This window comes from Solanum verrucosum, unplaced genomic scaffold, assembly GCF_900185275.1.
Source record: "Solanum verrucosum unplaced genomic scaffold, falcon-dt-bn FXZP01000306.1, whole genome shotgun sequence".
Taxonomy (NCBI): domain Eukaryota; kingdom Viridiplantae; phylum Streptophyta; class Magnoliopsida; order Solanales; family Solanaceae; genus Solanum; species Solanum verrucosum.
In genome coordinates, this window is record NW_026020398.1 from 2,541,783 (window position 1) to 2,613,871 (window position 72,089).

Consider the following 72,089-nt stretch of genomic DNA (forward strand, 5'->3'; position numbering starts at 1 on the left):
AAGGTTGTGTCATTTCTAAAGGGTTGTGACCGTTTGAAAGGTTGTGCATTTTGCAAAGTGTTGTAACCTTTCTGAAAGGTTGTCTTCTTTCCAAAGAGTTGTGACCTTTACCCATTGTTGGCTATAAATAGAGAGGTTCTTTTCTCATTTTTCTGCATCGAATTCTTCCCTTCTCTTGCATACATTTCTTACAAAACAAAATCGATCAATCGTGTCTGTGTGTGTGATTCGTTGCTGTCATTTTGAGTTCGTTGAAATTATTGAAGTTTGAGGTACCGCTACTTATTTAATGGTTAATCCATTTTATCTTGGGAGGAATTAATCTGCAACCTCGGGTACTTGAAGGGATTAAATTTCTTAAGGACACACAGTGGGTTCTATGGACTCGGATAGTTCTTTGTTTTCCTTTTCATCTTTTATTATTTCTTGTTTGCTAATCTGAATACATGAGACAACACTCACTTCAAGTCAAAGTTGTAAGGAATCGAATTTGGTAGGGATTATGGAGATGAAGGCTGTGGAATACACGAACAACGATCAAATAAATCAGGATGTTTACAGTACCCTTGTGGCAGAAAACACAATTGCAGTGAACCATGATCATTTCCTTACGTACCGCATTGATCTTGATGTGGATGGTAGTAAAAATTCATTCTTGAAAGCCAAACTGAAAACTACAAGAGTGAAAGATCAGAAAATGTCACCAAGGAAGAGTTATTGGAGTATTGTTAAAGAAACTATGAAAACAGAATCTGAAGGCAGGACACAACTTGGGATAGAAGCAGCTGAATTGTTGTTTGTTAATACTGAAAAAAAGAGTAAAGTTGGAAATGATGTAGGTTATAAGCTAATTCCTAGTAAACCATCTATGTCTTTGTTAACAGATGATGATTACCCTCAAATTAGAGCAGCTTATACTAAGTATCAACTGTGGGTGACTCCTTACAACAAGTCAGAGAGATGGGCTGCAGGATTTTATGCAGATAGAAGTCATGGTGATGATGGACTCACAGTTTGGAGTGGCAGGTAAAATGATCTCTTGTCTATCTATGTTAGGCATGCCTTTCATACGTAATAGGCATAATAGATAAACAGACAATCAAACTTGACCCGAGTTGGCAAGTAAGCACTCCAACTTTGAATATGCACATCTAGACACCTCAACTCGTCTCCACGGTGTCACTTGAATGCTCCAACCTACAAAATGATCGTCACACCTCCAAAATTTATGTGTCATGTCAAGCGTCGAATGTCTAGGAGACACAGTAGGGATGAGTTGGAGTGTTTAGTTGTCAGTGGAGATTAGGTTGAGGTGTCTAGATGTGCACTCTCAAATTTAGAGTCTTTACTTGCCCGCTGAAGCCAAATGTGAGTTTCTGTTTATGTGTTATGCTTATGAAATAACTACACGTAGCCATCCATAAGAAAATTGAAAATAGTAAACTGAAAAATAAGATAGGGTATATGCTATATAACATGTTAAGATACTTTGATACACTAACACTAAAAATTTGTGTGTCATGTTAGCGTCGGGTGTCCATGAAGCACAGTGGGGATGTTTAGTTGTCAGTTGAGATTAGGATGAGGTGTCTAAATGTGCACTCTCAAAGTTAGAGTGTTTACTTGCCCGCTGAAGCCAAATTTGAGTTTCTGTTTATGTGTCGTGCCTATGAAATAACTACACGTAGCTATTCATAAGAAAATTGAAAATAGTAACCTGAAAAATAAGATAAGGTATATGCTATATAACAAGTTATATACTTTGATATACTGGCACTAAAAATAAATAATTTGTACACTATCAAGTCACCTAAAGATAACTACATGTATCATCGTTAAAATATGAGATTACTAACTTGAAAAATACCTGCTACAACATATTAAAGTACACTAATAGTATAAAAAAACAATTTATATATATTAAATTCATCTACTTCTTAGACAATAATTTCCTTGAATGTTTTTATTGTTTTATTCTTGTGTTGTAATATGCAGGAATAGATCAATTGAAAAGAAGGATATTGTGCTTTGGTACACACTTGGATTTCATCATGTACCTTGCCAAGAAGATTATCCTATAATGCCAACAATCTATGATGCTTTTGAGCTCCGGCCCACAAATTTCTTTGAAAGAAACCGATTGTTGGACTAGTGCGTTGCACGTGTATTTTTATGATAATCAATAAACTTTGCGTATATGTGTGATTTTAATTTCATCTATGGAAACTGGACTCTATGTTTTTCTTTTAATTTTCACTGTCTTTTAGATTTAGCCCATACATTGCTTGATAATTGATAACTCGATACTAAACCAAATTGGAGCCACATCTAATTGCAAGACCAATGCATGTGTTCCTCAAGATTTCCCTTTTTCTTTTTCCGTATATCAACATTATTATTATCGTTATCATTTAATTTTACCAACTATGTCAAGACTTTGATCCTTCCGCTAAAGTTAAAACAAATTTGTATAATGTGGATAATGGCATCATTTATAAAAAAAAATCAGCTATCATAAGATCATTATTGATAAAGAAAGTCAACTCTTGTCATAATCAAATGCTTGTAGCAATATATTTGTTTATTCCGTTATCACTGGAACTTATTCTTCTGTTGTGAGGCGACTAATGGATAAATTTAGTCTTAATGGAGTTTTATTTAATACGTACAAATTATTAATAACTCATAATAATTAAAAGTTTGCTTTATAGAGTTCTTTTTTAACTTATTGAGTTGAAGAAAGTCAGCCTTAGTCATAGTTGAATTTTGCAGCAATATTTATTTATTTATTATTTTTTTAAAAAAGTTTAAAGGTGGGCAGAAGATGCCCATTTATTAAAAGAATTTTGAAGCAATAGTATTTGCTTATATGTGGAAATTAATTAAGCAATTGACTTAAGGACTTCTGGAGAAATTTGAAGGAAAAAAAACTAGTATTTGGGGAAAGTTGAAAATGCTTTTGAATTTGAAGTTGTGTTTTGATGTAATTATAAATCGGAGTTATTTTTGAATTTTTCTGAGTGATTTGGAGTAAAAATAGCTTTTTTTTTAAGTTTTTCTATTGTAACAATTCTATGTCCAAAAAATTTTGTTCCCAAAAAAGTGAAAAGTATCCTTAGTCAAACACGTTAAATTAAAGAATTTAGTGTATTTACATAATCTCAAGTTTCATCTATTACTTCAAGTTCCATTCTTACATATCCTTGCCGTTACATTACGGTTCTCCGTTAATTTTGAAGATGTTCAAAATACTATATATTCCGATATAAAGTAAGATGAAGACTCTGATATCATATTATGATATTCTCTTTAGATAACCGTGAGAAAGAAGCAAAGCAAATAAGCATTAGCTCTCAATGCAAACAACAAGTTGAAGCACTTCTCCACCACTTGTACAAATAAGTGTAATATATTATTTGTTGACTTTTCTATTAAATATTGTCTAGAGGGTGTAAAAATAATTTGTTAAACGCATTTCTCGTGATCCAGCAAATTTTATATAACCACTACAAATTGAAAACAGAAGAAAAATAGATAAAAGAGCATTAGATCGATTAAACGACATTTTGGTACATTTGTATATTTTTAGTTTAAGATCATAACATTCAAAATTTTTCTTTAATTTCATAAACTCTGTGTCAAGTCAAATCATACAAACAAATTGAAACGAAGAGAGCATATAAAAATAATTTTTTTTTTGTAATAATTACATAAAACTATAAACAAGTTTATAAAATGGCTATAAAACCAAATCTCCCGAAAGGTAACAAGATGTCAAATACTATATAGGTGGAAACATCATATGAATTGAGAGCACCACTTCATGATGGAACTGATAAAAGTATTACACATTTCTGTTGCTTTTTTCTTCTTGTTCTTTTCTATTAACTGTCAATGTCATCCTTTAGACCCTCTTAATCCTGATGAAATCAACAAAATTAGAGTCATTATCCAAAAATCCCACCTTGGTTCCCTTTCAAATGTAACATTTCATTATGTAGATCTTGATGAACCAGAAAAGAATGATGTCCTACATTGGCTTTCCTCTCATAAATTACACAATGCCTCTTTTCCTTATCGTCGAGCCAGGGTAGTAGTTCGCGCTAATGGTGAGACACATGAACTCACACTAGACTTGGCTACTAGCTCTATCATATCACAAAAGTTGTACTTAGGTCATGGCTTTCCTCCTTTTACTCTCAATGAACTTATACAGTCTAGCATCCTGCCATTGAGTAATCCTAAATTTCAAGAATCGATTACACGGAGGGGATTGAATATATCTGAAGTCAGCTGCATACCACTATCAGTTGGATGGTTTGGTCAGGTAAAGACCATTAGAGTTCTTAGTGTTCCATGTTTTTATCTTGGAGGAACTACTAACTTTTGGGCAAGGCCTATTGAAGGAATAACTATACTAGTAGATGTTGAATCAATGAAGATTATTAAGTATTTGGATAGATTCAGATCCCCATTGCCTGAAGCAAAAGATGCTGATTTCAATTCGTCGAGCCAGGGATCAGTTACTTGCAATGAAACAGGATCCTCCAGGATAAACATCCAAGGTCATGAAGTCAGTTGGGCTAATTGGAAACTTCATGTTGGATTCAATACTAGAGCAGGGATGATCATTTCTACAGCTTCTATATTCGATGCTGTGAGAAATGAATATCGACGTGTACTCTATAAAGGTCATGTCTCTGAGATATTCGTGCCTTACATGGATCCTACGTTTGAATGGTACTACAGGACATTTATGGATGTTGGTGAATTTGGTTTTGGGAGATCGGCTAGCACCCTTGTCCAGTCGTTGGACTGTCCAAACAATGCGGTGTATATGGATGGTTACATGGCTGATTCAGCAGGTCAAGTAGTACAAGTCCCTCGTGCTATTTGCATTTTTGAACGATATGCTGGTGATGCTGCATGGAGGCATACAGAAATCGGAGTACCTGGAACATTAGTAAGCCTCCAACTTTTCAATTTCTCTAGTAAATTGTGATCACTCTATTAACATAATTAACTCTATGGCTTTTGTAGAACACCAAGGGACAGAAAGAAGTTAATTTGGTGATCAGAATGGTAGCAACAGTTGGAAATTATGACTATATACTTGATTGGGAGTTCAAACAAAGTGGATCCATTAGAGTTGGAGTAAGAATTAAGATAATATACTATTAGCTAGTCAATCATTTTCACTTTAATCTTCTCTTACATTTTTCATTTTTCGTTCGCGAAGGCAAGTCTAACAGGGATTATGGAGATGAAGGCTGTGGAATACACGAACAACGATCAAATAAATCAGGATGTTTACGGTACTCTTGTGGCAGAAAACACAATTGCAGTGAACCATGATCATTTCCTTACATACCGCATTGATCTTGATGTGGATGGTAGTAAAAATTCATTCTTGAAAGCCAAACTGAAAACTACAAGAGTGAAAGACCAAAATATGTCACCAAGGAAGAGTTACTGGAGTGTTGTTAAAGAAACTATGAAAACAGAATCTGAAGGCAGGACACAACTTGGGATTGAAGCAGCTGAATTGTTGTTTGTTAATACTGAAAAGAAGAGTAAAGTTGGAAATGATGTAGGTTATAAGCTAATTCCTAGTAGACCATCTATGTCTTTGTTAACAGATGATGATTACCCTCAAATTAGAGCAGCTTATACTAAGTATCAACTGTGGGTGACTCCTTACAACAAATCAGAAAGATGGGCTGCTGGATTTTATGCTGATAGAAGTCATGGTGATGATGGACTCACAGTCTGGAGTGGAAGGTAAAATCATCTCTTGTCACTAGATATTAAGCATGCCTTTCATATGAAATAACGTGGGCTTGCCAGTTTTCACATTAATGAGACAAGTCTGGTAGAAAGAGGACGTCTCTGTCCCTTCAACTGACACCAGGCAGAAATCCCCCCTTTCATTGAGGGAAACTTATTGAAGTCTGAAATCTACTTTAAACTCTTTGGAAGCTACACGTAACAGTTCATAAAAAAGATCGAAAAAATAGTAAACTGAAGAATAAGATAAGGTTCATGCTATAATAGTTACACTATCAATTCGTCTAAAGATGTAATGACCCGAAAGGTCATTTTGGTAATTTTTCGTGGAAATGACTATTTTGCCCTTTCGGTAGTTGCCCCGAGTCCCATGTTTTGTGGTTGTAAAGTTGGTTTGAGGAAAAGTTGGTAAAAAGTTGAGTTTTTGAGAAGTTGAGTTTTTATGAGTTAAAGTTGGTTAAAAAGTGCTTTTTCGAGTCATTTGGAGTTTCGGGACTCGGATCGGATTTCCGTCAATTCCGACAGTTTTAGAATGTCGAAACGGGTCTGTGTGAAGTTACGGAGTCGAATTTGGAGTTGAAACGAAGAATTGAGGTCCTAAGTTGCTAAAGTTGTGAAATTTTGATAAAGAGTTGACTTTGGTCAACATATGAGGTTCCGAGGCTCAGATTGAAATTCCGAGAGTACCGTTGATTTCGGGAGGCGATTCTAAGTCTAGAATGAGTCTTGGTTGAATTTTTAGACGCTCCGTTTGAGTTTCGAATTTTTTTGGCGTTAAACTAGTTTCTTAGCATCTTATTGAATTTCGGGTCAAGGAGTCCTCGAATTCAAATTCCGACGGTTCCATTGAGTCCGGAACGTCGAATTTAGTGGGGGTACATATTTAGTTTGTGTGCACGAGATTCCGAACGAATCCCGAGGGTCCAACGGGGACTTAAACTTTGGTTTTAAAATTGTGTGCAGCTGCTGTGTATTTTAGCTGCAACAACAGTTTCTTCCCCTTTTTTTAAAAGCCAAAAACAGTAGTCATTTTCCCCCAACTTGAAAAATACCCATTTCTCCATTTTTAGACTTTGAGAGCTCAAAAATAGGTGATTTCAAGTGGGTTTTCGCAAGGAATTCATTAGGTAAGTTATTTCCAACTTATATCTTTGATTTCCATCGATTATTTATGGATTTTAACATCAAAATTTAAGATCTCAACTGAAAAATTTGGGGGTTTTTGCCTTAATCCGAATTTAATAGAAAATTTGAGTTTGTGAACTCATTTCAACTCCTTTTTCGAAACGGTTTTCACTATTGGATTCTAAATTTCTTGGGGAACATTTTTCACTAAAAATTTCCAGATTTCGAGAATATTTTTCGGAACGAGATTTTTTTGACCATTTTACCCTTTTCTCCAAATTTCACAGTATTGGTGTTGTTAGATTCGTATTGATTGTGAGATTCCATTTATGAATAGATTGTGGTGATTTGGAGCGTGCTCGGAAGGGTAAAACTCAAATTTGAGTTACTAGTTGAAGTGTTTTGAGGCAAGTGGCTTCTAAACTTTGTTAAACTCTTAGACTACACATGACTACTTTCCTAATTGTGTTGGGGAGTAATGGGGATTGAGGATGAGTTTTATTTGTTGATTGAAATTGTTGTAATTGAAAGATGGGGAATAAAACGAGCTAAATGTGTTATATGTGACTTGAATTTGTTGAATAAGTCATGTGATAACTGATATTGAGGGGATAGAAGAGCATGAGTAGGCTATGATTGATACAGACGATGTGTAATACTATGATGTGGTTGTGATTGAGACAGATGATGTGTAATACTATGATGTGATCGTGATATGGTTGTGATTGAGACAGATAATGTGTAATACTATGATGTGATCGTGATATGATTGTGATTGATGACATGTGCATATTCATTATTCATCCCAAGTATGAACTATCTGTTGCATGAGTTCTGAGACACTGATATGAGGACGGATGGATATGAGACACAGTCGAGACTAGCTCCGGCTAGCGATTTGGATGCCGATGGGATCTGGTTCCGGCGGTGATACATGGTCCATGTGTGGCCCCCATGGGTTCTGATTTGAGTATTCAGCGCGGTCTGATTACGTCAACAGATGTGTATCTTAGGACAGACATGCATCACGACTACATGACATCATTATTGCATTTGCATCGCATTTGACTTCATCTTTGTCTGTGGTGTGTGGATTTTTCCTATTTGCCCCTCTTCATGTGATATATGATCTATTTGCTCTTACATGAGGATATGAGATTGATGTTGAGACACTGTTAGATATATCTGTTGATTATGAATTGTGTAGTATAGGTTGTTGGTTCGCTGTTAGAATGAAGTTTCGGTGGTTCGGTTGGGATTGAAAGGAGTTGTTTGTAGCTGCTAGTTTAGCTTAGCTTAGTGTTACTTGCGAGTACCTGTTGCTTTTGGTACTTACCCTTGCCTCTACACAATTGTGTAGGTTGACAGCTCTATCAGATCCGACTTATTACTCATCTTCAGATTAGAGCTTCCAGACTTACTTGAGAGGTAGCGGTTCATTCCAGACGTGCCCTCAAGTTATCTATATTTATTGTTCTGTTCTATTCTAGAACTTTACTATGAGACTTGTATATTTTATTCAGATTCTGTATTAGAGGTTTGTACATGTGACAACCAATTATGGGGTTATGTTGAGTTTATTTAAAGACTTCCGCTTATCTTTCTATCTTATTCTTGTTTTATAAATTCTATATCGTCGGGTTTTTGGGTGTTAGGCTGACGTGTCCGGTGGGGTTTGGGCACGTGCCATCACATCTGGTTTTGGGGTGTGACAAAAGATAACTACACGTACCATCGTTAAAATATGGGATTACTAACCTGAAAAATACTTGCTACTAATAGTATGAAAATTTAATGTATGCAGGAATAGATCAATTGAAAAGAAGGATATTGTGCTTTGGTACACACTTGGATTTCATCATGTACCTTGCCAAGAAGATTATCCTATAATGCCAACGATCTATGATGCTTTTGAGCTCCGGCCAACAAATTTCTTTGAAAGAAACCCATTGTTGGACTAGTGCATTGCACGTGTATTTCTATGCTAATCAATAATATTCGCATATATGTGTGATGAGTTACCAAATTAGCATCAATGAATTCTTTTTCAAATTATTCTCTTGGTGCAGCATCAAGTTTTCTCAAGTTAAAGTTTGAATTACTGCTATAAAGTCACTCAACTATTGCTATTTCACCAACAAGTCACTTAACCAATTCAAGTTATATTTAAGAATGGTTGATTGATTTTTGTTCTATTAAACAAAGTTGTCTAACTTCGTGAGATACATAAAAAGTGTTAGTTGAATGAGCGTTTGAGAAATTAACTCAACAATTTGACAAGTCATTTTAGGTTCAACTGAACCTTGTTTTAAGTCTGGATCAAATTTCAAGTGTCAACACATGTGTATTCCAAAGTGCAATCAAAGATCAATTAATTGTTGGTTTTGGCTTTGATCAATGCCTTTTCATCATGCTGTCAAGATTGACTCAGTCTTCTATAGTACTCTCATTGGTGAAGATCACTTTCATAAATTTAATGCATGTGTTTACTAAAGTCATGATCATCACTAGAAAGATACAAAGATTTTTCAAGAAACTTTAAGTATTAGAAGACTTGCAGTTTCCAGGAAAAAGCTTGGTTGGAAAATTTCATCATCACTAGAAAGATAGTCAACTTGTTTTCTCCCTCCGTTTTAATTCGTTTGTCTTACTTTTCTTTTTAGTCCGTTGCAAAAAAAAAAAAAATTCCTTTTTTCTGCAGCTCTTTGCTTTTAGCTTTCCACGTGGCATGCTTAAGACCATAAGATTAAGCGATATTTTGGTACATTCTACGTATTTTTAGTTTAACTTGATAAGATTCAAAAGTTTTCTTTACTTTTCTTTAACTCTATGTGAAGTCAAAACCAGACAAACAAATTGAAACGGAGGGAGTAGTTTGTTTATGCTTCATTCACTGGTTTCTTGTTTCTCATTCTTTGCTATGGAAGTAATTGAATCCTAATTTGTTCATGTTTACTGCAATTATTTTAGAAAAAGTATAAAAGAAGAAGACTAGTTAGGTGCATGCATATAAAGAAGAAGACTAGTTAGGTGCATGCATATAAAGAAGAAGACTAGTCTTATATCAAGTACTCATTTTGAACTAACTCCCAATTTACATGGTGCATAGAAATCTTCCTGTCATTTTCATGACTTGGCTTACCACAATCTATATAGACTATTTCTAGATAATGTAATCCGTCTATCGCAATTTACGTGGCAGACTTTTCTATTTAATCCGTTCCAAAAGAATGTCATCTTTCAATAGTAAGAAGAATTTAACTTTAAAATTTCTCTTTTACCAATAGTAAAATGATTTATAGTCACATAAATATCAAAGATTTGTTTTAGACCACAAATTTCAATAGTCTTCATTTTTTCTTAAATTTTGTATTAGTCAAATGGTGCCACATAAATTGGGTAGAGGCGTAATAAGAATGTGACTTATATTGCAAGACAAATGAAAAGAATTCCACACATTCCACTGACATCATAATCATAGCCTTCTGCATTATAATATGCAAGTCTTTGAATCATGGCATTTTGACTAAAAGATTTTTACTCTCCATTTGTATCAAATAAGTTTATTTGTTGTGAAAACAATTATAATATCTCAAAAAGAATAAAGTTTTTTCCGTAAGATTCCAACAACTCATGGTGTAACAATGGTTTCTTGGAAAATCCTGTTATGGCTTGTCTCAATTTATCTTACATTTATTAGCTCTTTCTGTCAAGAAACTACAAATATTGTCCCTCTTGGTTCCAATATCACAGCTGGAACTGAATCTTCACACTGGCTTTCATCCTCCGGAGATTTTGCTTTTGGTTTCTACCAGCTTAACAGTACTGGACTATTCCTTATTGGCATATGGTTTGATAAAATCCCCGATAAAACTCTCGTTTGGTCAGCCAATCGCGATGATCCAGTTCATGCTGGATCAAAGGTTAATCTAACTTTGAGTGGACGCCTTGTGTTGACAGATACTAATGGGAGAGAGTTTGTTTTGTACAATGGCACAGGCACTAGTCATGCTACTATGCAAGATGATGGAAATTTTGTCCTGAAAAATTCATCCTCAGGTGTCTTGTGGGAAAGCTTTGATTTCCCAACAGATACAATTTTGCCTGGTCAATATCTTGATATGGGGCAGGCGCTGTTTTCCAGTGCCAATGGGACAGTAGATTACTCGACGGGGAAGTATAGACTACTGGTGCAGACTGATGGGAATGTGGTCTTGTCTGCATATAGAACTGCTGATTTTGGCTACTGGAATTCTATAACTGCAAACAATAAAAATGTAAGACTGGTTTTCGACAACACCAGTGATACTTTGTTCATTACAAATGGAAGCTCAATCATATCCAACATGACATTGACAGCGAACTTGCCTGATTCAGTTCGAGATTATTACCACAGAGCTATGATCACTGATAAAGGAGATTTCCAACAGCTCTTCCACAGAAAAATAAATGGGAGCGGTTGGAATGTTGCGATGCAAGTTATTGTGAAGCCTTGTATTGTGAATAACATTTGTGGTGTATATGGCTTTTGCCAATCACCAGACAATAAGGAAGTCAATTGTAGTTGCTTGCCAGGCTATTCTCCAAGGGATCAGTACACTCCATCTAAAGGATGTTATCCGAATGAGATGAAAGATTTTTGTGATCCGAATTCTTCCCTTTCGGATGTCTATGTTGAAAGGATCTCTAATGCTGATTTCCCTGATAGGATGTATGCTGAACTAGAAAGGGTATTTGATACTACAGAGGAGCTTTGCAGGCAGGAAGTGTTGAATGATTGTCTTTGTGAGGCAGCTGTGTTTAATGATTCAACATGTTTCAAGAAGAGGATGCCTATACAGAATGCCAGAAGTATTAATCCTGATACAAATAACATGGTTGCATTTCTTAAAATTAGCAACTCTTCAATAACTCAAAACAAAAAGCACTCTCTATCAAAGGGTGTTTTGGTAGCTGGTGTGACAGTATGTTCAGTACTCGCTCCGCTTTTTGCAGCAATTGCTATATATTATCACCCTTTTGTGAAGAAACATAGAGATGCCAAAACCCCTCCAAAAAGAAAGGCAATTGAGATGAATTTAAGGGCATTTTCGTTCCAGCAGCTGCACGAAGCCACCAACGGTTTCAAGAATAAATTAGGCCAAGGGGCTTCTGGTGCTGTTTATAGCGGAATTCTCAAGTTAGAGGATGAAGAAGTTGAAGTTGCTGTGAAGAAATTAGGAAATGGAATTGAACAAGGTGATGATAAAGAATTTTTGGCAGAAGTAAGGGTGATAGGCCTAACACATCACAAAAATCTGGTTCATTTGTTAGGCTTCTGCAATGAAAAAAGCAACAGGCTTGTTGTTTATGAATTAATGAAAAATGGGGCTGTGTCAAATTTGATCTTTCGGGATGGACAAAAACCAAGCTGGAAGCTAAGAAGTGACATGGTACTTGACATTGCCAGAGGCCTGTTATACTTGCATGAAGAGTGTGAGAACCAGATCATTCATTGCGACATTAAGCCACAAAATATCCTTCTTGACAAGAACAACACTGCCAAAATTGCTGATTTTGGTCTTGCAAAGCTTCTTATGAAAGACCAGACGCGAACAAACACGAATTTTAGAGGAACCATGGGTTATATGGCACCAGAATGGCTAAAAAACGTGCCCGTGACAACCAAAGTTGACATCTACAGCTTTGGTGTTTTGCTGCTTGAGATTATTTTCTGCCAAAGGCACATGGACTTGAACCCAATCGGCCAAGAAAATGAAGAGCCCGAGTTGATCTTAGTCGATTGGGTTCTTCATTGTATGAGAAACAAGAAGCTGAGAGCTGTTGCTAGTCTTGATGAAGAAATTATGTTACATTTTCACAATTTTGAGAGGATGACTATGGTTGGCCTATGGTGCTTGTGTCCTGAGCCGAATCTTCGACCATCTGCAGCAAAGCTTGTTCAGATGTTGGAAGGAACTATAGAACTAGGTGTTCCTCCTATGGTTGATACAACTATATGAGTCATTTTCTGTATTATCTTGTAATTTTTCCAACAATTATCATTCTGTTTTATTAGTCATTAGACCTGGTTAAATTTCATTGTTTTTTCTCATAGTTCTCTGGTGCAAAAGTTAGGCGTTTTTTTTCTCTCAAGTGAGCTACACTTTTCCTTCTGAAGAGTATTCTATAATGTCACTAATGCTTGTGTTCAAGTTCACGGTAATAAGCAATCACTTCATTTTCAAGCAGAAAATGGGTCATCGATTCGTCCAATATTGGAGAAGCATTAGTATAAATTCTTATACACAAAGCACTACGAATTATTTTGCATCTCCATGGTGTTTCTTGAAACTGTTTTTCGAGAAACTGTTAATGAACTGTTCTATCTTTGGTCATGAAATCCTTTCTCTCTTTAGTTAGAGTTCTACTTACTATGAAGCATGAAGAAGTTGTCAAAGCTCCAATCAACGTGATTTTGGTAACATGTCAACATCAGTCAGAAGCTGAACACCTTCCCCACATATTCATTGAGGGAAAAATGAACCAGGTATGTGTATATATCATAAGTTGAATTTTCAATTCCGTCTTTATTTGTATAAACTTAAGTCATCAAAATCAAATTTTCAACTCTTGTGTTGTTTTCAATCATTCTTTTCACCATTAATAATAGATAGACCGAAAAAGGCGTTATCATGACCAATTCTCTAGTCCACCACTAGCTAACAGTCAAAGAGAGTTTTTTAGAAAAAAGACCAAAGTTCAAGTGTCAAAGTTGATGGCTTTGATAGTACAAACAATTTCTGGTTAGACCAAGAAATATAGTGAGCCATTGTGTATATGAAATCATTTGTTACTTCCTATTGTCTAAACCAAGGCCTTCTGATTTCATACAAGATGAGAATATCTTTTAATCTTCTTGCATTCCTCCTCCTAGTCCTTCATCATCAGTCAAATGGCCAAAATAATCCAAATATTAGCATAGGTTCTACTTTCACTGCTGGAGAAAATGTTTCTTTGTTATCCTTGTCCGGGGACTTTGCCTTCGGATTTTATCCTGTTTCAGATACTCTTTTCCTAGTTGGAATTTGGTTCAACAAAATCCAGAAAACAACACTTGTATGGTCAGCAAATCGCGACAATCCAGCTGAAATCAGATCAACTATTAGTCTAACAAATGATGGTCAGCTTGTGCTCAACTATGCTAATGGCACAGTTCAACAGATTTACAATGAGTCTGCAAGGTTGGGAACCATGCAAGATGATGGAAATCTTGTCTTGAGAGACTCAAGTTCAAATAAAGTTTGGGAAAGCTTTAAATCTCCCACTGATACACTTTTGCCAGGACAAACTTTATTATCAGCAGGAAAGCTCTATTCTAATTCTATTTCGGATGGGAATTCCAAGTACTCTAAAGGGAAATTCATGCTAGAAATGCAAGCTGATGGAAAATTGGTACTATCTGCTTATCATTTTGGAGACACAGGATATTGGCTGAGTAGTTCAGTTGATGAAGGAAACCGTGAAGTGAAATTAGTTTTCGACCAGAGGAATGCATCTTTGTACCTTGTGAAAGATAACAATAACACAATTTTTTCTTTTCCATCGAATGTGCCAACCCCAGTTGAAGACTACTACCACCGTGCAACTATAGACAGTTTTGGCAACTTCCAGCAGTATGCTTATCATAAGACTAATGGTAGCAATTGGATTAGAGTTTTGAAGATCCCTTCAGAGCCATGTATGGTTAATGCTGTTTGTGGGGCTTATGGATTCTGCAGCTCAAATGATAATGAAACTGTAAATTGTGACTGTCTTCCGGGGTATGTCTTCTTGGATCCAAGTAATCCTACCAAAGGTTGTCATCCGGAGACAATGATCAACTTCTGTGCAGGTCATCTATCTAGCGGAAATTTCACAATAGAGGCTATTCAGGATAGTGACATGCCTTACAATGAGGTTGGGGATTATGAAATTTATCTTGATGTTGACGAGGAGGAATGCAAGAAAGTTATCATGGAAGATTGTTATGCCATGGCTGCTTCTCTAATCAATAGGGAATGTCACAAGAGGCGTACTCCTATACTCAACGCCCGTAGAATTTCTATGACCACAGGCAGCGTTTCCTTCATCAAGGTGCCTATTAAGTCAGCTAAAGATGACATATCAACAAAAAAGAAATCCAACACCAGAGCCCATCTCACTGCTGGCCTTATAACTACCAGTTCACTTACTTTCCTATTTGGAGCCTTGGCGTTTTACTATCATCCTGCTCCTCGGAGACTTGTAAAACGAGAGTGGAATCCAAATTCATCAAGAATAGGTATCAATTTCCGCGAGTTCACATACAAAGAACTGCATGAAATAACTAATGGCTTCAGCAAGCAACTTGGAAAAGGAGCTTCTGCAAAAGTTTACTATGGGAATCTCAAGTTAAAGGATGTTCAAGTAGAGATTGCGGTGAAGCTGATGAAAGACGTTGCAGAGCCAAGTGAGAAGGTATTTATGACAGAGCTAAAAATCATAGGCAGAACTCATCACAAGAATTTGGTAAAGCTATTAGGATTTTGCATTGAGGATAATCACTTCATTTTGGTTTACGAGTTGATGAAGAATGGAGCTTTATCAGATTTTTTGTTCAAGGAAGAAATACTGCCTACTTGGAGTCATAGAACTGAAATGGCACTAGGAATTGCAAGAGGACTGCTTTACTTACATGAAGAATGTGATTCTCCAATCATCCACTGTGACATAAAGCCTCAAAATGTACTTCTTGACAGTAAATACAATGCCAAGATTTCAGATTTTGGGCTATCGAAACTCTTGAAGAAGGATCAAACAAGAACAGATACTTGCGCAAGAGGGACAGTGGGATATTTAGCACCAGAATGGCTAAAGAATGCTCCAATAACACCCAAAGTTGACATTTTTAGTTTTGGTGTAATGTTACTGGAGATAACATGTGGTAGAAGGCATATTGAGCTTAGCAGGGTAGAGGAAGAGAGTGAAGATGATGAAGGTGATGATTTATTGCTTGTAAATTGGGTTTCAGGCTGTGTGAGAAGTGGTAGAATTGACAAACTTGCAAGGAGTGATCCTGAAGTATTGAATGATATTAAAAGACTTGAACGATTCGTGAAGGTGGGATTGTGGTGTGTCCATCCTGATCCAACTGTTAGACCTTCAATGAAAATAGTGATGCAAATGCTTGAAGGCATAACTGAGGTTGGAGTTCCTCCAATGTTTTATAACTAAATGATTATTTAAATCATCAACAGGGAGGAGCATCGGAACAAGACGAAAAATTGGAAGGAAAAAGGCCTCCTTGGCTTTGCAAACTGGAAGTGAATAATGAAAATTGTCATAGTGTTAATATTTAATACTTGTGCTATTGTAAAATTATTCTAAGTCTCAGAGTTTGATTGTTAAGTTTTTTCTTTTTTTGTATGAAGTCCTGAATTTGAATTGTTACTTTTGCTAGTTTATAATCTGCACTTCAGTTTCTCCCTGGTCATGTTTGTTGTACCTTTATTTACTCTGGGGTTTGAGTATTTCTTGTTCTCTTCAGTTCGATGTTATCAAAAGCAAAAAGCACAAAAAAGTTCTAAGGTCCTTAAGCTTTAACGAAAAATGCACAAGTATAGTGTTGCCATTAACAAGAAAAAGTATACCTTGGAAACTCGATGATGTAACAAACTCAATAGCTACACCAACACAATTTAAACTCAAACAATCGATAAATATATTTCACTAACTCGTAATTGGAATTACAAAGGAGTTTAAGAACTAAAATGGAAATTGAAGAACATAGATAGAAGAAAGGAGATGAAAAGCAGAACTCAGAGAAAGGGATGAGAGAACTAGACATTTTACTCAACAACTTTCATAAAGTGTTCTTTCTCATCCGTCATCCTTTTAGCTAGTTGTTAAGTGGGCCTGAGTCCCAAATGAGCCTATGCAAAGGCCTTCTAGTTTTATTGCTTCTTCTTGGCCCAATAACTAGTTGTGTGAAATCCGTGTGGGTATTGACATTGGATTGAGGCTTGTTCATAACAGATGATGACACTGAAATGCACATTAAGTTTCCAATACATTAAAAGTGATTTATAAGTTAAAAGTGAACCCCAACTTTTAACTTTTGCCTTTTTTTTTGTGTACTTTTTCAGGTTTAAAAAAGTTCTTAAAGGCACTTCTTTTTGTGTTATCCGAACACTTACAATATTAAAAAAAAAGTCACTAAAAATAAATCAATCTGAACCCCTTTTTAAGTGTTTTATTACCTTAGAATCCGGAATTCATCTGTTTATTTCCCAAATACTAAGCTGAAAGTGTTGGGCCAAGTCCAATTCCAACAGCATTAGGACTTGATTACTTTAATAAAGATAGCCATCAGATGTATTTTCAGATGGGCATTCCTTTATATTTTAGGATTATTTTGCAATTTTTTTTGGCCTTAAGTGAAAATATAAGGATACTAAAAAAAAAAAATGCAAACATCAACGATAAAAAAGACAATTTAATTGCTCTCCTTTTTAAATTGTGAGATTGTATTATATAAATTCTTCAATTCATGATGCATGCATATGGCTAAAGCTTAGTTTATAATCATAAAGTACTTGTATAGCATGAGTTCATGTCAAAATTATTGGAAATATGTAATTATGGTCAATAAGATCAATAATGATAAAAAAATCTTAATATCAATTGAAACCTTAACAAAATCCCGAACTCCTAGAATTCCATTGATGAATTTCTCACATACCTTGATGAACCCTAGATTTGGAATTGAAAGAGGAGACTTGAAGCTTGAATAACCCTAGGCCCATGTATGGTACTCTCTTCTAAGGACCGTATTGGTTGTCCTTCAAATAATTACTGGAAATCCACATCTCTGACCAAGAACCACGAACCGTCGATCAAACCACGAGCCATATACACACGTCGTATATTGATCCTCAACCTTAAGCCTGGACCCTCATACTACGAACCCTTGATGCCATGTACGGTCCATACATCCTTTGACAGGCCATACTGGCTAGGCGTAGTACACTCACTAAAGACTTGGCTTTTCTGAAGGTTAACTACGAACCAATAACGTAACTATGAGTCGTGTTACAAGTCATTCGTGTAACTCAAGGTACCAAAATCCCACTAAGTCTGGAGTTCAGTCCACGAGACCAACTACGGCTCGTGTAGCCCTTCATGGACCGCAGTGGTGGCTCGTAAACCAAAGTTTGAGACTTGACATTTTCCAAATTTTTAACTACCAATCTATGACTAGTTCCCACTGCTCATACAACCATCTATGGACCGTACATGGGCTCGTGGAAACATTGCACCATCAACTTTTTCTTTCTAATTCAACTTTTTTACTTTAGAGGTGTTACATTTATAAACCTAGAATATAACTTAAACAGATCAAAATCAGGTAAAATATTCCTTTTGGCCCAAGAGGAAATATTAAAAAAAGAGAGATAGGGGGGAGCAATCATGCTGATGCCACAGTGACGTAATAAGAATGTAGAATATATATTGCAAGATAAATGAAAAGAACTCCACACACTCCAAGTGACCTAATAATCATGGCCTTGTGCATTACAATATGCAAGTCTTTGAATTATGGCATTTTGACGAAAATATTTTTATTCTCCATTTGTATTTGTTCGGATTTGAAACTTTTACAGAAAAAAATAATGGTTCAGTTTTTTTGAAAGGCATACACATATATCTACATATGCTTTACCAAAGTTAGTAGAGGACCATACATATCCAACCACTATTGACTTCCTTACAAAACATATTCCATAAAACAAGGACTACATTTTCTTTACATAACATAATATTTAAGAAATTAACAATTAAACAAAAGACATCTAGAAATATCTCATTTTCTAACACTCATCCTTGAGATTTTTCTTGGATACTCCTAACTTAGCCCTTAGAACTTCAAATTTCCCCTTAGGAAGAGCCTTGATCATAATGTCTGCAATTTGCTGATCTGAGCTGCAATGAACAAGTTGAACTTCGTCATCCTTCTCTGCTTGTCTGATAGCGTGAAACTTCACATTTATATGCTTGCTACGACCATGTTGCACTGGATTTTTAGCCATAGATATTGCTGACTTGTTGTCAACCTTGATGACAGTAGTTTCAATGTCATTTTGCTCCAGATCACGTAGAATCTTTCTTAACCATAGAGCCTGATTAGTTGTACCAGTAGCGGCAATGTATTCTGCTTCTGCGGAAGATTGAGCTACCACCTCTTGCTTCTTTGAATTTCATGAGAACATGCATGAACCAAGTGTAAAAGCATATCCAGAAATGTTTTTCATATCATCAACTCTTTCTGCCCAATCACTATCTGAATAACCCATCAGTTGCCTTTCTCTTCCTTTTTAAACCAAATACCATAATCAATAGTTCCTTTGATATATCTCAACGTTCGTTTAGCAACACCAAGATAACTTGACTTGGAGCTTGCATAAACCTCGACAGTAAACTTGTCGCGAACATAAGATCGGGTCTTGTTGCTGTCAAATACAGCAAACTACCAACCAGACTTCTATAAACAGTTGGATCAGCCCTGTCACCTCCTTCAAACTTCGAAATCTTTTCATTGTGAACCAGTGGAGTCGGTACAGACTTGCACCTCTCCACCTTGAACCTTTTAAGAACACCCCATGCATATTTTCTCTGAGAAATAAAAATTCCAGCAGTAGCTTGATGAATCTCTATTCCCAGAAAGTAACTCATTTCACCCAAATCTGACATTTCAAACTTGGTCTCCATTTCTTGCATGAACTGATTCACCATTGCTTTATTGCTTCCTGTTACCAAAAGATCATCAACATAGAGTACTAACACCACAAACACATCTCCTCATTTAGCCTTCTTCACATATAAAGTGGCTTCATTTTCACTTCTCTTGAAGCCACAATGAATGAGATGATCACCAATCTTACTGTACCATGCTCGAAGAGCCTACTTTAATCCATACAATGCCTTATGAAGTCAGTAGACTTTATCCTCCATTCCTGCAACTTGAAAGTCTTCTGGTTGATCAACATATATCTCCTCCTGCAACAATCCATTTAAGAATGCAGATTTCACATCCAAATGATACAGCTTCCAATTTGATTGAGCTACCAAAGCAAATAGCAGCCTTATTGTATCATGTCGTGCAACAGGTGCAAGCGTGTCCCCATAATCCAGACCTGCAACTTGCGCATAACCTTTCACAACAAGCCTTGCTTTGTATTTATCAACTGAGCTATCTGGATTAAGTTTGGTTCTATAAACCCACTTCACCCCGATCACATTTCTGTTTTTGGGTTTATCAAACAACTTCCAAGTATCATTCTTCTCTATCATACCAATCTCCTCCTTCATAACTTCAATCCAAACTTCATGTCTTGATGCTTCTTGATAACTATTTGGTTTCGAGATTGCAATATTGCATCTTTCATATATCTGTTTACATCCCTATTCTATTCAAATAGGACGAAACGTCACGGTGACTCAAAAAATAATCAATTGATTCAATTTTAAAAGAATTTTAAGAAAATAAGAATTTTAAAAGAGTCGCCACCTAATTTTATAAAACTAGGAAATCAATTAATTAATCTACGAAACCAAGATATTCTAGGTAAGGAGTTCAAGTTATTCCGAAAGGAAGGGGTTAGGCATCCTTCGAAATCCACAAATGTGGGTCCTAACTGAATTCATTTTTTTCAAATTGAGGATGAGAATAAAATAATGTACAAATATAATAACATGCAATATACACAAGTAATATGATAAAATAATAATATAGGAATCAGCCTAAATTTACCTATCGTCAATATTATACAATATAAATAGGAGTATAATTTGAATAACTTCAATAGGAAGCACCTCTGGATACCTGTAAAGACACTTAGTAAAAGTGTTATTTATAAATAAATATGAATAAAAATAAATGAATCAAATATTAATTTAAAAATAAAAATCCGTCTTATTAACATGGGAGACCTTGAAAATCGACGGTAATTTCTTCATCGGTCATTTTAACTTACAAAAAATATAAATTTAAATTAAATTTCCGTCTTTTATAATGTGGAGGTCTCCAAAATCGACGGAGAGATTTTTTTATTGGCCAATTTTAACATAAAACATATATAAACTTAAACTAAATTTCCGTCTTTTAAAATGAAGAGGCCTCAAAATTGACGTAGAGATTTTTTCATTGGCCAATTTAATATACAATATAAGAAAATATAAATGAGAACATGTTAGAGTAATAAAAGAAAATAACAGTGGCAATCATATAAAATGACAACTTATATATTAATTAACAATATAAAGGCATAATTTGGCAACAATTAAAAAATGTAAGCAAAGCAACATGAAAAAACTCAAAGTTATTACTACAGAAACATTTGATCAGCTAAAACAAAAATATCAACAACTTAATATGCAGCAACTTAACAACAACATCCAACTTAATAATTAAAAAATCAATAAATAAATAAAAAGCAATGTAAACAACAAAAAAATAACGAACGGGAAAAACATAACACTAATAGTAAATAATAATAACAAAAGCTAACAGTGATGTATTACACTAAGATGAGCAGTAAAAGTAAAATAGTGACATGACAAGATAATAAATAAGGGAGTAATTTTGAACAAACAGTAGGACTTAAGCAACAACAATACCACCGTAATAACATTAAACATTATTCATCAGTAGTAAAATAATGACATTTAAACATAATTATTAATAATCACAGTGATAAGAAACAAACAAATATATCTATGGAAAATGGCTTAGAACTGTAAACAAAATACAATAAAAATAACAAATGACATAAAAATAGAAACAAAGGGAAGAAAGATTTGTGATACCGACTAAGTTTCAGGTTGCTGATGGTGGTTTCGTGGTTTCTCGGCAGAGCTTGTTGTTGGGTTTGAGAAGAATGGTTGTTTGGGTCGTTTTCGGTGATGTAACCCTCTGATTCGCGACCTCGTAGCTCGGAGCTGATGATCAGATCTGGTTTGCTATTCGCCGGAGCAACGATTTTGAGCCAAAACACTTGTAAAGAGAAGAGGAAAACGTGAAAGGGGAAGGGGAATGGGACTGGTTCGTTTTTGGTTTGATGTTGCTGTTTGGAGTTGTTTTGTTGGCTTCGGCGGTTGTTATTTCTGTTGTTGTTGGTCTGGCAGTGGCGAGGAGAAGGTATAGTAAGGGTCTTGGGTGTTTGTTTGGTAGTGAAAGAGGTCGGAAAAGAGTGGGGGTTTTGAGTGGTTCTACGACGGGTTTGAGGAGAATGGAGGTGATTTTTTGAAGATTGCTTCGCCGGAAAATGAAGCTAGGAGCTGGAGGCGTTTATGGAGTTGAGTTGCGAGCTCGAAGCTCCCTAGTTCAGCGTTTTGGTGGTAAATGGTGGACTGTAGGTGCTGGTTTCTGGAAGAAGAAATGTGCTGGGGTTTTTGGGTTTTCGCCAGAAACAAACGGAGATCAGGTGAGGCAGTGGAGGTGGTTTGGCGTTTGGTTGGCTGCTCGTGGGTGGAGGGTTGTGGTTCGTTGGGATTATTGGGTCGGTTTGGATGTGTGTTGGCAGCTAGAAGCTTCAGGTGGTTTTGGGTGTTGTGCGAGCTCAGATCTTGTTGTTCGTCATGCCATGGAGGGGCCTACTCCTATTTCGGCTCTTATACATGCTGCTACTATGGTAGCGGCCGGAATTTTTCTTGTAGCTCGGCTTCTTCCTCTTTTCAGAGTTATACCTTACATAATGTATTTGATCTCGGTTATAGGAATTGTAGAAAATAGTGACAGTTGTATTAAGTTGTTTAATTAGAATAGCTTAAATACTAATTAGTTACAGAGTCTGTTAGATTAAATCTGATAGTCAGTTAGTTAGCTTTGTAAATAAAGTAGTTGGTTAGTGACATGTATAAATAGACACACTTGTATCAATGAAAGGTAATGCAGTTTCACAAAATATCTCCAATCACTTTCTTCCTTCTCCTCTAATGTCAATGTAACAGTGCTAGGTTAATACTTTCAACATGGTATCAAAGCTAGGTTCCATTGAAGCCTAGCATATCTTGCTGCATAGATTTTTACGTGAGAAGAGATCTGGAGAAGACAACTGCATATACTCGAGAAAAGGAATTTGGGGATTTCATCACTAATTGAGGAATTACAGACAATTTCATTTGTACGAAGTCAAATCCAGTTTGAATCCAAAGAAGGAGCTCAAAAATAGTAGATGCAGCAGATCTGTCAACACAATCGCCATCTCCATCAAGTTCCACACAGGTTCAGACGTTCACCGATATTCACCCCAGAATTCCCTTGTATCTTCATCCTTCAGATACACCAGGTAGCATTCTGATTTCGCAAAAACTAACTAGTATAGAGAATTACACAGGTTGGAGCAATTTGATGAGAGTAGCATTATTAGCTAAGAATAAAATTGCATTTGTAGATGGATCCTGTAGAAAAGAAAACTATGTAGGAGATTTAGCACATGAATGGGAAAGATGCAACGCCTTTGTTCTGTCATGGATTACTAACTCTATTTCGAAGGAATTGGCAAATGGCCTCATGTTTTCGTCTAATGCTTGCACTGTATGGAGAGATTTAAAGGAACGTTTTGATAAAAGAAATCTAACTAGGATATATCAATTGCATCGTGAAATATGTACCATGAGTCAGGGCACTCTTACTGTTTCAGAATACTACTCTAAACTTAGAAATCTATGGGATGAACATGTCTCTTTAGTACCATTGCCTGCTTGTGAATGTGACAAATATAGGGAGTATGCTGATTATATGGAGAAACAGAAGCTTATACAATTTTTAATGGGACTAAACGAGACATTTGCTCAATCTCGAAGTCATATTCTGATGATTGTTCCTCGCCCTAACTTGAACCAAGCCTACAACATGATAATGCAAGATGAGAGTCAGAGAGTTCAGTCAAGCATGATTTCTGCTTCAGTGATACCATTGCAACAATTAGATATTAATGAGCCTACGACATTAGCATCTGTCCAACACAATAAATTTAAGAAGGCTAATGATCTATACTGTGAGCACTGTCATATGAGAAATCGTAACACCAAGTATTGCTACAAGTTGGTAGGATATCCGGCTGATCACAAGTATGGTAAAAGGAATCTTGAGGATAGAAATGTGGATAGGAATGACAGGAAACCTCAGTTTGGGGATGAAAGACAGAGATTTCAAGGTGATAGGCAACAAAGGTTTGGTGGAAATAGGAGGCAGCAGGTACACAATGCACAATATGTTGATAATTCTGAGTATGGAAACAAACAACAACAGAATCAAAACATAGGCCAGCTAGATGGATTGGAGCTTGGCAGTGATTCTTCTTCATCTATGTTAGTGCCATCATTTACTCATGATCAGTATACTCATCTCATGAGGATGCTGAAAAATGACTTTTCACCACAAGAAAGTATAGCTAATATGGCAGGTATATCCCAGAGCACTACTTCATGTTTTACATCAAGGTGTTTTTATGCAGGTTTAGACACAGCTCCTTGGGTGGTTGACACTATTGCTACCAATCACATGGTCTGTAATATAAAATCCTTGCTAAATCCCTCATTTGCACCACCTTCTAACAACCAAGTACACCTTCCAAATGGCCAAACAACAGATGTTAAACACATTGGCACAATAACACTTTTTGACAATTGTGTATTGAACAATGTGTTACATGTCCCTAAGTTTGAATATAACCTCTTGTCCATCTCCAAGCTTACCAAGGAACTTCATTGTTGTGTTTCTTTTTATCCCTCTTTTTGTACCTTTCAGGACCTGTCAACTGGCAAGGTGTTGGGGATTGGTAAGGAAAAAGAGGGCTTATACATGCTTTCCTCTACTCAACAACATCCACCTGCTAGTGTTCTAGTTGAACACCAATCTTGTTCATCATCTATTCATGTTGATAAAGCTGATACATCCATCTGGCATCTCAGACTTGGGCATGCACCAATAGCTGTTCTTCAGAAGATTCCCATCCTCAACTCCAACAATTTTCCTGCAACATCTATTTTTTGTCATGTTTGTCCTCTTTCTAGACAAACTAGATTTCCCTTTCCTACTAGTACTAAGAAGTCTGTTCATATTTTTGATCTCATTCACATGGATGTTTGGGGTCCTTATAAACAATGTACTTACAATGGTTACAGATATCTCCTTACTATTGTTGATAATCATTCCAGAATGACATGGATTTACTTGTTAAGATTGAAAAGTGATGTAATAATACACATTAATTCATTCCTTAATCTCATTAAGAATCAGTTTTTAGCATCTGTTAAAATTGTTAGGACTGATAATGGGTTGGAATTCTTCAATTCTCAATGTCATACTCTTTTTACTTCCCTTTGTATTATACATCAAAGTACTTGTGTGCATACACCTCAGCAAAATGGCATTGCTGAGAGAAAACACAGGCACCTTCTTGAAATGGCAAGAGCCATTAGATTTCAGGCTCATGTACCCCTCAAATTTTGGGGAGAATGTGTCACTATTGCATCATTTCTCATAAACAGACTGCCCTCCACAGTTCTATCTAACAAATCACCTTATGAGGTATTTCATGGACACCCTCCTAAGCTAGACCATATCAAAGTGTTTGGATGTCTATGTTATGCAACCAAACCTCTGTTCACAGATAAGCTGTCTTCCAAAGTTATACCCTCTGTGTTCATGGGCTATTCACCCACCCAGAAAGGGTACAAACTTTACAATATCTTCTCAGACACCTTCTTCATCAGTAGAGATGTTTCCTTCAGAGAACATATCTTCCATTTTCAGCATCCCAAGTCCACTTTCTTGGCTCCAGACTCCTTGTCCACTTCACATACTTTTCCTCCTACCTCAGCATTTCCACATCTTATGGATGTGCCCTTGTCATCCACTCATCACACCTTGCCCATACCTTCTTGTTCTTCACTTCCATCTGTTCCTTCAATGTCATCTTCTCCTATCACTACCACTGATCCTGCCATTGTTTCATCTCCACATCCTGCTAGGAAATCCACCAGAGTTACTAAGCCTCCCATTTGGCACACTGATTACATTACAAAATCATCTACATCTCATCCAATTTCCAACTATCTTTCTTATTCTGCAGTCTCACCATCTTACAAAGCCTATCTCACAGCCTTTTCTGTTTCTATTACTGAGCCATCTTCTTATACTCAAGCTGCTCAAGATAAGCTTTGGGTTTATGCTATGGACCAAGAGATTGATGTACTCACTGATAATCACACTTGGGAAGTTGTAGACCTACCTGCAGGTAAAACTCCTATTGGATGTAAATGGGTGTACAAGATAAAATACAAGGCTGATGGATCTATAGAGTGGTATAAAACTAGATTGGTTGCCAAGGGGTTTACTCAGCAAGAAGGGCTTGATTACCATGACACATTCTCTCCCGTGGTTAAAATGGTCACTCTGAAGACTGTTGTTTCTATTGCTGCTCAGTCTAACTGGCCTTTATTCCAATGGATGTTTACAATGCCTTCCTCTAGGGTGATCTTATAGAGGAGGTTTATATGACTTTGCCACCAGGTTTTGGCAGCCAGGGGGAGCATAGGGTATGTAGGCTACTCAAATCCCTGTATGGTTTAAAACAAGCCAGCAGACAGTGGAATTTGAAGCTTACAACAGCTCTGGTTCAGTCTGGTTTTACACAAAGCAGGTTGGATTATTCTTTGTTTACAAAAGAGAATGAAAGAGAAATTGTTATCATACTTGTTTATGTTGATGACCTGCTAATTACTGGTAGTGACAACAAGTTAATTCAGGATGCTAAACAAATTCTGAACCATAATTTCAAAATGAAAGACCTAGGGGAGTTGAGGTACTTCCTTGGTATAGAATTTGCCAGATCAAGTAGAGGGATCTTGATGAATCAAAGAAGATATACACTGGAGCTAATTTCAGAATGTGGTTTGGGGGGAGGAAAGCCTACTGCAACACCACTAGAACAGAATAAAAAATTGACAAGCTTGGAGTATGATAAAGTTTTTGAGTCTACAGATGATGATGCAGAATTGGAGGACATAAGAGTATATCAAAGACTCATAGGAAGGTTATTGTATTTGGCAATGACAAGACCAGATATTTCCTATGCAGTACAACATCTGAGCCAGTTCATGCATGCACCTAAGAAATCACACTATGAAGCAGCCCTACATGTGGTGAGATATGTAAAGCAACAACCTGCATTGGGACTACTTATGAGTAGCAAGAAATCAGGAAAGGTAAAGGCCTATTGTGATGCAGATTGGGCATCATGTTTGATATCAAGAAAATATGTGACAGGTTTTAGAATTAAGTATGGAGACTCACTGATTTCATGGAAATCCAAGAAACAAAGTACAGTGTCAAGAAGCTCAGCGGAAGCTAAGTATAGAAGTATGGCAACAACAGTGGCAGAGTTAGTGTGGTTGCAGAGTTTGATGAAGGAACTAGGTGCTCAAGTGGAGTTACCAATGGAGTTACATTGTGACAATAAAGCAGCCTTACAGATAGCTTCAAATCCTATGTATCATGAGAGAACCAAATACATAGAGATTGATTGCCACTTCATTAGGGAAAGGTTACAAGAAGGACTAATTACAACTTCCTACATTGCTAGCAAAGATCAATTGGCAGACATATTCACAAAAGCTTTGGGAAAACAACTGCACACTGAGATGTTATTCAAGTTAGGATTGCTCGACATTTTTCACCATCCAACTTGAGGGGGAGTGTAGAAAATAGTGACACTTGTATTAAGTTGTTTAATTAGAATAGCTTAAATACTAATTAGTTACAGAGTCTGTTAGATTAAAACTGATAGTCAGTTAGTTAGCTTTGTACATAAAGTAGTTGGTTAGTGACATGTATAAATAGACACACTTGTATCAATGAAAGGTAATGCAGTTTCACAAAATATCTCCAGTCACTTTCTTCCTTCTCCTCTAATGTCAATGTAACAGTGCTAGGTTAATACTTTCAACAGGAATAATAACAGTATTATTAGGAGCTACTTTAGCTCTTGCTCAAAAAGACATTAAGAGAGGTTTAGCCTATTCCACAATGTCTCAATTGGGTTATATGATGTTAGCTCTAGGTATGGGGTCTTATCAAAGCGTTTTATTTCATTTGATTACTCATGCTTTGTGAGCTAAAGATCGCCGAAACAATGGAGAAAGGTTCGCCGGAGAATCAGTGTGGTTTTGATACAGTTTCTAAGCTGCTGGTTGGTAGATCTTTTGAAACAGTGAAAAGAAAAATAAAAATGGATTGGGGTTTTTTTTATTGTCGAATTCCGGGGTAGTGGTGGCCGGAGAATAAATAGTGAAACCTATCTGGAAATTTATAATTCTATTCTAAAAAATAAATTCACCAACCTCTATTTTTTAACTTAACCAAAACTTATATAGGAAATAATTGTTAAATGGGCTCAATTGTGGCCCAAAATTATCGATCAAGTAAAATATTTGTATTTGAATGAATTTCTAGACTGTGCAAAATATCAAAATAAATATTAACAAATGTAACAAATAAAATGAATATTAAAAAAAATATAACGAACGTAACTAATGACATGTAAAAATGCAATTTTAAGATTAACTGATAAAAGAAAAATCCTAAACTTTGATAAATAAGGATAGCTATCGATAAACTTATTTAAAATTATAAAAAAAATATTTTGAACTATTAAATAAGTAAAACTTAAAATTTGAAAATTTTTGAAAATGTTAGGCCTAAATTGGGTGTCAACAATATCTCGGAAAGGGGCCTTGTCTTCAAAATTGGCGAATCAAGTGAGGATTCCCCTTTTGATTCCTTGTCTTCTTCCAGAGTTTCAGACCCAAATGATTGGATTTCAGGCAGCGGACTCCAGTTCTGAAAAACTGCATTATCTTTCTCAATTTGCTCTTTATCCCAATTCCAATAAGCATGCTCATCCACGACTACATCTATTCGGATTGAAATACTCTTTGTTTGCAAGTTGAAACTCTATAACCCCTGGCTTGTGATGAATAACCAATAAAGATCCCCAATTCACCTTTTGGTTCAAGTTTGCTTCTTTTGACAGAAGGAACATGAGAATAGCATATCGAACCAAAAACTTTTAGATATTTGGCAGATGGTTGTATTCCACTCAATGCCTCAATATGAGTCTTTTCATCCACAACTTTTGTTGGCAGCCTATTTAACAAATGCACTGAAGTATGAATAGCTTCTGCCCAAAAGCTTTATGGCAGTTTCTTTTCCAGCAACAGACATCTTGCCATTTCAACTACTGTTATGTTCTTCCTTTCCGAGACTCCATTTTGTTCGGGCGAATAGCTTACTGTCAACTTGTGATCAATCCCCATATCTTCACAATACTTATTGAACTCGTTTAAAGTGTATTCGCCACCATTGTCCGACCTTAAAGCCTTTAGCTTACAACCACTTTGTCTTTTCGCAAAAGCTCTAAATTTCTTGAAAATTGAAAATACTTGAGACTTGTTACTCAGAAAATACACCCAAGTCATCCTTGTTAATTCATCAATAAAGAGCACAAAATATTTATTGTGTCCCAAAGATGATGCCTGCATAGGTCCACACACATCAGTGTGAACTAGTTCAAGTTTTTCAGTTGCCCTCCAGGTAGCACTTTTAGGAAATGATTTCTTGTATATCTTACCCATCTGACATGACTCACAAACTTCTTTAGACAGTGAAATCTCAGGTAAATCCTTAGTCAAGCCCTTTTCATACATAGACTTTAAAGTAGCATAGTTAAAATGACCATATATTTTGTGCCACAACCATGACTCATCTTTACTTGCAAAATTTGCACTATCAAACATCCTATCTAAAGGAAAAGTTTTATCCACCATTTCTACTTTAACAATCAAACTATCTTCAGAGTAAAAAATCAAACAATGTTTGTCCTTAAAAAATAAGGAATAGTCTTTAGACATCATTTGAGTCTCACTTAACAAGTTACATGCTAAAGAAGGAACATACAACACATCATGTATAAACTTTGTACCTTGTGTAGTCTGAAAGGCAACTGAACCCTTTCCAAGTGCATCTACCGTCTCACAATTTCCCATCCTTACTTTAGTTTTGATTGACTTGTCAAGTGTATGAAACATGAGCTCATTGTGTGACATATGACTCATACATCCATTATCTATGAACCATGATGATTTGTTGGTTGTGTTTTCTTCATGAGAAGCCATAAACAAGCTTTCTTCTTCATTTTCAGTCTTTTTAACAAAATTTGCCTGCTGCACACGGTTTTGTTATGGTTGACTCTGCCTGTCCTTGCAATTTTTCTCAATATGACCCATCTTTCTACAGAATCTACATTGAACCGGTGGCTTTCCTTTGAATCAACAGTCTTTTTCTTGATGATTGGTTCTTTTACAGTGGCTGCAAGGAGGAAACTTCCTTCTCTTTGAAGATTCCTTCCTTGGTTTTCCCTTTTCTAATTTATCTCCTTCCATCCTTCTATTATTCTTCATAGGCTGTTTGCCTTTATGTTGTGCTTGAAATGTCGCTTCTGCTACTTCTTCATCTCTTATACTTGATCTTTGTTCTTGGGCTTGCAACTTGCTGATCAATTCTGCCACAGATAAAGTCTTCAAATCACAAGATTCTTCTATTGCTGAAATCTTGGACTCAAACCTTGCTGGTAAGCTTATCATCATCTTCTCCACCACCCTTGAATCTGGAAAGGTTTCACCAAATAGCCTTACTTTGTTTACAATCTCCACAAGTTTGGCAGAATACTCTTTCACAGTATCTCCTTCTTTCATCCTTAACATCTCAAATTCTCTTTTGAGAGTTAAGAGTTTGACAGTCTTCACTCTGTCACTTCCATCGAACTCCTATTTTAGCTTCTCCCATACTTCTTTAGGTGTTTCACAAGCCATTATTTTTGTGAGAATCACATCTGAAGTGATGAATGAAGACATATGAAAGCCTTGGGTTTCCTTGACTTCGCATCTTCATAAATCTTCATTTGTGCAACTGTTGGATTTGGTCCAAGTGGAAGAGGATCATCTTCACTTTCAATTGTTTCCCATAGACTAAGAGCTTTGAGATAAGCCTTCATCTTTATCACCCATATGTGATAATTTTCTCCCGTAAACATAGGAGGGCCTGCACCCCAGAAGTTGTTGGATGCCATGTTACTGCTGCTCAGCTCTCACCATAGAAGGAGAAAAAACCTTAGTCTTCTTGCCTTCACAGATCCCTCGAGAATAAGGGCTCTTGATACCACTATTAGGATTTGAAACTTTTAGAGAAAAAAATAATGGTTCAGCTTTTTTAAAAGGCATACACACATATATCTACATAAGCTTTTCCAAAGTTAGTAGAGGACCATACATATCCAACCACTATTGACTTTCTTACAAAACATATTTCATAAAACAAGGACTACCTTTCCTTTACATACTAAACATAATATTTAAGAAAATAACAATTAAACAAAAAACATCTAGAAATATCTCATTTTCTAACCGTATCTAATAAGTTTATTTGTTATGAAAATAATTATAATATCTCAAAAAGAATAAAGTATTTTCCGTAAGATTCCAACAATTCCTGGTGTAAAAATGGTTTCTTGGAAAATCCTGTTATGGTCTATCTCAATTTATCTGTCATTTATTAGCTCTTTCTGTCAAAAAACTACTAATATTGTCCCTTTTGGTTCCAATATCACAGCTAGAACTGAATCTTTACCTTAGTAGTACTGGACTCTTCCTTGTTGGCATATGGTTTGATAAAATCCCTGAGAAAACTCTCGTTTGGTCAGCCAATCACGATGATCCAGTTCGTGCTGGATCAAAGGTTAATCTAACGCTCAGTGGATGCCTCGTGTTGACTGACTCTAATGGGAGAGAGTTTGTTTTGTACAATGGCACAGGCACAAGTCTTGTGGGAAAGTTTTGAATTCCCAACAGATACGATTTTCCTGGTCAAGTTCTTGTCATGGGGCAGAAGCTGTTTTCCAGTGCCAATGGGACAGTAGATTACTCGAAGGGGAAGTATAGACTAGAGATGCAAATCAAATGTGGTCTTGTCTGCATATAGAACTGCTGATTTTGGCTACTGGAATTCTGTAACTATAAACAATAATAATGTAAGACTGGTTTTCAAAAACACCAGTCATACTTTGTTCATTACAAATGGAAGCTCAATCTTATCCAACTTGACAGCGAACTTTCCTGATTCAGTTCAAGATTATTACCACAGAGCTATGATCTCTGATAAAGGAGATTTCCAACAGCTCTTCCATAGAAAATTAAATAGAAAGGGTATTTGAAACTACAGAGGAGCTTTGCACGCAGGAAGTGTTGAATGAACTACACTGCAAAAATTGCTGATTTTGATCTTTCAAAGCATCTTATGAAAGACCAGACGTGAACAAACACGAATTTTAGAGGAACCATGGGTTATATGGCACCAGAATGGCTAAAAAGCGTGCCCGTAACAACCAAAGTTGACATCTACAGCTTTGGTGTTTTGCTGCTTGAGAGTATCTTCTGCCAAAGGCACATGGACTTGAACCCAATCGGCCAAGAAAACAAAGAGCTCGAGTTGATCTTAGTCGATTTGGTTCTTCATTGTGTGAGAAATGAGAAGCTTAGAGCTGTTGCTAGTCTTGATGAAGAAATTATGTTACATTTTAACAATTTTGAGAGGATGACTATGGTGCTTGTGTCCTGAGCTGAATCTTCGACCATCTGCAGCAAAGCTTGTTCAGATGTTGGAAGGAACTATAGAACTAGGTGTTCCTCCTATGGTTGATACAACTATATGAGTCATTTTCTGTATTATCTTGTAATTTTTCCAACAATTAAGTGTCATTCTGTTTTATTAGTCATTAGACCTGGTTAAATTTCAGTGTTTTTCTCATAGTTCTCTGGTGCAAAAAGTTGTGTGTTTTCTTACTTGCACCCTTAGTGTGTGCATTATATATACTTTTCCTTCTGAAGAGTCTTCTTAAATGTCACTAATGCTTGTGTTGAAGTCCGCAGTAATAAGCAATCACGTTATTGCAGAAAATGGATCATCGGCTAGTCCAATAAGCAATCACTTTGTTTTCAATCATTCTTTCCACCATTAATAATAGATAGACCGCAATAGGCGTTACCATGACAACCTCTCCAGTCCACCACTAGCTAATAGTCAAAGAACAACGTTCAAGTGTCAAAGTTGATGGCTTTGATAGTGCAGTTTCTTGTTAGAATTGATGCTTAAGTTATAGGTACCCCCATTAAACAGTCAAAATTTAGTGAACCATTGTGTATATGAAATCATTTTTTACTTCCTATTGTCTAAAATATAGCCTTCTGATTTCATACAAGATGAGAATATCTCTTAATCTTTTTGCAATATTCCTCCTCCTAATCCTTCATCATCAATCAAATGGCCAAAATAATCCAAATATTACCACAGGTTCTACTTTCACTGCTGGAGAAAATGGTTCTTTGTTATCCTCGTCCGGGGACTTTGCCTTTGGATTTTATCCTATTTCAGATACTCTTTTCCTAGTTGGAATTTGGTTCAACAAAATCCAGGAGAGAACACTTGTCTGGTCAGCAAATCGCGACAGCCCAGCTGAAATCAGATCAACTATTAGTCTAACAAATGGTGGCCTGCTTGTGCTCAACTATGCTAATGGCACAGTACAACAAATTAGCAATAGGACTGCAAGTTTGGGAACCATGCAAGATGATGGAAATCTTGTGTTGAGAGACTCTAGTTCAAATAATGTTTGGGAAAGCTTTAAATTTCCCACTGATACACTTTTGCCAGGACAAACTTTATTATCAGGAGGACAGCTCTATTCTAATTCTATTTCAGATGGGAATTCCAAGTACTCTAAAGGGAAATTCAGGCTAGACATGCAAGCTGATGGAAAATTGGTACTATCTGCTTATCATTTTGGGGACACAGGATATTGGCTGAATAGTCTAGATGATGAAGGAAACCATGAAGTGAAATTAGTTTTCGACCAGAGGAATGCATCTTTGTACCTTGTGAAAGATAACAATAACACAATTTTTTCTTTTCCATCGAACTTGCCAACCCCAGTTGAAGACTACTACCACCGTGCAACTATAGACAGTTTTGGAAACTTCCAGCAGTATGCTTATCATAAGACTAATGATAGCAATTGGTTTAGACTTTGGAAGATCCTTTCAGAGCCATGTATGGTTAATGCTGTTTGTGGGGCTTATGGATTGTGCAGCTCAAATGATAACGAAACAGTAAGTTGTGACTGTCTTCCGGGGTTTGTCTTCTTGGATCCAAGTAATCCTACCAAAGGTTGTCATCCAGAGACAATAATTAACTTCTGTGCAGATCATCTATTTACAGGAAATTTCACAATAGAGGCTATTCAGGACAGTGGCATGCCTTACAATGAGGTTGGGGATTATGAAATTTATCGTGATGTCGACGAGGAGGAATGCAAGAAAGTTATCATGGAAGATTGTTATGCCATGGCTGCTTCTCTAATCAATAGGGAATGTCACAAGAGGCGTACTCCTATACTCAATGCCCGTAGAACTTCTATGACCAAAGGTAGCATTTTCTTCATCAAGGTGCCCACTAAATCAGCTAAAGATGGCATACAAACAAAAAAGAAAACCAACACCAGAACCCATCTCACTGCTGGCCTTTTAACTACCAGTTCACTTACTGTCCTATTTAGAGCCTTGGCTTTGTACTATCATCCTGATCCTCTGAGACTCGTAAGACGAGAGTGGAATCCAATTCATCAAGAATAGGTATCAATTTCCGCGAGTTCACATACAAAGAACTGCATGAAATTACAAATGGCTTCAGCAAGCTACTTGGAAAAGGAGCTTCTGCAAAAGTTTACTATGGTAATCTCAAGTTAAAGGATGTTCAAGTAGAGATTGCGGTGAAGCTGATGGAAGACGTTGCAGAACCAAGTGAGAAGGTATTCATGACAGAGCTAAAAATCATAGGCAGAACTCATCACAAGAATTTGGTAAAGCTATTAGGATTTTGCATTGAGGATAATCACTTCATTTTGGTTTACGAGTTGATGAAGAACGGAGCATTATCAGATTTTTTGTTCAAGGAAGAAGTACTGCCTACTTGGAGTCAAAGAACAGAAATGGCACTAGGAATTGCAAGAGGACTTCTTTACTTACATGAAGGATGTGATTCTCCAATCATCCACTGTGACATAAAGCCTCAAAATGTACTTCTTGACAGCAAATACAATGCCAAGATTTCAGATTTTGGGCTATCAAAACTCTTGCAAAAGGATCAAACAAGAACAGATACTAGCGCAAGAGGGACAGTGGGATATTTAGCACCAGAATGGCTAAAGAATGCACCAATAACGCCTAAAGTTGACATCTTTAGTTTTGGTGTAATGTTACTAGAGATCACATGTGGTAGAAGGCATATTGAGCTTAGCAGGGTAGAAGAAGAGAGCGAAGACGATGAAGGTGATGATTTATTGCTTGTAAATTGGGTTTCAGGCTGTGTGAGAAGTGGTAGAATTGACAAACTTGCAAGGAGTGATCCTGAAGTATTGAATGATATTAAAAGATTTGAACGATTCGTGAAGGTGGGATTGTGGTGTGTCCATCCTGATCCAATTGTTAGACCTTCAATGAAAATGGTGATGCAAATGCTTGAAGGCATAACAGAAGTTGAAGTTCCTCCAATGTTTTATCACTAAATGATTGTTTAGTAATGAAGAACCTTAAGGAACATCTTGCAGTACTTATGCTCTTGTAAAATTAGTCTAAGTTTTAGAATTTGAGTTGTTACTTTTGCAAGTTCATAGTCTGTGCTTCAATTTCTCCCTTTGTCATGTTTGCTGTAACTTTATTTACTCTGGTGCTGTGTATTTCTTGTTCTGCTCAGTTAGTGTAATGCGCAAAAAAGCTCTAAGGTCCATATGCTTTTGTAATGAACTCAACTCTATGTAACAGTAACCAACTTCTCAACTATATTAATAAGACTAGAATTCAATTACAAATCCGGAAAGTAAATGCAACCATGCAAATAGCAAATACCCAAACAGAAATGTACAAATACTGAACGTAAGAACTATGGAATTGATAGACCGTAGAAGGGAGATCGATGAGAAGTTTAGACTCATAAAATAAAGGGGATGAGAGGAATCAGACTTTTTACTCAATAATTTGCATAAGTCTAATTTTCTCTCACAAGTCGTATTTATTAACTCGGATCCCAAACACAGTCTCTTAATTCAGTGTTAGGCTTCTTTGCCCATACTAGTCCTGACGCGTTTGGCCTTCATAACAATGCTATAACGAAAAAAGGCGCAACGGGAGGAAAAAAATACAAATACATACATACTTAGTCCAATACTAGTAATTATAAGCATGAAATGAATGACCAGTATAAAAAAAATTGATTTTTTTTACGATAAAGTGAAATATCAATTGTTTAGCGTTGCCTTTTCAGAAGACGCTTATTGACAAGGAAAAGTATACCTTCGAACCTCGACGATGACACTGAAATGGAACAAAATCAGGTAAAATATTCCTTTTGGCCCAACAGAAAAATTGAAAAGAGGAAGGGGTAAGGTGGGGGAGCAGTCATGCTGACGCCACAGTGACATCATCAAAGTTTTGAATCATTTAAAAGGGTCCCTTAAGTTCCAAAAAATGGTGACAAAGAGGTTAGATAAGTAACTTTGATGTTTCACAAAAACATTACTACTATGTAATACATGTTTCCTTCATAATAATTAGAATACTCAAAACATCTTTAACTAAAGTATTTCCAACACCTTAATTAATTAATATTAACTATAAAATATTTGGATAAAAATTTATATTGAGTTTGTAGAGAAGTGTTCAGAATTCAAAATTATTTTCAAACTTCTATCCTCCGTGAGTTGTTAGTTTTAGGTAGTGTTTTATCATAGATTTTTATATAATCAAATCTTAAAAATTAATCTTCAAAATATTTTTATGTGAGTCTGTTTCCGGAAGAAATTTCACTTTCACTTACTCATAATATATGTAAACTTTAATTTTTTGCTAGGTAAAATATATGTCCAAACACAACTTTAAAATTCCTAAATTAAAACTTTAAAAACTTAAAATTTTTAAATTTCAGCTTCAAAATTTATGACCGAACGAGAGCTAAAGTCTATCTTTAGGTGACAGGAAAATATCTATCTGTTGTGCCATTATGATTAGTGAAAATGCAAATGCATGATTGCGTATCTAAAACGTTCCCGCATGCATATATTTGTTAACTACATATAGTGACATTTCCAAATGGATGTACTCCCGCTGTCTCATATTAGTTCTTTACGTTATTAAAAATAGTTATTTTTATCAATTTACAAAATCATGATAGAAGTTAGTTATATTTTTCCATTTTACTATTATAATTAATTTTTTAAAAGTGTGAATAAGTTTGTAAATTTTCAAAAAGAGTAAATTAATAAAATTATCATTCTTATTTATGATTTCTAAAGAGATGTATCAAGGGGGAAATGAACAACCAATGTAGAACGAAGGTAGTATATTTGAAATACTCTTTCTTCTCCCCCCACCCCAGGTTAACGTTATATATATTGATAGTATAAATTTTTCTTGGCATATTGCCAATATAATATAGTTTCACGTATATACGATAACGAGTTAATTAGTTTATTTTTTATTAAGTGCTTATGATCATGACAGATATATACATATATAGCATAATTTTATAAGTGATCTGATTATACACGCAAATATTTCTTACATTATCGATGCATATGTATATAAGTTTTGAATTATTTTTATTGTATAGTTTGTTGGAAGATGAGTTAGGTTATGGTGATAGTGATGATGAGTGCGTCTGGCTTAGCACGCCATTTATCATCTTTTGAGCAACTAAATGAATAACTATGAATGATGTTTTTCATTGCACGCCAACATTTTATTGCACAAGTTTTAATTTCTTAAAGTAATTTATTTATTTCACTTCAATTTTTTTAGATTAAAAAAAACCCTAATTTTGGGTATTTGTCTCCACTATACCTATGTGTTCAATCATCTTCTTTTATCTTCTTTTTTTAAAAAAAAAAAAATCTCTCTTTTCCCAAAGAAATATCCCTTTTCACTAATTATGTATGATGACCTTTTCTAGTTGTTTCATTTGTTGCTTCTTAGTGCTTTTGGCATTATCATATCTTCTCTTCCCAAAAAAAATAAAATATATTGTTGATTACAATTGTTTTGCTAATTGCAATAATTATCCCTAAGTTGTATTATTGATTTGTGTATTCTTCTAATTGAAGTGATATCATAAGGCATGCATGTGGTGTAGTTTCTCCCTTTCAATTTATTTATCTTAATTACAATTTATATTAACAAATAAATAATTTTGCAGTAATTATTTTATATTAAGCATCAATAAAAAATATAAGTATTTATAACACACTCTATATAATTATGTAAATGTCGCTAAAGACTTTACTAACAATGGATGTAATGATATTAATTCAATTGCTGTTAAATATTTTTTATGACAGTAAAAACAAAATTTACTGTCACAATGTCTAGTACGGTTACTATTTGAATTGTAAAAAAAATTACGATAATTTTTTTAAATTTTTTTGAAGTGTTAACTATTACTTATAGTAATTTTTTATGTAGTTTTTAAATATATAAGTTTTATTTTTAAAAAAATATGATAGTAATATATTCAAATTTACATAGAACATTAATTATTTTAACTTTCTTACTTCAAATCAAGTCAAACAAATTAAAACAGGGGAAAAACAAATTAATTGTTCAAAGACCTCTCTTATATATATGGTGAGCTAGCTTATATAATCATTTTTCGACCACCATGTTTTATCGAATCGTTGCATTACTACACCAACATATCATTATTACTCCACTATTCTTCTCACTTGGTATTACCATAATTTTGGAGAAAATAAAATGTGTTAAAAGATAAAGGTTGCTAAAGCAAAAGCTAAGATGATGAACTATATGTATAACTAATAAAAATTGATATAATTACTATGTAGACAAGAAGCACTTGTATGTACTAACCATTTACAATGCTATGACGAGATGGTAAGTATCTTTTTCAATATTAGTCAGAAAAAAATAATTTGAGTTCTAAGTATGTAATCGTCTATTGTAAAAAAGTGTACCAAGTTAAATAAAAATTAATGACGTGTATTAATATTAGTTGGACTTCAAAATAAGTACTAAACAACAAGCTAGAAATAAATAAAAAATAACAATCAAATAAAGGGTTTAATTTGATAGGGTTGAGAGTAAGTATACTAACAGTCTAACACTATAATTAATAAATAAAATTGTGCAATTATTTAACGGCAATATATAATTGTCATTCTATTATATTAAATGATAATAATAAATATGATTATTTATAAACTCTATATAAATATCGTATAAGGCTTTAGCAATTCTGGATGCATGCAATGACATTATCTCAATTGTTGCTAAAAGGAAAATTGATTGTCATTTACAACTTAATTTAAACCACAAGTTTCAAAAGTCTTTTTTTTTTCTTTCTTAAATTACATGTCAAGTAAAACAACATCACATAAATTGAAACAAAGAAAGTATAAATCATCTAAATGTTTAAAAAATTAATAATACTTAATAATATGAATAAAATAATAAATTATCTCTTAATTTTTTAAATTAGACAAATAAAAATAGATGGAGTTTATATATTAAGCCCAATGAAGAACTAGAGCCCCATAACATTGGTAAAAAGTAGTATTCATTATTTTATATTCCAAATATACATAAACATACACTTAGAGAACGCACGCGAGGAAATCAACCTTAGAATTCCCACTTATAATGATCTTTTGATTTAATTTTTGTATTCCATTTACTATAATGTTTTTTTGGAATTTGTGTCTCCAAAATCCATGAGGATTTTATGTAAACTTGCTTCAATAGTTATCCCAACTCATGAACTTAAATGATTACAATGACACTCTTTTTTCCTCTTTATATTCTCCACTTAACATTCCATTTTTTTTCATCCTTAAACTTATTTGTCACTTAGCTTTGAAGTTTCACTCTTTATTATCTCTTCTATCCTTTGTCCAATTAGTGTGTTTGAGAAAAAAGAAAAATGGGTGAAATATCAGCAGCATTATCTAATGTGTTGAATAATGAAAATGGACATGTAGTGGGAGGTCCAAGAAAGAGTTGTTGGTATGAAGAAGAAATTGACAATGACTTGAGATGGTGTTTTGCTCTCAATAGGTATAATAATACTAATTGGATTTAAGTTTAATGTGTTATAATGTTGGTGCGACTTAACTAGATAGTTGTAATAAGTTGATTACTATCTTTTTTTTCAAGTTATTTCGTTCGTTCTGATTTATATGATCTTACTAATTATTTTATAAACCAATTTAAAAAGATCATATCTTTTAAATTTGGGGTTGGGGTGGGGTGGGAGGGTGGGGGACTTTTATTTATTCTTGTGTTTGGTGGATATATATGCAAATTATATTTCCTATTTTTTCTTTTTCGAAAAGCTCTTTTTAGGGTAATTAGTAGGAAAAAGATGCACCTTTTAGTAGGTTTGTTATTTTATAATAGTTTGACTTCAATATAAAAATTACATATTTTTAATAAATCTATAATCTTAAATATATCACGAGAAAAGATGAAATGCTAGATTCTAAAAAATAAATATTTAAATTACTAGAATCCGAAATAAATATATTCTTTTTTTTATTTAAAATATTTTCGTTTTGGCGCAGCATTTTGCACACTGGTGCTACTCAATATCAAGATATTCAACTCTTGGACACAAAGCCCTTTGGAAAGGTAAATAGTATTTGGAAAAATCATTCCGACATATTTATTTAAGAGTGTATATTCTATTGTATTTTTTTTTTTTACCAAAAAAGATTGCAACAAAATCATCGATAACATAAAAATGTGATTAAAAAAAAACTATCATATAAATTTTATTTATTTTTTAATTTGAAAATTTGTCATTAAATTTTTGGCTAATGCAACAGGCTTTAGTGATCGACGGAAAGCTTCAAAGTGCAGAGATAGATGAATTCATCTATCATGAATGTCTTGTCCATCCACCTCTCCTTTATCATTCCAAGTAATTATTCTTTGTCCGATCCCCACTAATTATTTCATTTTAATTGTCCAAATAACCCGAAGGAGAATTTTGGCGAGTAAAGTTATAGATCACAAATTTGAACTGTGAAAACAGTCTCTTGCAGAAATACAGGATAAAACTGTTTGCAATAAGCTTTTGTGATCCAACCTTTTTTCTTTCGAAATCCTCATTATGACTATGTATTTTAACATAAAGTTCTTAAGCTTTTGATTGTTTACAAAATTAATTTATATTTAATATACACTTTAATTATCAGTCCTAGAAGCATATTCATTATGGGAGGAGGTGAAGGTTCTACAGCCAGAGAATTATTAAGGCACAAAACAGTCGATAAAGTTGTAATGTGTGACATTGATGAAGTAAGTCTCTTTATTTCCCCCTTTTTTCGATTCTTCGATTGTGTAAATATATTTTACATCGTTAATTAATGAAAATTTTTAATTAATAAATAAATACTTGTATCAATTATTATTGTTTTTTCAGGAGGTGGTGGAATTTTGCAAGTCATACTTGGAGGTTAACAAAGAAGCATTTTCTGATCCTAGACTTGACCTTATTATTAATGATGCCAGGTTTAATCCCCTAACTTTATAAACTTGTTAAATTGACCCCTTGAATTTATTTTTTGTGATAATTAATAAATCTTGATTAACAAAAAATGTTGTGATTTTGTAGGGCTGAGCTGGAGAGGAGGGAGGAACATTATGATATAATTGTAGGGGATTTAGCTGACCCTATAGAAGGAGGACCATGTTACCAACTTTATACAAAATCCTTTTATGAATTTATTGTTAAACCTAGACTTAATCAAGGTGGCATCTTTGTTACTCAGGTACATTATATTTATCCCTTAAATTTCATCCGTAAAATTTATTAGTATCGTTTAAATTAAGTCAGTATAATATATGTGGGGAAATTAAACATTGGATTAGTAATTTGTAAGTACTAACTAATGTTGAAATATTGAGAATTATAACTTAACAGGCAGGACCAGCAGGAATTTTCAGCCACACAGAAGTTTTTTCCTGCATTTTCAATACTCTGAAACAAGTTTTCAAATGTAAGGGAAAAAAATTATTTTCATGCTAATTTATTACATTATGTTATAATAATTCTTGAAACTTGATATATCTCAAATGATATTAATTAACATTTATTAATTCTTTTTTATTACAGATGTTGTGCCTTATTCAGCTCATATTCCATCTTATGCTGACACTTGGGGATGGGTCATGGTATTATTACTTTACAAAATTAGAACAAGTTATATATCTGCTTGGTCGGTCAAATAATTACATTCGCTAGCCAAATGTATAAAAAGAATATACACTATTTTGTATAAAACATGTATATTCTATTTATATCATACAATAATATATAAAATTAATATACACTATTTTGTATAAAACATGTAATTTCTATGTATATTATACAACAATATACAAAAAGAATATACACTATTTTGTATAAAACATGTATATTTTATGTATATCATACAATAATATACCAAAAAAGTATACATTTACTGACTGCTATTTAATTTTGGTGGACGGCTATACAATATAGTTTTTAATTAAATTATCGATGATTTGATATAGGCATCCGATACTCCATTTGTTGTAAGTGTGGATGAATTGGACCAAAGAATCAAGCAGAGGATCAATGGAGAAAATAGATATCTTGATGGCAAAACATTCACTTCAGCCTCTACATTAAGCAAAGCTGTTAGAAATTCGTGAGCAACATTTCAATTTTATTAACTATTGGTTTAGTACTTTAATTGTGTTATACACTCATAATTTAACTTAACTTATGACAACAGTTTAACAGGTAACTCTTCATGTAGTGTATATAACTTAAATTACGTATTTTATAATTCTTTTTTCGCGACTTTTTTGCTTATATGAATATTTGAACAATGACAGATTGAACAATGAGACTCATGTTTACTCAGAAGGAAATGCAAGATTCATTTATGGACATGGAAGACACAATCAAGCATGACATAATGGAACAAAAATTGAAAGGGGAGCTACATGATTATTGTAGCACATTAACAAAAAAGAAAAAAAAATTGGAAACTTTTCTATTTTATTTTTCTTTTGTTTTGGTTTTTCCTTATGGTTTTAACTCGAAGTTATCTTAAGAACTTATGTTTCTTATATTATTATTTTTTTTTTGTTGGAAGTGGTAGGGGTGCTATGGCCTATGTTACTCTAAAGGAAAGAGGGGTTATGGCTTAATTATGGATCTTTCTTGTTGTTTTTTAATTACTATATGGTTTAATATGGAATACTATCTTTTAATTTTGAGTCTCTACTTACTAATCTTACAATCTTTTGATAATGCTCCCAAGTTTTTGTCACATTATAAAGTTTGTTTATTAACATTTCAAGAGAAGAAATTTCATTTCCTTGAACGCCCATTTTTTTCAAATTAGTTGCAGGACGACAAATAATGTACTTTTCACCATTTCGCCAAATCAGAATGAGAGTCAATCGGGTCAATTAGAATGTCCTTATTTCACATAAAATTAGCATATTGATTTATGCATCTACTTAATTTATGCCTTGTTTTTTTCATTTTCCTATTACTTCTACTTGAATTGTACTACCAAAAAGTGTTAAACCCTGTGCCATTAATCTTCTTCAAAACCAAATAAGATTGGGCCAGAAAATGTTAAAAGGAAGTCATATTGGACATGCAAAAATCCAATAATTTAGTGGTGATTGATAAAGCTTCCAATATTTTGGGTAGCTATGCTTGTGGCCACTCAAAGCAAATATATATACAAAAAATATCTCCAAACAATTTAGTGATGTACTACCAAAAAGTGTTAGACCCTGTGCCATTAATCTTCTTCAAAACCAAATAAGATTGGGCCAGAAAATGTTAAAAGGAAGTCATATTGGACATGCAAAAATCCAATAATTTAGTGGTGATTGATAAAGCTTCCAATATTTTGGGTAGCTATGCTTGTGGCCACTCAAAGCAAATATATATACAAAAAATATCTCCAAACAATTTAGTGATGTACTAGAAAGTGATGCATGTGCGATACACGGGGTCTAAGCCCAACAATTTAATTTGTAATGTGTTCAAATATGTAACATTTATAATTTTAAAAAAAATGGATTAAAAGATATATTTTACCTTTGATTTTTTGTTATTACAGATGTATTAGCATCAAGTTAATAAGCATTAGTACCATCAAAAAGATATAGTTGGTGCATAGTTAAGTTCGTCTGACAACCAAAATAACTATTGATATAACACATTGATTTCATAAAAAAATCACTATATGGGAAAGAATCATCAACAATTGTAATTTTGAGAATTAACCAAAAAATAATAATCTCTGCCATCAGACGGAAATTGTAATTTAACACAATTTTTAGTTGAGAATTACACTACTAACAATGCTAAGAATATTAATGATAGATCCTAAAAAGTTTCTCTTGATCTTGCAAGAGTGAATAGTAATCTAGCTTTCATTTTTTCAAGCAGGTTTTTTTCCACATGGATGTTGGTGCTTAGCGGTATATTTGTACCGTTCAGAAAAAGTAAAATAAAATGGGATTCAGGAGTAAAGTTTTCGTCTAAGCCCATAAAAAGGAAGTGACTCTGATGGAACAGTTAAATACCACTCTACCTTTTTCAATTTGCTTTCTCCATTTGTATTTGGTCGCTGACATAAGCATTGTGTGTTATTGTTAGAAAGTCATCCATTTAGAGAGGAAGACATAACAAAGAATCATGGATCATGACAAATTTCAATTGAACAAATTAACACATTTTTCAATTACGCCATATAAGCCCATTTTGCCTCAAAAGAGTCATATATATATATATATATATATAGCCATTGAATGGGTTCGGATGACTTAAATTTAGGGTAAAGAGGCATAATTCATATGCTTGCCTCTGTAGCACGCGCAGATTAGCTGATTTTGGTAGACTTGAATTGTTAGTTTGTCTGCTCTTTTTTTCTTTGCCTAATTTTGAATTGCAATTGTAGTCAATTTCTTTGGAAAATAGCCACCATTGATTATTGGTATAGCCCTCAATTAATTGCCTATTTTCCCACTACATGAATTATTGTTATAGCCCTCAATTAATTAAACCTAAATCATTCAATATTAGACATGTGATAGTTGACACTCATTCAAGAAATAATTTGGGGAATAAAGATGATAGTTAAATTCATTTTTTATAAACATGGTTCTCCTAATTACACTATAAGAATTGATAAATATTGATAAGATAAAATAAAGATAAATTTAAATAAAATATAAATAGTACAACTCACATAATATATTGTACAGTGCTAATCCTTTTTGTTGGTGGCTTAATATATAAGGTAATGAGTCATTTCTTGTTACAATAATACATAAGCTCACTAACTTAGGTATAGTGGTATATGTCAACATTCAGTGATATTTGGGGAAGTCCTTCAAAAATTATTATTTTTTGTAAATTTTTAACTACAAATAAACTTTCAGCACGTTGTGTTTAATATCACAAAATTAATGAATATTTTGATATATTTGACATATATTTAATTTAGGACCATAAAATCTAAAATATTTTTTTACTCTCTTACCTTTCATGTCAAATTAAAATATGATACACAAATTGAAACAAAGAATCAGAGGTACATTAAAAAAAATTGCAAAAGGAAACATACTCTTTGAAATCATTTGCTTGTGTTTCATGTGCTGTGCCATACTCAATTATTATGCATGTTGTGGTGAATTCTGCTTCTATCGTCACCTTATATATATAATTTATATTATTTATAAATATAAATAAGACGCCAAATCAGTCCTCTCAATAAGTATCAACTAAATAATAATTTATGGTGTTTTCATCCATCAGCATCAATGTATAACTTTATTATATATGCACACCTAAATTAAACCACCTCATTCATGGTGATTTGAATTTGGCGTGGAAGATATAGTAGAAATACGTTCAGATATTTACAGATTCTTTCTAGCGGGTATATATTTATAGCAATCACGATTTATATCATCAATCATCGAAAATTCTCACATAATAGATGAACTTTCTTTGTTCTGCAATCTAGTCCCTAGATATTCTTTAAGGGATAGAGAACATCCAACATTTTTTCTCTATTAGAAATTCTAACTGTCATCTAATGTGGGAAAATTTCTTCTTTTTTTTCACTACATCAAAAATGATTATTAGCGGCAATTAATTCTTAATTGTTACTAAATATGTATTTTTAGCAGCAATTAGCACTATTTGTATATGTCTCTAAAGCCTTTAGCGATATTGATTCTAATGGCACTTAACTAATGCCGATAAAAACTTTAGCACTCTTTACTAATGTCAATATTTGCCGCTAAAAGTTATTTTTGTTATACTGTCCTGCACTAGTAATAGTGTATTTATATATTGATGATTAAGGTTAAGGAAGAGAACAAATCAATAGATTAACAAGCTATTAGCATCCCTTATGACTTATGAGTAAATTCGATCTAAGTAATATTTTCAATAGATATATTAAAGCATAATGAAACATTTTTTAGATTAGTCATAATAATCATACCATCCTTGTGGTACGATAGGAACAATCAGATCATATTTTGTGGTTAGCATTTTATAAAACAAATATGTAGGGGCTGATTTTTTATGGGGAAAGAGACAAGGGAGGGGAGTAGTTGGTTATTATTAAAATAATTTAATGCATGATATGATTTTTTTTGAAATAATTAATCTTTTTTTAAAAAAATATGAGATGTTGAAAAGATGGCGACAAAGAAATGATGTTTGATTTATACAAAGAGAGGGAGGTCATTCAAAACTTACTGGCTCCAAAAACATGATGAAATAGGATGAACTAATATAGTTATTTGTAAAACAGAAAATACATAATTACCCCATCAAACTTATATCAGTTTTTGAATTAGACACTTAAAGTTTGCGCGAGTCCTATTACCTCACGAAATAATTTTAAAGTAGCATATATACTCTTTTTTCTCAGTCATTCTCAGTTGTAATAAGGCAGGTGCAAATCACGCATCAATCCTAATCTACCACCTGTCATTCACTATTTAACTTTTAATTCTTTTTATTTTTGGTTTTAATTTTCTATTTTATTTCCTTTTCTTTTCTTTTTTGATTTTTTTCTCTTTTAAATTTCTACTTTGCCTCTGATTTCTCAAATTTGTTTTTTGAATTCCACCACCACAAATCATAGTGACAACACTCCATCATTGCCCTACTTAATCACTACTACATCATGACAAATAATCAAATATGAAAATTAGAAGTTCTATCAAACAAATATTTAAATCATCATCTTCATCCTAAATCGTCTACTTTATCCATTAGCATCACCATTTTCGATCTTTTAAGTTTTAGGAACGAGAAAACTACTTAGTTAAGTTTTGAACAGAAGAAGATAGAATCTAATAATATTGCATTTTAAAATACAAAAATTGTGAAAGAATGATGGTTTTTAATTTTTGACCTGTTGAAAAAGCTTCTTAAAAGGCTATTAATGGTGATTTGGGGAAGATGGGAAGATGGATCTAATTTATTAATTAAAAAAATCAAATTAAAAATGTCACATGGTATTTAACCACTGGTTTGGGGCTTTAATACTATTCGTTCAATGGGATCCCGCAAATTTTAGGTGTCTACTTTAAAAAGGGGTATAACCGTACAAGTTTAACAAGATAATTATGTATTTTTTCTTTGTCAAATGCATACTTATCTTGATGTTTCTTCAATAATTTATGATTTTTTCATGGATCTCTCAATAGAATTCAAATTTAGATAAAATTCTTACCATTTATCATAGTAATATTGATATTGAAATTTTATTTTACCTTAAATAATAATATTTTAGAACGGTAAAAAGTAGTGATTTTTCTTATTTATGAATGTGAATTAATCAGATTTTGGAAACAAATATCAGATATTGAGCGAAAACTGAATATTGGAATTGATGAACAACAATATTTTGATGATATAAACAAGATCAGAACATAAAATATTTCCAACCCATTGTTTCAAAGATTAAATGGACTAGCAAAAGTTATATGATTATGATAGATTTTTCCTCTTTTAATAAGAGGCTTCTGATTGGAATTTATCAGAATTTTTTAAAAATAAAACTTATTGAAATTATCACTTTTAAGACTAAGCTTTATAATGCGTGAATTTAAATTTAATCAGACTCTAATATAAATATCAAATACGAAATGAAAAATTAAATATGAATTTAAATTGACACGCATTTCACATGGATGTTGAAACCTGTATTGAAAGTTCAAGGAAAGCTACACGACAAGAGGTATCATAATTACTTTGTGTTTTCATTGTTTTTGTTAGTGTGAAACCGCGGATTTTTTTTTTATTTCTATTATTTTCACCTTAGCTTTTGCCTTTAGGTAAATATTATATTAGTTCTTTTAATTATGGGAGAAAAAGAATATTCCAAATATTAAAAGAGTAAAGCATCTTATTCCTATATAATCTTCAAAACGCGTAGGCAATATGCTCTTAAGAACGCAATAAAATACTTTCAACGTTTTTATAATGTGAAATAAAAAATAACAAAATTCTGGAACCAACTACAACTATATTGTTATAAAAAGAATTGGCTATATATAATACAATTATAAAAATAGTGTTTTGAAGATATGACACTACTAGAAACAAATTAAAGGGTCTTTCCACGGTATGAATGAAAAAATTGTATTATAAAAATTGATTCCCCCCCTTATTTTTCACTGAATTATTTTACTAGTTGTAAAAACTTATGGAAATAGATTATCACTAAAATAGTGGAAAACTTTCTAATTTTTTAATATAAAAATATTACTATTTTTTTTCTCACTAAATTAAAATATTTGTAGAAACAATCCTCTAACATTTTTTAATGAGAAACAACTGACATTTTAGTAGTGTTATTAGTACTATAGATCGGTAATATATTTATCAACTAATTACAATAATTGTAAAAACAATGGACTTATGCCTGTACGTGGAAAAAAACACTTTTTTCTTGTTTAATAGGAAAACTTTTTCTTTAGTGAAATGCTTTTTACACGTTTAAGTTAACAAAATCAGAAAATATTATTCACAAAAATATTTTATAGTTTCCTCCACACCAAAATCTCTTTCTTATTGTTTTTTCATTCCCCTTTGGCCCTCATTTTATGAAGGCCAAACACATATATAGCCCCTCAAACTTGCCATCATTTTTCATTTTGGCACTCCAACTTAGCCTTGTTCCATTTTAACCCTTAAACTCCATTTTTTCTGTACCATTTAAACACTTATACTAATTTTTATGATTTGTTTTTATTTATCTTCTTCAATTGCAATTTCTTATTTTAAAAAAATAGACGTGTGCCTGTTAGTTAAAAAAATTAAACATTCGCGAACGAACATAAAAATTTTCAAACAATAATATTATTTTTTGATATTTCTCTGTATTTTTGCATGAAAATAAATTGATGAAAGTTCTTTGATTTTCTTTCTTAAACATTCAATCAAATTAAATAACACTACTTATTTATTTTTTCTTATCATCTAGGCAATCTAAATTTAACGCAAATACTCACTTTTAATTTTTAATATAAATCAATACGAATAAAAAAAATCCATCTTCAAAAAGACTCGACTGACTTAGTTAATAACACTAATAAAAAAAGACTCTTGTTCATTGCTAATAACACTACTAAACAATGTTAAAACTCGACTGACTTTGTTAGGTTGTCAGTGATTTTAAAGAAAGAAAACCAACACAATTTTGTCGGTTATTTTTCACACAAAAATACATAACACTCTTAAAAAGAAATTATTATTTTTTAAAAAGAATAATTTTTTGTTAATTTTTAATTTTTTAACTAAAAGTAAATAACACATGTCGATTTAAAATAAGAAGTTGCAATTGAAGAATATATATAAAAATAAATAAATCATAAAAATAGTATTTCGTGTTAAAATGGAACATAAAAAATGGAGTTCAAAAGTTAAAATAGAACAAGGCTAAGATAAAGTGTCAAAATGAAAAATATGGACAAGTTAGAGGGGTTGTATAAGTGTTTCGCCTTTTATGAAGGAACATACACTTGACATGACATTCAATAATTGATCTACTTTTTATTTTTCATTTTTTTTTCATTTTTTAATCTATATGATCTGAAATTTGTAGTTTGAAATATTCAATAACATTTGATTCACCTTAAATATTTCTCTTAAATTTATTATTTTTAAATTTTACAAATATTTTTTAATGGATTAAAACCTACCACCAAGGTGCATGAATATAATCATTCCTCCTTTAATTAAAGATCTCAATTTTAAATCTTGAAAAATATCTTCATAAAAAATCGCTTCCTTCGAATGAATTTAAAGAGACTCAAAAAATTTGAATTAGTCGGACTCTCATTTAAACGAGTATTAAAATAATCATAAGCAACGTGTCAATCACGGAAACATGGGCATTATTGTCCTTACAATATAATAATCGTTTTTAATTGGATAACGTGTGGGTCCCTCTTACATCAGTTGTCAAATTACACTCGTTATCATCTGATGAGTCATCAAAAATATTTTTATATTCCCAATCTTGTCCTTATCTTCTTCTACAAACTCGTATAAATACCCGCTTTCCCCTCCCATTTCAAAGCCCTCTCTTGTGTCTACTCATCATTTCACAAAAAAATATTTGCATTTATAATTTGCTCAATTTGTTTTTCTCTACTATGGATTCTTCCTCCCCTTTTGACTCTATTATTTTCGGTAAGTTTCTTTCTTCAATTAGTTATTTTCCGTGTTTCATGAGGTAGGAGTAAGGTTTGGAGACTTTACGTATGAGATTAGATTGAACACGTTATTGTTATTGTTGTTAAAATACATAAGAAAAACTCATTTGACTATCGAAGTTTTTATGATATTTGTTCGATCGCTTGTGGAATTGTGTTAATTATAGTTATTAGTCTTAATTTGCATTTCGTTGACTTGTTGAGAAATTGTGTTGAATAATATTTTGAAATAATTTGTGTTTAGATTTGGATGATACTCTGTATTCGTCTAAGACTGGAATTGGACAATCCTTGAAGAAGAACATTGACGGTTCGAATTCTGTTAAAATTAAACGTAATTCAATATCATGAGCTATGATCGGTTACCTGAAACTGTTATATTTGGCTGAAAAAACAGATTTTCTGGTGGAGAAATGCGGTTTTCCGGTGTCGAAAGCATCGGCTTTGCGTGTTGAGCTTTTCAAAACTTATGGCAGTTCTCTTGCCGGATTACGAGTAATTATCCTATTTTTAGCCTTAATTCTTAATTAGTACTTCAATACTTTGTCATTAATCAAATTTCGATTAGTTAATTGTGTTGTTTAATTCCTTTGCTTTATAATGCAGGCTATAGGCTATGATGTTGATGCCGATGATTATCACAGGTGAGATATTTTGAGTTTTTTATTTTATTTTCATAGTTTGATTCTCTAATTCATAAAAAAAATAAAATTGCGATTATTGTTCTGAAAATGTTTCTATTTCAATTTCCCCAATCTTCAACAGCTATGTGCACGGAAGATTACCGTATGATTTGATTAAACCGGATCCCCAATTACGAAGCATTTTGCGTCGTATTAATCAAAGGAAAATTGTAAGTTGTTTTTATATATAGTTGAATGTATTGTGATCTGTTGATGATCGTTAATGATATGTTAATTTGGATATTGTGGATTGATTTTGTAAGTAAATGTGCAGATTTTCACGAATTCGGATCGAATTCATGCGATGAAGGCTTTGGATCGTCTTGGAATTACGGATTGTTTTGAACAGATCATTTGTTTCGAGACGATGAATTTTAACCTCTCTAAGGCAACAAGGCCGGAAGAGATTCCGGTGATATTGAAGCCTTCAATGGAGGCAATGAATATCGCCATTGAAGCTGCTCAGATCGATCCTTATCGCACGGTATGCTCAATACTCTGCTTTTCAAATTTCAATCTAATTAATTACCTCTTAATTTTTTTTTCTAATTATATGATTCAGAGTTTGATTTTCTTTTTTTTGATTTTGTGTGAGTTTAGCTCTTCCTTGATGATAATGTTAAGAACATAGCTGCTGGAAAAGCTGTGGGGCTTCAAACAGTTTTGGTAAGTTCTTATTTGTATATTTGTGTGTTTACAATTTGTTTTTGAGATGAGATGATCACGTGAATAATTAGATTGAGAGGCTAATGTAGACGGAAAAACAGACTCATTAAAACTTTATTCCTACCCCTAAAAAGATATGGGTAATATTTAGTGGCGCACGTTAAATCTTCACTTTTACGAGTTTATCATCTATTTTATATAAAAATAAGGTACAAGAAGATATTTCAGCTTGCGGTTATCTTAAATTGTACTATGTGACCTTATTGTCCTGCTATTCAGTAATCAAAGTTAGGTTACAACCAACATGTGTTATGGATCACTGGTGGGAGTGTTTCACCCTTAATCAAAGATCTCGGGTTTGAGCTCTGGGTATGGAGAAAATCATGTTGAGAGCACCACTCCCGAATGGACTCTGTAGTGCGCGATCCGAATTTAATCGGGGTTCCAATGTGAGCTCCGGACACCGGATGGGAAACTAAGAAAAAAGTTAATAGTACCAAGAAAATGACTTTATTTTGGACCAAAGTGTTTTTTCCCCTTTGTATGTACAACTTCGACTTGTCCAATTCAAAACGTGGGTTATTGAAAATGAAAAAAGTTCTACAAGTGTAATGGTCCTTTGACATATGATGGATATTTTAGCTAGTGCTTATCACAAAGTTCTACCTGTTTCTCTTATCTACATCAATTAAATATCTATCTCATATGAAGAGGTGAAAGATTTAAATATCTTCTTACAGAAGTATAGGATAAGACTACGTACAATAAACTCTGATTTGTGTGTTTATTTCCATATATTGAAGGTTGGAAGATCGACCAAGACGAAAGAAGCTGACTATGCATTAGAGATAGTGACTGATTTGGTTCAAGTAGTACCAGCAATATGGTTCAAGGAAGAAGAAAAAGATCAAAAAATAACACGTACAAGAAGTGAAATGGACTTTGTTGCAACCACAGCAGTGGGTGCTTAATCTATGTCAAGAAAAAACCAAAATAACAAGAATCTTCTAATCTATGTACAAGTGTACATATTCTTAAAATAATTATCTTTAATGTATGTGAATGTACTTGTTATGTATATATATAAATCATGAATAAATTAACAAAAGAAAAGCCACGTGAAGGTGGTTTTTTCGAGAACTTTAACTTTCGTATTGATTCGAGATAAGCTCAACAAATTTTTAATTTGAAAAATAGTTTAAATATATTCCTCAAGCCTTTTGGAGCTTGAGTGCTGCTTAACTTATGGGTTCAACCGAACTCAATTAATCAAATACTATATTTATCGTAAAATTTCATTGAATATTCACAAACACATGTGATGGGAGATCACAATATTAAAAATAGCCTTTACATACTTGGAGAACTTTTTTATTGAGTATGTTTATTTTATTTGAATTGATTGATAGGGTATGAAACCAACAAGTTGTGTTGCTTTCAATGCTAAAGTTGATGTGTACAATATTTTAATTTTCTTAATTAACCAACATTATTGCAAGCATATTGTATCATTTGATGTCGTTATCTGCCTAGTCAGTGGGTGTCTTTAAGTTTGTCATTAATACTCAAATAAGGATGGTTAATTAATGGATTTAATGTTGATCTAGCCTAAATAAACATTTTATTTGTGAGGTCCCTATCTCTAAACATCATTGGTATTATAGTGATGTTTCGTTACGCATCAAAACAAGCATTAATTAACTACTCAGGCACCTCAAAAGCTAAGAAATTGTAAAATTATATTTTTGACCTAACTCATGCACCTCAAAAGCTAGCTTAAAGGGAGGATTGCTCGATCCTTATAAGAAGATCACGCATTTCATTAACCATCAATGTGAGACTTTTTCATTCTTCAGCACCCAACTTCACGCTCAGAACTAGGCATCTGTAATGTGGATAGTTTAATTTAGGCCCAACATCAGGTGAGATGGGTCATGCTCTAATAGCATGTAAAATTAAGTCTTGAGCATAACTCACACTCCGATAGCTAGGAGACTACACTTCTTAATTCTTATTAACCCCCCCCCCCCGTGAGACTTTTTTTAATCATTTTAATATCTTAGCACCGCTTCAAAAAACTTGGTAATTTAACATTTTAATCATCGTTCTAAAATTTGAAACCATAAAATTAATAACTTAGCACCGCTTTAAAAAAAAGAATGATAAACTTTTATTATTTAGCGATAGAAGTTATCTATGACTAATTCTATCCATTGCTAATTTCTATTGTTTTCATAAAAAAAATTGTACATCTTTGTATTTGGTAAATTGCTGCTAAGCAAGAATGCATCATTGTGAGTTGTGACACATGAATTATGAATACACCATGACTAGAGCTGAATGAGTTATATAATCATGTTAGCTGAGAATATATATCGTGTAAGCAATAATAATACAACAAATTAAATAATAAGATTTTATTCCTTCCACAAATAGTAACTTTTTGATTGGACAGAATAAGAAGGAAGACTAGAGTTCACTTCAAATTAAATTATATTCCATATTTCAAAATCCTCTAAATCTTTGCTATCTCAATTTTAAAACAGGAAGCAATTAATCAATAAACTTTCGTGTTGTTATGAGTTAATTAATTAGATGGAAACAACAATTACAACGGTGTATTGCGCCTCAATTTCAAGCAAATTGGAATCGACTTTATAGATTTTTGTTAGAGTAGTAAAACTAGCAAAGGCGGATCTATGCTTTGTAAAATAAGGCTTATGCCTTAGGCCCCCAAATTTTGGGGGGCCTCAAATTTTTATCAAGAATAAATTATGTTAAATTTTTATTTAAAAAATTGATTATTTATGATAAAAAGTATAATATTTTAAAATATATATTATTTCACCCACTTTAGCATCTTTTGTATTTTGTTAAAAATAAAAATTAATAGTGAAAAGTGTTGAATAAAGTGAATTACAAATTCTTTTTTTATTTGTTTTTAAATTTTAGTTTCAAACTTTACAACAAGCATATTAACATGGAGTATAACAAGTCATCAACTTCTTGAGATTCTATGATTCTACTCTTATCTTTATTTAATATTTGTCAACTTATTACTTATAGAATTATGTTAATAATTCATATGATAATTGCCTCAATAAAAGGATGTTTTTCAATGTTGAGCTCATAAAATCTTACCTAAAACTAATAACTGAAAAACAATATTAAATACTAATAATTTTTATCTAAATAGTGTAAGAAAAATAAATTTTGAATAAATACGTATACGAAGTTTGTTTATACTATAGGCCTCAAAATGAAATTTCGCTTTAGGCCCCCAATTACGTTGAGCCGCCCCTGAGTAGAAGTCTCACATTGATTGGGGAATTGACGGATAGTTTGCTTATATGGACTTGGACAATCCGCCCCTCATGAGCTAGCTTTTAATTCGGGGTTGAATTAGGCTCCGATATCATATCTTTACAATTTATTGAACATGTCCTCTGGATAAGAATCCGATAAAGATGTGAACCATATGCCACTAGGGATCACAAAATCTAAAACTCAAGTATATTATTGTCACGATTCAAAAACTCGAGTCTTGATAACATTTATCCAAAAAATTCATTAGTAGGTAAGTCAATCCATATTCCAGAACAACAAGTAATAGGTATATTGAGCATAACAGAATAATAGCAAAATAAAGGAATACACAACAGAAAGAAGAAAATGACATAAATATGTATAACAACAACTTGGTGGACGATTAACGAAGGTACAAAGCTATACTAAAAAGAGTACAAACTTGTCTTAAATACATAAGATGAGTCAAAACTATATACAGATAGAGATGAGTCAAACTAGGACGTCATTAACTCACCCAGGGGCGGCTCAACGTAATTGGGGGCCTAAAGCGAAATTTCAATTGACGCCTAACAAATTTCATACATATTTATTTTTAAATTTATTTTTTTAATTATTTAGATGCAAATTATTACTTAATTTTTTTTATAGATGATTTTTTTGAGTACTTATTTTTATTTATAATTATTAGTTTTAGGTAATATTTTATCAATTTAATGTTGAAAAATATTATTTTATTGAAGCAATCATTATATGAATTGTTAACACAATTCTATAAGTAATAAGTTGATAAACTTTAAGCAAAAATGAGTTTTAAAAAATAAATAATGTGAATGTTAGCAAAGAAATGTAATAAAAAATATATACTATATACTTTTTATTATAAATAATTATTTTTTTAATAAAAAAATAACACACAATTTATTCTTGGTAAAAAATTTAAGGCCTTCCAAAATTGGGGGCCTAAGGCATATGCCTTAATTTTTATAAGGCAGAGCCGCCCCTGTTACTCACCCTCTCTTTATCTCCGAAAGCTCTGCTGCTGCATAGCAATTAACGCTATCAAATAACGTTAATTGAGACGGAACATGTCGTTTATTTGTTTAATTTATTGATTGATATATAGGTGTAAAACCAACAAGTAGTGTTGCTTTTAATACCAAAGGCGTTTATATTATTTATTTATATATATATTAACCAACGTTAGCACATCATGCCATTTGGTATCATTATGATCTGATGAGTCAGTGGATGCCTTAATTTGTCCATAAATATATTTTTTACTCAATGTGGTTAATGACATATTGATGTTGATAGTTTAGAAAAATATTTTCTAGAGGGATAATTGTTGGGATTAGATACTTTGTGAAGCATCCAAAATTTCACATATTTTATATGTGCCTAAGTTGTGGTTGAGCAAGAATGTGATTGTGATATATAGTTGAATTCAGATCGATTAAAATGAATTGCGATAATAAAGAAACAAATTATTGATCCATTTCAAAAGTAGAATATATAGCTGAAATGAGCTAAAAATTGGGTTGTTTGTTACTTTTTAATTTTTACAACATAATAAAATTATATTTTTCTTTAGATGGATATAATATATTTATACCATATAAAAAGGTAAATTTAGATCTCCATAACTTAATAAAACTCTACATTACTAAACATAAGAGAATTTGTCCCAAATTTTAGGGATATATTACCTTATATATAAGCCAACAACAAAAAGGACTAACACGGTAGTATTTAATTGTACAATATGTTCTGTGAGTTGTACTATTTATATTTTATCCACATTTATCTTTATTTTACCTTATTAATATGTAGGAATCAATTATTATAGTGTTAGGAGAACCATATTTATAGAAAAGAGATTTAACTATCATTCTTATTTCTCCAAATTATTTCTTGAATGAGTGTCAATTGTCACATGTCTAATATTGATGTCAATGACTTATGTTTAATTAATTGAGGGCTATAACAATAATTTATGTAGAGTGGAAAAATAGGCAATTAATTGAGGGCTATGACAATAATCAATGGTGGCTATTTTCCAAAGAAATTGGCTACAATTGCAATTCAAAATTAGGCCAAAAAAAGCAAAAAAAAAAAAAACTAACAATCCAAGTCTCCAAAAATCAGTTAATACATGCGTGCTACAGAGGCAAGCATATGGATTGTGCTTCTTCACCCTAATTTTAAGGCATCCAATGGCTATAATACAATTAACGTTTTCACCATATATATATATATATATTGAGGCCAAATGGGCTTATATGACAGTAATTTGAAAATGCGTTAATTTGTTCGGTTGAAATTTGTCATTCTTTGTTATGCCTTCCTCTCCATGTGAATGACTTTCTAACAATAACACACAATGCTTATGTCATGGACCAAATACAAATGGAGAAAGCAAATTGAAAAGGCTAGAGTGGTATTTAAATGTTCCATCAGAGTCACTTCCTTTTTATGGGTTTAGATGAAAACTTCCCTCCTGAATCCTATTTTATTTTACTTTTTATGAACGGTACAAATGTTCCGCTGAAGAAGTTCCAACATCCATGTGAAAAAAATCTGCTTGAAAAAATGAAAGCTAGATTAGTGTCAACAGTTGCAAGATCAAGAGAAACTTTTTAGGATCTATCATTAATACTCTTACCATTGTTAGTAGTGTAATTCTCAACTAAAAATTGTGTGAAATTACAATTTCGTTTGATGGCAGAGTTTTTTTTTCCGATTAATTCTCAAAATTACAATTGTTGATGATTCTTTCCCATGTAGTGATTTTTTTGTGAAATCAATGTGTTATATCAATTGTTGAAACATTTAGATGTAGTTATTTTGGTTGACAGACGAACCTAACTATGCACCAACTATATATTTTTGATGGTACTAATGCATTATTCACTTGATGCTAATACAATTTGTAATGACGAAAAATTTAAGGTAAGGTATATCTTTTGGTCTATTTTTTTAAAATAATAAATATTACATATTTGAACACATTTCAAATTAAATTGTTGGGCTTAGGCCCAGTGCATCGCATGGACATCACTTTCTAGTTATTATTACTATATTATAGAAGACTCTAGGAATGACTACCAATGGGCCAATAAGATCACTACTAATGTCCAATATATTATATATAAATTACTATACTATAAATGACTTAAATGCTCCATATTATCTATTACAATAATTAACAATTATTTGACACTTTAAATTCTATCAATGCCATATAAATTAGGATAAAAAACCTAACATATAATATTTAAATATATTTAAAAATAATATAAGTAATACTATACATTACAATAATTAACAACTTAATTATTTAAAACTTATATAAAAAATTTAATTGACTCTCTAAATTATATTGGTACCACATAAAATGGATTATATAATAAACATATATTGTTTGAAATTGACGAAAAAGAAACAATAAATTACAATAATTAATAAAAAAAAATAGTCCACTCCAAAAAAATCTATCAATTAAAAACATATATTGTTTGAAATTGACGAAAAAGAAACTATAAATTACAATAATTAACAAAATAAATCTCTCGACTCCAACAAATCTATCAATTAATGCCACATAAATTGGGACACGGCAAATAACATATATTATTAAAAAATTAGGTTCAAAATGTACTAAAAAATACAACAATTAACAACTAATATATTAAAGAGACATATAAAAAAGGGTTAATATTTGAAATTCTGCATCTGCTACATAAATTAGAACAAAGAGAGTAATAAATATTATTTTCAAAATTATGTTAAAAAAAAGTACTACAAATCACAATAGCTAACAATTTAAAATATTTTTAAAATCATATAAAAATTTCAATAACTTCTCAAATTCCATAATATGACATAAATTTAAAAAAAAAACTGTTATAAATCATAATAAATAGTGCAATATTTAAACTACTTTAAAGGCATTATAAATTGTAATAAATAATACAACAATTTAAATTACTTAAAATTTAACGACTTTAATTTCTTTTTTAAATGTATTAAAATTTTGGTTAATTGTCAAAACTTTACATGTGCCACATAAATTGGGACATGGACAGTCACACATATTTTTTTTTTTAAATTACATTAAAAGTATTCTATCAATTAACAACATATATTGTTTGAAATTGACAAAAAAGAAACTATAAATTACAATAATTAACAAAATAAATCTCTCGACTCCAACAAATATATCAATTAATGCCACATAAATTGGGACATGGCAAATAACATATATTATTAAAAAATTAGGTTCAAAATGTACTATAAAATACAATAATTAACAACTTAATATATTAAAGAGACATATAAAAAATGGTTAATATTTGAAATTCTGCATGTGCCACATAAATTAGAACAAAGAGAGTAATAAATATTATTTTCAAAATTATGTAAAAAAATAAGTACTACAAATCACAATAGCTAAAAATTTAAAATATTTTTAAAATCATATAAAAATTTCAATAACTTCTCAAATCCCATAATATAACACTTAAATACTACATATTATATATTAATTACTATACCATAAATGACTTAAATACTCCATATTATCTATTACAATAATTAACAATTATTTGACACTTTCAATTCTATCAATGCCATATAAATTAGGATAAAAAACCTAACATATAATATTTAAATATATTTAAAAATAATATAAGTAATACTATACATTACAATAATTAACAGCTTAATTATTTAAAACTTATATAAAAAATTTAATTGACTCTCTAAATTATATTGGTACCACATAAAATGGATTATATGATAAACATATATTGTTTGAAATTGACGAAAAAGAAACAATAAATTACAATAATTAATAAAAAAAATAGTCCACGAAATTGACGAAAAACAAATTATAAATTACAATAATTAACAAAATAAATCTCTCGACTCCAACAAATCTATCAATTAATGCCATATAAATTGGGACATGGCAAATAACATATATTATTAAAAAATTAGGTTCAAAATGTACTAAAATACAATAATTAACAACTTAATATATTAAAGAGACATATAAAAAAAGGTTAATATTTGAAATTCTGCTTCTGCCACATAAATTAGAACAAATAGAGTAATAAATATTATTTTTAAAATTATGTTAAAAAAAAGTACTACAAATCACAATAGCTACCAATTTAAAATATTTTTAAAATCATATAAAAATTTCAATAACTTCTCAAATTCCATAATATGACATAAATTTAAAAAAAAAACTGTTATAAATCATAATAAATAGTACAATATTTCAACTACTTTAAAGGTATTATAAATTGTAATAAATAATACAACAATTTAAATTACTTAAAATTTAACGACTTAAAAATATTTTTTTAAATGTATTAAAATTTTGGTTAATTGTCAAAACTTTACATGTGCCACATAAATTGGGACATGGAGAGTCACACATATTTTTTTTAAAAAATTACATTAAAAGTATTCTATCAATTAACAACATATATTGTTTGAAATTGACGGAAAAAAAACTATAAATTACAATAATTAACAAAATAAATCTCTCGACTCCAACAAATCTATCAATTAATGCCACATAAATTGGGACATGGCAAATAACATATATTATTAAAAAATTAGGTTTAAAATGTACTATAAAATACAATAATTAACAACTTAATATATTAAAGAGACATATAAAAAATGGTTAATATTTGAAATTCTGCGTGTGCCACATAAATTAGAACAAACAGAGTAATAAATATTATTTTCAAAATTATGTTAAAAAAAAGTACTACAAATCACAATAGCTAAAAATTTAAAATATTTTTAAAATCATATAAAAATTTCAATAACTTCTCAAATTCCATAATATGACATAAATTAAAATAAAAAATAATATATACCAGCACGGGGTCCTATATCTAGTATACTAATATATTACAATGTTGTTGGTATATCCCGTCCTTAATAATACTCTATATTACAAAACATATAAAATTTGTGCCCGAAGCATTTTTTGTATATGCCCCACCTTAAACTGGCCCCAAAAATGAATTTGAAAATCCTAATGCTGAGTTGTATGCAAATTATATTTTAAGTTTGTATGTTATTGAAGTGGTATTAATTTTATTACAATATTATTCTAGTTGTATGAAATTTTCAGAAATCAACATAGACTTTATAAAAAAAAATAATTATATATATCGTACCAATTTTATTCAATATTTATTCATTAAATTGTGAGAGAATTTCTAAATCTTGAGCGTGATATACATATTTCATATACGAAAATAAGAGCACTAGATTTTGAGTGAGAAATACATATTTCAAGCTAATTGCAATTATTGCAAATAACCATGCATCTTCATTTTAAAGTTAGTAAAGATAATCAAACATTAATTTGTATAAGCTATCAATTAGGTTTAGATAATATGATAGTTAAATAAAATGACTTAAATTATAAAATGTATAACCAAATTTATTTTCACCAAATTATAGTCTAATCTGTTATAAAATTCTAGTGAAAACTCTTGCTATAAATAATAACAATACTTTGCTCTAATCAAACACTTAAAGATACAAAAGAAAAACATATTCTATTAAGAAGAAAAAGTGCATAAATAATATTATTAATCATGAGCTTCACAAAAGTTTTATTGACAATTTTTCTCATTGTGATTGTTTCAACAAATGTTGAAGCTATTAATGAAATTAAATTATCTTGCAGAGCAAAATGTAGACTTTCATGTGCCTTAAGTAAAACACCTGGTTGCTATGAGAAGTGTATCCAACAATGTCATATTTCTCTTGAAAAATTAAACTGTAATCTTGCTTGTTCAACTGAACGTTGCTCCAAATTTAAAAAAGGTATAGTTTGTTTTGTTTTTTGATTCTTCACTCGATGTTCAATGCCCTGAAGCCGCTATTAAAGTCGAATCGCATATTGCATGACTCATTCTGGGGATGATGTTTCCAACATAATTTTCTTCATATCTATGATTTATTTCAGTAACTTTTTTTTTCTTAATAATTATTTATGTTAATTTATTACTTAATTTGTGACATATATTTTGATGAATTTTATGTAGATTCAAAGCTAATGGAGAGCTGCTTGGAAGAATGCTCAACAGAAAATTGCATCAAAAAAGGCATTTAATCTTATGTTGGTTGATTTTTACCAAGCAAAAGTAATGAAAAGAAATTAAAAGTAATATTTATGCTATATATTGTATTACTCTAAATGTATTGATTTACATTTTATTTAAATGAAGAGGAGTAATATTTATGATAATTCCATCTTTTAGTTTTTTTTATTGTTGATTATTGTCTTGTGGAATTGCAAGAGAATTTAAATATTTTCATTTTGATAGGATGAATTTGATAAATAATTAATTATGATAAAAATATTTCAACAAATATATATATAATAATATATCTAAATTTTATGTAGATTTAAACTTGGATAATTCAATATTCTCATGTTATAGGTTTTTAGTTCTTGATTTGTTGTTCTATGTTGTCCAATTCTCATCTTCTTATCTTCCTTATTTTTCATTGTTTTCCTTTTCGTCCCCCGTCTGCTTTTTCTCATGTTCAAAGTTCGACTTTAAAAATTGATGTACTACAAATGTAAGTCATTTCAAGTGAATAATGTATTTGAAGACTCAAAACATTGAGATAAACTCTTATTTAAATTTTGAGATTGTTTAGATAAGATTTAAATTGGTTAAGATTGAAAAAAATCGGTCTACAATATATATTTATTATATACTTTAATGTATTAATAATGTGTATATATATATATATATACGTCTATGATATATAGTAATTTTGATCCTTTTGAACCTCTCCATGGATTGAACCTTTACAAGATTATTGGGCTTTCACATTGGTGGTTTTGGTTCTTGCATAATTCTTTTTCAAAAAATAGATCCATGTTGTAAAATGGATGTCCACATAAATATAATTTGTGGTAAAATATATGTACACACATTATACAGATGGATATACACACAACATACAATGTGTTGTAATCTAATCATCCATATAATATACTTGGTGACCAAGTACTTACACGACAAATAGATATCCATGTATTATACTTGGTGACCAAATATATACATGTATATATATGGTCCTCTCTTCTTGTAACAAGTGGGGTAAGGAAAAGACTAAAATACCCCTCCTATTTTCGGGTAACTTTCCTTAAATGGACAACCTGACTTCAAAAGAGCATATCTCCCTCATACAAACTCGAAAATTAGCAAACTCAATGGCGTTGGAAAGAGGACTCACAGATCTATCATTTGATATCTTGTGGGTCTCCTAAATCATTCTGTATTGAAGATTATGGTCGTTTGAAGTTGACCCAAAACTTAAAGGAACCTAGGAATGACTTGAATATGAATTCTCTTTAATTCTTTTTGGAACTCAAGGTGCTACATCTAGTGACCTTAACACTTAAGAAAAAATTAAATTCCTTGGTAAAAACTTACTCACTAAATGCCATATACTATTGTGGTATCATTCAGTAATTTGTTCAATTTTACTGATTATTTTTTGAATGATACCAGAACAGTATGTCATACATTATTATAGTATCATTTAGTATTTCTGCAATTTCCCCTAATCGTTTGATAAATTTACTAAAAACAACATGTCATTTTAAACATTATGTATAGGGATTTGTACCTGTTTTTGCAAGATCTCGGGGTTTTATACTGAAAACCATTACCTAGGATTTTCAGTAAGGAGGTGTCAAAATATAAAGTAAAAATATACAAGTGTCCCGATACATCGCATATGAGTGATGTATCCGAGAATAGGAGAGAGAGTGAGGAAAATAGGTATTTTTGTAATTCTTTTCAAATGGTAGGAAATTTTAGAGAATATGATAAAATAAGTGGTATATAAGAAACTGCACAAAAAGTACTATAAGTCATAGTAGTTAATAAATCAAAAAGTATTCAAATAAATTATTGTCAAAGAAAAATGTCATGTGACTGTCCAAATAGTAAGCAAGACAAACAAATTGAAACGAAAAAAGTACCGATAGCGTTGAAGTTGTGTGATTTCATATACAACAAACCATTGTAATGTCATGTAACTTTCATATTGAGACACTATTGGGAATTCCCTTGCCAGTAAGTCCTGTTGCACTCTTGTCACCTGTGGCATTTGGATATAGTAATGTATAAGGCAATTTTACAGGTCCATTTCTGTTCTTCAATGTATTGTCATTGTTCCTATTCATTATTCTGTTTTCGATTTCAACCAACTTGTCACTGAATCTCTGCAATGCTTGTCGTGGTTGTCGATCACAAGTCCATTCAGGAGTGTCTCGTTGCCCGAGATAAATCTCATCTGCAGAATGCATAGATAACATCTCTATCAATGAGATGCCCATAAGAGTTTGTAACTGAGCTGTGATTGTCTTTAGGTAGGCGCGTTCATGGTTTGACTCGAGCTCAGCATACTCAGGGGTGCCTCGCTCAGGCATGAATCTTCGACTTACTGTTGGACGATTTGGGAGGTAACCAGCATAAGGATATTGCCCAAAGTTGACAGCTGCATGAAGAGCAGAAGCCACCCATATGATAATTGTACACGTTTCGATGAGTTCAGCTCGTGTCTGCATTTGAGGCCACCATGATTCATCTTTCAAGTCACCGTGACCTTCATTGCGAACTTCCATCCACCAGGACTGGAGTTCAGTGTCGTCACGGATCATGTCATCAGTTGAGTAATAGAAGGAACAGTATTCGTCAACCCAGGCTTCAATTGCTGACCAAATCTCAAGTCCATCAACCGCGAAAGGATAATCCTTTATCAGGAGTCTAAGGCCATTAGGCTGGCTTGAGTCTGGCACTGCAACTCCTCTGAAATTGAAAACAGAAACAATCAGTGTTTCTTGAACAAGATGGATATGACATTGAGTTTTAAGTCGTTGTAACGACTATGTACTGGCCAACCTTTTAAGTAGATCTGCAGGGAGTGCCTGTTCAGTGAACACCCAATTCTTATAGATGACAGAAGACATTTCCATGGCATACTTGGATGGGAATACGGTCGATTCAAGTATTCCACCTGCATTAATGAGGATCTGCCTAGCCAAACCATTGACGTACAATGTATCACGGAAGTGGGGTTGTAGAAGCTTATAGATTGGATGAACCACACTCAATTGTCTGTTTGCTGCTATAATGAATGGCTCTATCACTGCATGTGTGTTCAGCCTGGAAGCAAAAAGTAGCAAAATTAGTAGTCACTTCAAGAGGTAACATGCATCTAAATTCAACAATTTTAAGTCGCGCACCAGTGACTGATGAGCTGATGATATCCAGAGTCATTTACAGCAACATAAGCTTTGGCCAGATGCCAGACATAGCCTTCGACACTCTCATCATTACTTGGGCTAAATACTTGACTGGTGGAACCATGTTTATCTCCTTGTGGATGTGGTAAGCTCAGTTCAATCGCAAGTGGCTTCAATGTTCCATCGTCTTGGAGTAAAAGGATGGTCCGACTAGCATAGATCTTTGTGGTTGTTGAGTTAATCCGAGTAATATAAGGCATAAGTAGGTCATGATAATTTAAGATGAATAGCCTGTCATTCTTTATTGCCTGTGTCCACAAAAGATAAACGCGTAAATATATAACATCTAATATACTAGAGACAGATGATAAGTGTTCCGATACAAAGAATGCTTTCGTTTTCTCTTCCTTTATATACGATAATCACTAGAGAAAGATAAAAAAGAGTATTACATCATCCACAGTTAGTCCATCCATGTATTTCTCAATCTGATCCCTTGTTATTTTACTGGTGTGGTTTCCATATACTTCAGGATTTAGCTTGCTTGTGGGTGGAAATTCCTGATAAGAATTTAGTCTTTTAGTACTTATCATTCAGAGTGAAAGAATTACAATACATAAACAGACACTCAAACTTGTCTTCATCTGGCAAGTAAGCACTCCTACTCATCTCTACTGTGTCTCATGGACACCCGATATTGACATGACACATAAATTTTAGAGGTGTCTAGATGATCATTTTGTAAGTTGTAGTATTCAACCGACACAATTGAGATGAGTTGAGGTTTCTGAATGTGCATACTCAAAGTTGGAGTATTTACTTGTCAACTGAGGCCACATTTGTGCGTCTGTTTATGTGTGATGCCAAAAAATAAAGATTTGTGTATGATATTTACCTGTAGACGCTGGATAATCACAGGGTTAACGCCAGCCAGCATTTCACGTCCAAACTCTTCATCTGACCTCCATGCTGAGTTATCTTCTGTAGTTTTCTCAAAAAGGTTCACAATTAGTACCTATCTTTTCACCTTAGCAAGTACTCAGAAGCTAAACATAGTTGTGGAGACATAGAGAGGGAAGACATAGGTACCTTCAATTACATGAGGAATTGGATATTTATGAAATTGCCCTTTGAGTATTTTCCATGGCAGACATTCCCTGGACCTTTCCTCATCACTATCTTTATAGAATTCTAGTACACGTTCGAAGCTTTTGAACTCGTTGAAAGGTCTAGCTAACACAGACGCGGTCTGTGGGATTACAACCCGAATTATTGATGTGGCACTATATGTAAGGAAATCATTAAACTTCACATGGTTGAAAAGTTCATCTCGCGGAACATAAATGTTCAAACTCAAACGTGGCAACCGTTTCTCTAAGCTAGAATCTGCAACAACAAACTTAACTCTATTCACCTTATACTTTTGGTAGTTCTATGCCATCTATAAATATGATTGACATTATGTGTTTGTGACCTTACCTCTTTTAGTCGGTGGACGACTTGTTCTGCCTCTACGAGGGTATGGATAATCCTTAGATCGACCAAGCACAGGTCGATCATATCCTAAATCATTGTAGACAGCATAGTCATAAACTCTGTCCCATTCCTTGAGCATACCTGAACCTGTACCTCGAAGATTAACGAGCTCCTCATTTCTGTATGCCACAAGGGGTTCTGGTGTGTTGCATGGCAGGTATGTCTAATAACAACAAAAGTTCAGAAATTTGAATTTATGCCCTTTACATGTTAGCTTGGTTAAGAATATCGATACCTTGTTGCTGAAAAACACTCGATCATAGTTGTAACGATGTGGAGGATACACCCACGAATTGCAGACAAAATGAACTTCACCATCTCCAGGAACATCATGTAAAGTGAGAGTCTTCAGGTAAAACTGGCTGTGATGATTGTTCTTTACAATGAAAGCACCAGGAACTCCTAATGACTCATCCCAGTCAAATGTAATATTGAATGCTGCTTCTTCCACTGATATCCAAGTCTTGGAGGATGCCCATTCCAAAATTGCTGGCTTTCCCAACTTCCCTTTTGATCCATTTTCTACATAATAACATATATATTATATATGCAGGACTGCAGTTTATTCGTCGAGACTTCTGAGTTACTCTTTCCATTTCAAAATAAGTGGTGTTTTTAGCTTGGGCCTTGGGCGCCGGCGCACCAACTTAAGGTAAGTACTCATTCCTACTAGAAATCTGGTGTACTTTTACTAACTTACCCTTCATAAATACCTTGAAAAAGATGTAACTCTTTAGTAGTTTCTTGGTTATGTAAAACTTTCTTTATTTAAATAAGGGAAAAATTCGAAGAACATCATTAATGTCTTCTTAATTATGTAAAACACCACTTATTTTGAAACAAAATGAACTTATTTTGAAATGGAGGGAGAAGCAATTGAGTTAATCAATGATTCTTTCAAATATATAAGGGTGTATCCAAGGGGTCAATAAAGTGCGTTGAGAACCATGAAGTCTCAGGTTCACATCCTAACAGAGGCAAAAACAGTATAGATGATTTTCTTCCTATCTGTCCAAGCTTTAATATACAGAGTTACTTAGTATCTATACTAGTGGAACGTAACATGTATCTCCTAGAATTAGTCGAGGTGCAAACAAGTTGGTCCAGACGTCATAGTTATCATCTTATACTAAAAACTTCAGCTCTATTTGGCATAAGGACTAACCAGGCATACAGAATTCAGGATTTACACACAGTTCTCTCACTCTGCATTCTAGCCACTATATAAAACAACTAACAAGTTTTCTTGCATCTCTTCATAATAAAATCAGAAGAAAATGTAATTACCAGGATCAGCATGTTCAGCACTAACGAGCTGTATGGTAACGCGTTTACCAAAGAGCTCGTGCATTCGATCAAGGAAGGCAGAACCAGCATCCTTAAAGTTCAAAACATTCTTCTTCATCAATACAACTGTTCCCTTGATCTTAATGGTATCGCTTTCTACTGGAACATCGCGCTGTTTACCGCAAACTGTTTCCAGCAATTTCTCCAGTATCTCTGCACAACCCATTGAGCAAAATGGACAAAGTGCTAAAAAGGAGTTGAAATGAAGAAAGGATATGAACTTCTGTTGAGGCAAACAACAGTAGTACTAGACTTGTGTCCTTTTATAATCTATGTTGTTCGAACTTTTTAAAAATATTGACGTAAAAAATAGTATATTTTTTTTAAGAGTCCGAGCAACATAGATAGAGTATTTGTATATATTATTAGATTACTTCCCAACTTGGATCAATTGAGGCAACCACGATTGTCTTAAGAAATTGTCAATAGTCTTAGCTGGGAGAAGTTGACTGGATATCTCAATTGGGCATTAAAAAATAAATAATACCATCATACAACATAAAATATTATCACATTGACTTGTCAAACCTTGTTTGGATGATTGTTACCAATGGTATTACGATACAATGTTTGTTTTGATTGTTACCTAACTTTCTATTATGTAACAATCAATTTGGTGTGATCATATCGTTATTACTCATTTTGCCTTTGCCTCTTATTATATAAGGCATAATACATAAATATACTCTTTAACTTGGTCTCAGCTCACATTTATATCCTCCAATTATGGGTGTATACAAGTAGACATTTAAACTTGTATAAAGTTGAACAACTAAACACACGCGTCCGACATGACATCCTCCTACATATATTATGTCACATAGGACTCATGTATCTACTTGTTGAACTTTATACAAGTTTAAATGTCTACTTGTGCATAGTCAAAGTTGGAGGACATAAATGTGAAATGAGGTCAAGTTAAAGAGCAAATTTATGTATTATATTTTATCGTCTACCCCAACTGTTATAGCAACTCTACCTCACATTCTACTTTTCTTTAATTAGGTTTATTTCTAATATGTAACATTACACAACAATGAAAAATGATACAATCTATCCAAGCGTTGTATTTATTAAAATAATACAATATAATAAATGTAATATGATACATTATAAAATTATAGTACATAACAAGTGCTCTTCTTTTCCAATGAAGACTTGTCAACAGAATATAATGTTTTTAAACTATTCCCATCATTAGCAAACAATCAAGATCCGGTTAACAAGCCGTTTGATCAGATTTAATTAAATATTCCACAAGTAATACACATTAAATATTAGCATTTGTAAATATTAATTAATTGGGACAGAGAAGTTGTGGCAAGTGTGTTAAAATTAATGAAGATCTCGAATGATTTTTCTCCTCTTGCTAGAAAACATTATCTTGTAATTAAATATCAGAAAACAATTTTCTCATGGAAAATAAAAATACTTATGTCATATTAAAATACCATAAAATGATTTCCTCCGGAAAAAATTAGCAAGAATCTATTTTTCATCCTGTATTTTCTCATTGAGTTGTTCCGATCGAAAAATGAGAAGAGAAAATCCGTTTCTATAGCACAAATTTCACACTAATTTACGATCGAAAAAACCTTTATTGCAAGGCACAATGATTCTTATTTCAGGTGGATATATACTATATAGTTAATGTGAGGTGACTGTCATTGTCGGACACTCGGACTGCGTCCTTACACTTTTATATTCATAATATTCTCTTTGACAAATATTATATGCACTTTGAGCTGTTTTTCAATTATTATAATACTTTTTAGACTTCTCTTGTTGATATAATATCTATATATATATGTTATATGAAATTGTTGAGACATAAATGCACGGTTGTACTGGTATCGAATTCATTTGAACTCAAATTAGTACTATATGTTAATACCACAAATAAAAAAGGCAAGCTTGATGTGTAAAACATCTCGAAGAAAGGGCCGCATCCCAAGGGGTATTAATTATTGTCTAGGTGGGCTGCACTGTATGGGGATTGGGGATGTTATGTAGGCAGTGGTTAATTTTATAGTTCGAACACATGACCTATAAGCTATAAGTATGTACGTAGACAATTTTACTGTTGCTCAAAGATTCTCCTTCACGTTACTATCACATGATCACAAACATAGATAAAACTCTCCTATGCTTGATAAAATTAATGAGAGACAATTTCAATCAATACTTTCAATCTCTTTGCCATACCATCTTTTAAAAAGCAACAGGGGTATCAAGAGTCTCATTAGCTTTACAGAATCTGTGAGTTCTTCTTCGAGTCTTCATTGATCTTAATGGATCTGTTCATTGAAGAACAACTATTTTCAATCCATTTTAACTCGTTAATTGCAATATTATCAACCAATACCAATAGATTTAGCTTATGTGCTTGTAGCTGCATTCCATATATAGGATCATTATGCAGAAACCATCAAATCATTTTTATAGTTACAGAAAAAATAGGAAAGAGCTAAGACTGATGTGATGTGTTTAGACAGATGCAAGGATGCAGTACTGCATTTTCCCTTCTTGGGCTCAATCATGAAGCCATTGAACTCCACCTCCTTTAATCCAAGCAGAAACACACATAACAATGATGGAATTTGGCTAAACAAATATTGACATAAAAGAACGGATATACACACTATATGTTGCCAATAAGGCTATTATATTCGTGCTGTAGAACACGTCAAATTGAGACACTATTGGGAATTCCTTTACCAGTAAGTCCACTTTCACTGTTGTCACCTGAGGCATTGGGGTATAGCAACATATATGGCACCTTAACTGGTCCGTTGCGATTCTTCCATCTGCTGTCATTGTTCCTTTCCACTATTCTGTTCTCAACGTCTACTAATCTGTCATGGAATCTTTGAAATGACTGTCGTGGTTCAACATCTGAAGTCCACTCTGGATTTTCTCTCTGTCCCAGATATATCTCGTCTGAAGCATGTCGTGACAATATTTCTATTAATGAAACACCTAGCAGAGTTTGGAACTGGGCTGTGATTGTCTTTAGGTAGGCAACGTCTGGATTAGTTTCAAGCTCAGCATACTCAGGGGTGCCTGGCTCAGGCATGAAGCGACGGCTTACTGTTGGGCGATTTGGGAGGTAACCAGCATAAGGATACTGCCCGAAGTTAACAGCTGCATGAAGAGCAGAGGCCACCCATATGATAATTGTGCATGCTTCAACGAGTTCAGCTCGTGTCTGCATTTGAGGCCACCATGGTTCATCTTTCAAGTCACCATGACCTTCATTGCGAACTTCCGTCCACCATGACTGGAGTTCAGTGTCATCACGGATCATGTCATCTGTTGAGTAATAGAATGAACAGTAGTCG

The 72,089-nt window shown here is 32.8% G+C and overlaps 7 protein-coding genes across 7 annotated transcripts in view; 5 read left to right on the forward strand and 2 right to left on the reverse strand.

The window, feature by feature from the left end:
- Positions 1–501: 501 nt before the first annotated feature.
- Positions 502–2,165, forward strand: LOC125839668 (primary amine oxidase 1-like). Its single transcript, XM_049518663.1, has 2 exons — positions 502–1,026; positions 1,996–2,165. The coding sequence occupies exons 1-2, from the start codon at positions 503–505 to the stop codon at positions 2,150–2,152; spliced, it is 681 nt and encodes a 226-aa protein (XP_049374620.1). The 5' UTR covers position 502; the 3' UTR covers positions 2,153–2,165.
- A 1,659-nt stretch (positions 2,166–3,824) lies between these two features.
- LOC125839448 (G-type lectin S-receptor-like serine/threonine-protein kinase LECRK1) lies at positions 3,825–13,007 on the forward strand. The gene is made up of 5 exons (XM_049518422.1): positions 3,825–4,948; positions 5,041–5,154; positions 5,240–5,781; positions 8,717–8,872; positions 10,520–13,007. The coding sequence occupies exons 1-5, from the start codon at positions 3,827–3,829 to the stop codon at positions 12,912–12,914; spliced, it is 4,329 nt and encodes a 1,442-aa protein (XP_049374379.1). The 5' UTR covers positions 3,825–3,826; the 3' UTR covers positions 12,915–13,007.
- A 724-nt stretch (positions 13,008–13,731) lies between these two features.
- LOC125839449 (G-type lectin S-receptor-like serine/threonine-protein kinase LECRK1) lies at positions 13,732–35,648 on the forward strand. The gene is made up of 2 exons (XM_049518423.1): positions 13,732–16,032; positions 35,535–35,648. The coding sequence occupies exons 1-2, from the start codon at positions 13,732–13,734 to the stop codon at positions 35,646–35,648; spliced, it is 2,415 nt and encodes an 804-aa protein (XP_049374380.1).
- A 4,367-nt stretch (positions 35,649–40,015) lies between these two features.
- LOC125839665 (thermospermine synthase ACAULIS5-like) lies at positions 40,016–43,151 on the forward strand. Its single transcript, XM_049518659.1, has 10 exons — positions 40,016–40,203; positions 40,710–40,776; positions 40,974–41,068; positions 41,346–41,448; positions 41,573–41,661; positions 41,765–41,921; positions 42,074–42,149; positions 42,266–42,324; positions 42,688–42,824; positions 43,015–43,151. The coding sequence occupies exons 1-10, from the start codon at positions 40,070–40,072 to the stop codon at positions 43,091–43,093; spliced, it is 996 nt and encodes a 331-aa protein (XP_049374616.1). The 5' UTR covers positions 40,016–40,069; the 3' UTR covers positions 43,094–43,151.
- A 7,621-nt stretch (positions 43,152–50,772) lies between these two features.
- On the forward strand, positions 50,773–53,244 carry LOC125839667 (uncharacterized). Its single transcript, XM_049518661.1, has 8 exons — positions 50,773–50,875; positions 51,143–51,208; positions 51,296–51,393; positions 51,505–51,542; positions 51,664–51,751; positions 51,856–52,065; positions 52,182–52,247; positions 53,051–53,244. Exons 1-8 carry the CDS (start codon positions 50,839–50,841, stop codon positions 53,216–53,218), a joined length of 771 nt encoding a protein of 256 aa, XP_049374618.1. The 5' UTR covers positions 50,773–50,838; the 3' UTR covers positions 53,219–53,244.
- An 11,402-nt stretch (positions 53,245–64,646) lies between these two features.
- Positions 64,647–68,941, reverse strand: LOC125839669 (probable linoleate 9S-lipoxygenase 5). Its single transcript, XM_049518664.1, has 9 exons — positions 68,689–68,941; positions 67,637–67,923; positions 67,345–67,564; positions 66,955–67,251; positions 66,761–66,846; positions 66,318–66,425; positions 65,866–66,173; positions 65,522–65,785; positions 64,647–65,428 (listed from the first exon to the last, which is right to left on the reverse strand). Exons 1-9 carry the CDS (start codon positions 68,912–68,914, stop codon positions 64,660–64,662), a joined length of 2,565 nt encoding a protein of 854 aa, XP_049374621.1. The 5' UTR covers positions 68,915–68,941; the 3' UTR covers positions 64,647–64,659.
- A 2,406-nt stretch (positions 68,942–71,347) lies between these two features.
- The window catches only part of LOC125839661 (probable linoleate 9S-lipoxygenase 5), a 4,796-nt gene continuing 4,054 nt past the window's right edge, over positions 71,348–72,089 (reverse strand). The window contains exon 10 of the mRNA XM_049518656.1: positions 71,348–72,089. This exon is cut by the window's right edge and continues 114 nt beyond it. Within this exon, the coding sequence (XP_049374613.1) occupies positions 71,435–72,089 (655 nt within the window). The 3' untranslated portion in view covers positions 71,348–71,434.

Bases quoted from the DNA above. Each gene is read 5' to 3' on its own strand.
- LOC125839668 (XM_049518663.1), top strand. From the start codon at position 503: ATGGAGATGAAGGCTGTGGAATACACGAACAACGATCAAATAAATCAG. The intron at 1,027-1,995 runs GTAAAATGATCT...TGTAATATGCAG, and splicing joins CTCACAGTTTGGAGTGGCAG to GAATAGATCAATTGAAAAGA.
- LOC125839448 (XM_049518422.1), top strand. From the start codon at position 3,827: ATGGAACTGATAAAAGTATTACACATTTCTGTTGCTTTTTTCTTCTTG. The intron at 5,155-5,239 runs GTAAGAATTAAG...TCGTTCGCGAAG, and splicing joins GTGGATCCATTAGAGTTGGA to GCAAGTCTAACAGGGATTAT. The intron at 5,782-8,716 runs GTAAAATCATCT...TAATGTATGCAG, and splicing joins CTCACAGTCTGGAGTGGAAG to GAATAGATCAATTGAAAAGA.
- LOC125839449 (XM_049518423.1), top strand. From the start codon at position 13,732: ATGAAATCATTTGTTACTTCCTATTGTCTAAACCAAGGCCTTCTGATT. The intron at 16,033-35,534 runs GTGGGATTGTGG...CGATTCGTGAAG, and splicing joins GACTTGAACGATTCGTGAAG to GTGGGATTGTGGTGTGTCCA.
- LOC125839665 (XM_049518659.1), top strand. From the start codon at position 40,070: ATGGGTGAAATATCAGCAGCATTATCTAATGTGTTGAATAATGAAAAT. The intron at 40,204-40,709 runs GTATAATAATAC...GTTTTGGCGCAG, and splicing joins TGGTGTTTTGCTCTCAATAG to CATTTTGCACACTGGTGCTA. The intron at 41,449-41,572 runs GTAAGTCTCTTT...TTGTTTTTTCAG, and splicing joins TAATGTGTGACATTGATGAA to GAGGTGGTGGAATTTTGCAA.
- LOC125839667 (XM_049518661.1), top strand. From the start codon at position 50,839: ATGGATTCTTCCTCCCCTTTTGACTCTATTATTTTCG. The intron at 51,394-51,504 runs GTAATTATCCTA...TTTATAATGCAG, and splicing joins GTTCTCTTGCCGGATTACGA to GCTATAGGCTATGATGTTGA. The intron at 52,066-52,181 runs GTATGCTCAATA...GTGTGAGTTTAG, and splicing joins AGATCGATCCTTATCGCACG to CTCTTCCTTGATGATAATGT.
- LOC125839669 (XM_049518664.1), bottom strand. From the start codon at position 68,914: ATGGGTTGTGCAGAGATACTGGAGAAATTGCTGGAAACAGTTTGCGGT. The intron at 66,426-66,760 runs GTAAATATCATA...AATTCTTATCAG, and splicing joins TGATTATCCAGCGTCTACAG to GAATTTCCACCCACAAGCAA. The intron at 65,786-65,865 runs GTGCGCGACTTA...TTTTGCTTCCAG, and splicing joins CATCAGCTCATCAGTCACTG to GCTGAACACACATGCAGTGA.